Source organism: Symphalangus syndactylus, chromosome 7 (genome assembly GCF_028878055.3).
Source record: "Symphalangus syndactylus isolate Jambi chromosome 7, NHGRI_mSymSyn1-v2.1_pri, whole genome shotgun sequence".
Taxonomy (NCBI): Eukaryota; Metazoa; Chordata; class Mammalia; order Primates; family Hylobatidae; genus Symphalangus; species Symphalangus syndactylus.
This window is the reverse complement of record NC_072429.2, coordinates 13086659-13158747: the sequence shown is the minus strand read 5'-3', so window position 1 is coordinate 13158747 and position 72089 is coordinate 13086659. Positions and strand designations below refer to the sequence as shown.

The 72089-nt window shown below is 45.7% G+C and overlaps 1 protein-coding gene across 2 annotated transcripts; it reads right to left on the bottom strand.

Annotated features, from left to right (window-relative positions):
• Nucleotides 1-53517: 53517 nt before the first annotated feature.
• BOD1 (biorientation of chromosomes in cell division 1) lies at nucleotides 53518-62797 on the bottom strand. Of its 2 annotated transcripts, XM_055285218.2 has the most exons (4): nucleotides 62181-62788; nucleotides 59134-59258; nucleotides 55243-55439; nucleotides 53518-54297 (listed from the first exon to the last, which is right to left on the bottom strand). In XM_055285218.2, the coding sequence occupies exons 1-3, from the start codon at nucleotides 62709-62711 to the stop codon at nucleotides 55244-55246; spliced, it is 852 nt and encodes a 283-aa protein (XP_055141193.1). In that variant the 5' UTR covers nucleotides 62712-62788; the 3' UTR covers nucleotides 53518-54297; nucleotide 55243. The 2 variants fall into 2 exon arrangements, with proteins under 2 accessions (XP_055141193.1, XP_055141194.1); XM_055285219.2 differs by lacking the exon at nucleotides 55243-55439 and having other exon boundaries at nucleotides 62181-62797.
• Between the last annotated feature and the right edge of the window lie 9292 nt (nucleotides 62798-72089).

Here is a 72089-nt window from a genome sequence, read left to right as displayed (position 1 = left end):
ATTTTTAAATTTCAATAAATAGTTTTTGTTCCATAAGTGTTCTTGTTTCATAGCATTCTATTTTTCTTTCATGAATACAATGTCTTTTCTTACCTCCCAAATGTTATCAGTGATTATTCTTAGAAGTTTTCTTCTTGCAAAATTTCTGTTTCTCCCAAGTTGCTCTTATTTGTTTGCTTTGTTCTCTGACTTTCCTAACAGAGGTTTTCCTCAGATGTTTATTCATCTGTGATTGTCTGAATGGGTGGAGTTTCTTGACTGTGAGCTTTATTGTACGGTGTTATGTTGTGCCAGTTTTGGGGGGAGGTCTCAGTGATTATCTTCAGATCTTTCTACTTGGGCTTTCCAGACTTTGCAGAGAAGATCCTTCCAACCTACTGTCTAGAGGGCGGAGGCATGGCTGCAAGCATTCTGGAAGTCCAATAGGGGAGGGAGAGTGGAGGAAGGAGGAGTCGCAACATCCGGTATGTCCATAGTCACTGAATACTCCTGTTTCCAATACGTATGATACCCCTGGTTTCAACTAGATGTGATGTCACACAGTCCAGATTTCCTATGTTTTACCCTCCTTGGAAAGCAAATGGTCAGTCTTTTGAAGAGTGGAGAAGGAGCAGACACCTAGCAGTTTGGAGTTGAGGGGGGGGATCCAGGCATTTAACTACTTCTAAACAGATTTCAACCAACCTCCATTATTTTATACTCTTTCCCCACAGCTTTACTCTCAGTTCCAGAAGTACCTGTTGCCACAGACTCCTGAGTTCTTCTGAAGCCAGTGGGTTTATACGGTGAATGCTCAGAAAAACCCAGGAATCCGTGGCCACAGGTACTGCTGGGACTGAGAGCAAAGCTGTGGGGAAAGAGTATAAAATAATGGAGGTTGCTTGAAATCCAGGGTTCGTGGATTTTCCTGCCTGTTGGGTTGGGATTCACCTTCGTCAGGGCTGCTCAGCCAGTTACTTCTCATCCATGAACTTTCCACCTCCCAAAGTTTTGTTGTTTTCACCTCTTTCATTTTTTCTTGTAAGTTTATGTCTTTAAGCCGGGCGCGGTGGCTCACGCCTGTAATCCCAGCACTTTGGGAGGCTGAGGCGGGTGGATCACGAGGTCAGGAGATCGAGACCATGGTGAAACCCCGTCTCTACTAAAAAAAAATACAAAAAAAATTAGCCGGGCGTGGTGGCGGGTGCCTGTAGTCCCAGCTACTCGGAGAGGCTGAGGCAGGAGAATGGCGTGAACCCGGGAGGCGGAGCTTGCAGTGAGCCGAGATTGCGCCACTGCACTCCAGCCTGGGTGACAGAGCAAGACTCCGTCTCAAAAAAAAAAAAAAAAAAAAAAAAAAAAAAAAAAAAAGTTTATGTCTTTAAAGAAAATCCCATCATGATGGTTGTAGCAAGCTTTCCTGGGGAACGGCAACCAGATGTTTGCGTTCAATCTGACCTCTTCCTTCAGAGGCCCTAGTTTGCATTTCCAACCTTATCTTGGGTGTTATTTTGGAAAGGAGGTTGAACACTTCTCAAGTTTGTTCCAAAATGCCTTTCTCAGCATTACTTGGTCCAAAACAGCATTTGGACCTGACCAATCATGTGCTATTCAGCAAAAGCCATACAGCATGTTTATCTATATAATATCTTCCTATATAACCAAAGGAATCATATTTCCATCAGATGTGTTTCTCAAGCACTCTGCCACTCCTTTCTACCTCTCCTGCATTTGGTCTGAGGACGGCCTGTTCCACCGGTTATACCGGGAAGAAGTGAAGAAAGCAGAGTCGGGGTGGGGGGAGGTTTGATTATTCATTGGTTTGTGACACACACAGTCAAAAGACAACTTAGGACTTGTTTCCCTTAAGATGGACAGGGAAACCAATTTTGATGCAGTGCTGTGTGAGCTGAGACAACAGGAGGTAAAGGAACGAGGCATGCAGATATCTGGGGAAGAGTTTTCAGGAGTAAGAAAGACAGGGCCAAAGTCTCTAGGAGGGAAACCAGGAGACCCATGGGGCTGGAGAGGAATAAACAAGAGGGGGCATGGTAGGGGATCGGCTGTTGGCAGGTGGGCATGATTGGACCATTGACATCTTCTCTGGGTGAGATGGGGAGCCACATGGGGTCTTGAGTAGGATGACATGATGCCTCTTGTGTCACATGCAAAAGCAGAAGCAGAGAGCACAGCCAGACAGGGCTTCTGGAAGAATCCAGGGGAGAGGCTTCTCTAGATGGTGTTGGCTTGGACCAAATGGTATCAGTGGAGGTCGTGAGATAGGGTTGGACTTTGGATATATTTAAAGGTAAAGCTGAAAAGAATTGCAGATAAGTTAGATATGAGGTGTGAGGGAAAGAGACATATGCAGGCTGATTTCAAAGTTCTTGACTTCAGCCACTGGAAGGATACAGTTGTCAGGTGCTGAGATGGGCAAGACTGGGAGAAAAGCAGGCTTGGAAGGGAAGATCTGGAGTTCAGCTTTGGCTCTGCCAAATTTGCATTGCCTACTGGATATCCAGGTCAGTGTGCTGAGGGGGTGGGGGACAGAGATGGTAGAGCCGAAGAAAACAGTGTTCATGGAGCTCATCCAATGGGCCAAATGCTGTCTGTGTGCTTTATCTGTATAACTCATTCCATCGCCACGACAATCTGATAAGAGATGATTTTTCCTTTGCATGCCAGGAACACAAAGGCACAGAAGATGAAGTAACTTGCCCACGGCCACACGGTTGGTAAGTATTGGGGCTATCTTCAACCTGAGCCATTTGGCCCCAGAGCCTGCCTTTCTAGCCACTGGGGTCTCTGTGTCTCCTCCCATCTGGCCTATGCACTTAGAGTCTTCCAGGTTTGACGTGGGTACCAGGACCTGAAGTGTCAGCTTCTCAGTGTTAGCGCAAAGCAGGCAGAAAACTCACGCGGTTGTTAAAAGTGAGGCTTCTGGGGCAAGTCAGGGCTGGGTTTGAATGTCTGTCATTTACTGACCCTGAGGAACTTATCTTCCCCCTTCTCAGCCTTGGTCCCCTCCTCTGTGAAGTGAGAATAATAATGGTATTGACCTCCGAGAGTTGTTGTGAAGATGAAGTGAAGTAATGCATGCAACGTGCTCAATAGATATTATTTGTTATCATTATTATTATTAAAGACCAAAGGTTGCAATGTCTGTCAATCTGACTCTCACTCCACTCAGTTCCCCACAAGGTAGTGTGCTGGGTAGGTAGGAATTTTGAAAGGGGTTTGAGAATCAACTATGATAAAGTAGAGCTTGTGGAGTCTTTGGAGACTCTCTTGCTTTCAGAAGTCTGGGGTAGTTCAGGGCATTATCCAAATCCCATGATGTTAGGGGTACTTGGTGGCCAATAAAACCAGCCCCATTCTTCTGGCCCAGTGGGATCTGTCTTAATTTTCATGACTCCAGGGCCCCAGGGCTCAGGGCTACAGGAAGGAAAAGTCCTGCAGGCTGAAGATGGGACTCATAAAGAAGATTCCTGTCTCCCAAGGCCATCTCAAACTTCACTCAGAGGATGCTGGGGGTAGCTTTAATTGGCCCTCCTCACCACACGTGGTGCAAACAGCCCTGGAATGTTTCCTTAGACGAGGCCATCTCTGACTTACAGGAATAAAGAGTCACCTTTAATTCCTGGGTCCAGAAGGAGCCCAAATGAATTTAGAACAACTAAAGACTCAGTTCAGAGGGACACTGAAAAAAGCAACCAATAATTACAGCTTGGGAGCCATGAAGTAGCCCAAAGAGACCGAAGTCTGTCCGTAGGAGACCAAAGAAAGAATTTTGTTTACCAATTTTTCATTTATGCTCCACCTACTTCCCAAAAGAATTTGGGGTGGCTGACAGGAGAAAGCAAACAAGAATCCCGGCTCTAAGACTTTACCCACTGGTAAAGCTCCTGAGATGGATCTAATAAAGTGGGTTATTTTGCAATGAGAAAAAACAGACAGATCATGGAACCAAACAAGTCACATGGAGGGACCAGCTACTCATTTGCATGATGCACATTGAGAAGAGAAACCATTCTGAACACTTCTTTTTCTAGCATCATCAAAGAATGAAATTTTCATTCAACCTTGCCATCTTTAAATGACTGATTCCTCTCTGTTCTGGGCTCTGAAATACTACCATTAGAATTCTTAGTGCAAACGTGACACAAGTAATTGCATCGATTTATCAGGTGGTCTCCATTGTGACTGTTGGTGCAGGAGTGGATGCTGGTTTGGGATAGAGGAAGCGAACATCTAGATTCTCCAGACTTCTGGGGAAAGAAAGGATGGGCAGGCATGGGGTACAGGTGGGGTTGGTCTGACGGCAGAGTGGGGAACATGGAGAAAATAGAAGGTGGGCAAATGCGTGGCAGCAAGAAACCGACATTTTTTGAGCATCTATTTTATGTTTAGGCCTTTCCAATGTTACCTCTACAGCAACCCTGTGAGAATGGCATTTTTACTCCTAATCATACTAAGGAGGAAACTGAGGCTCAGAGAAGTGCAGTGATGGACCTAACTCACACAGTTAGGAGAGAAGCAAGTTCTGACTTGTTCACAATGAGACCCAGCACCAACCGATTTAAAATCATGGGGAGCAGGACACTTCTTGGCTGCTGTGGCATCCTGGAAGTCCAGACCTGAGGGTGCTTTAGGGATTCTCTTAGTACAACCTTCTCCTTTGACAGATAAGGAAGCAAAAGCTCAAGGGCCTGAGGCCTCTTGCCTACTTTGTGATAGCAGAGACTCAACTTGAAAGCCAGCTTTAAACTCCAGGGTCCTGCTGCTTTCTGGACGGCTACCATGACACCACCTCACACAAAGCTCCCTAAAATCCTCCCAGCCCGCAACCGTTTTCAAAAATGGAAAGTTTCAGCAGCCACACCTGCTGGGAAGTGGAGTCTATTTTGTGCTGGAAGCCACTATATTTACCATACCTGACCTTGGTCTACAGCAGACAACATTCTTCAGGATCTAGAGACCGTTACAACCAGCCTTCAGGGGGGTAGACGGGCTTCATTGTGTCAAGTATTTCCAGGCATGAATGGCCTGGGGCTTGGAAATATTTTCAGCATAGTATGCTTTTTGTTGTTTATGGGATTGGATATTTTAGGTAAATATCAGCTTGCATTCCAACGCAAACACAGACTTGCCTATAGCACAGGCAAGGACATTAAAATTAACATCACATTCACTAGTGTTTGTTCTATTGACAAACACTGCCAAATTTAGGTAGTTGGGATATTAGAAATCAACTTGTTTAACAGCCACTGTGGTGTATATTAAATGCAGTTAAGTCAAGGGCATGTAACTAGTTTTTGGTGGGCAGTGGGAGGACCCATCCATGTAGGTGTTCAGAACTATGCAACCAATGAGCACATAATAGTAGCCAAGAGCTGCCGTTTTCTGAGTGTCTTCCCTGTTCTGGGCACTTCTTCCCCTAAAAGCTATCACTTATTTTTATTTTTATTTTTTTATTTATATATATTTTTTAGATGAAGTTTTGCTCTTGTCACTCAGGCTGGAGTGCAATGGTGTGACCTCGGCTCACTGCAACCTCCATTTCCTGGGTTCAACCGATTCTCCTGCCTCGGCCTCCTAAGTAGCTGGGATTACAGGCACCCGCCACCACACCCAGCTATTTTTGTATTTTTAGTAGAGACAGGGTTTCACCACATTGGCCAAGCTGGTCTTGAACTCCTGACTTCAAGTGATCTGCCCGCGTCGGCCTCCCAAAGTGCTGGGATTACAGGTGTGAGCCACCCCACCCGGCCCAAGCTATCATTTAATGGGAGATAGACTGCCTAGGTTCACCTCTGGCTGTGCCATTTACCAACTGTGTAGCCTGGGGCAGTTTACTGATCCTCTCCACGCCTCTGCTTTCCTCATCTGTAAAATGGGGGTGAATCGTGGTCCCTGCACTCATGGAAGGGTTGTGAGGGTGAAGTAGATTCTCCTTCTGAGGCACTGGCGCAGGAGTTGGCTTATAGGAGGCACTCAGCGCACATCCGCGCTTGTTCCTACCTTGTGACTTTCATAACTATGCCATATATGTTTTCTTTGACTCATTTAATAAGCGTATGCTATGGGCTGGCAGAGGGTTGACACACCACCCAAAGCCACATGGCTAGATTGGGGCAGAGCTGGGACTTGATCTCAGACCTTTGTAACTGTGAAACTAAACCCAACAAAGAACCAGAGCAGGCCCACCTGTGATTTCAGGCAGGTAGATGGGGGACCCAGGCAAAGTGGCTTTGAGCACTCACCTGTTGTTTGTACTGGGGTTGTGGGAGACAAATTTAATGAGAAGAAATACTGTTGGCCCCAGGGGAACTCCACTTTGGAAAAGAACTACCCTTGTGGCTAGGAAAACACCTCCATGTGCTCGTTCAGCTTGGAATGTGAGGCCCTCTGGGCAAAGCTGATGACATGGACCACGTGGCTCCTTCATATAGCAAATATTTTGTAAAATCCCCTTACCATCTTGCCACTAAATAAAATGTATTTATACATATACTCCCTTCCCAAATTCATATAATTCCCAGGTTGTAATAGGAAAGAGACATTATAGTAAGGTATTTATCATAAAATAATACGTGTGCCAATACCTAGGCACTGGGCAGGACCGCCTAAGAGAGTATATTTGAAGTGATCAGATACATTCTCCAAGTTACAAAGAATGTGTTGGGATTGAAGGGAAGTTAGACACAAATCAGTTGAAGATTGTTGCGTCTTTTCCTTAATAGTTAACAGTTTGAGAGCCAGTGAAGTGTGTGTGCACATAAAGCACAGAATTCCCTAGGATGCGGCTGGGCACAGGCATGTTATTGGGGACTCATGTGCCTCGGGCAGCTTCCTTGTCAGTGGTATTTTTTCTGAAACAGTGATTCAAATCTTGGTAAAGTTCCAAATAAAACAAAATGTAATCTTCTCTAAATTTACACAGGAGTTACATTCTGGGAAACTCATTGTGTATTAAACAGTGCAAAAACTACTTGGTGTTTATGTGTAAGGCTGAGTTAGATTCTAGTTAGACAATTCTAAACAGATTTCTCACCTACATGGGTGTCCGGCGGATCATTCAAAAGTGTTTGGGAGATGGATTGCAAATCAAAATATGAAAGGTAAAATTATAACGTTTACAACGTTTCCAGAAAGACACAGAGGAGTAGACGAAGATGACTTAGGACTAAAACTTATTAACCATAAAGAAATTGTTGATGGATTTTATTACTTGAAAATTGACCCATCAAATGACACTCTTATGAGAGTGAAAAGACAAGTCACAGAATGAGAGAAAGTATTTGCAATCCATATATTCATCAAAGAAGTCATAGCCAGAATAGAGCTACAAATTAGTAAGAGAAAAAGCCTACAACTCAATAGAGAACTGGCCAGAAGACTTGAGTAGGCCCTTTGCAAAGGTTGATATCTGAATGGCCAATGACCATAAGGTGATACCACAGCATAGTTTCCAGAATGGCTAAAATAAAACAGGCAAACAATACTAAGTGTTGGCGAGGAAGTGGAGCAATGGGAATTCTCATACTGTGCAAGTGGGAATGTCAAATGACTAAACTTTGGAAAATTCTTTGCAGTATCTACTAAGGTTGCACCTATGCCTGTCCCATGATCTGGCTATTTATTCTTACGTATATTCCCAGAAGAAATGTGTACATCTGTGCATCAAGAAACGTGTGAAAATGTTCAAGGCAGCATTGTTTATAATGACTTCAATCTGGAAACAACGCATGTGTCCATCAAGAACTATATGCAGCAACATGAAGAATCCACAAACATGAAAATGAGTGAAAGAAGCCAGACGCAAAAAAGGGCACACAGCATGATTCCGTTTATGAGAGGTTTAAAAACAAGCAAAAGAAATTGCAGTGCCTAAAAGAGCAGCAGATGTACACAATTGTGCTGATTTTTCTCTCATTTAAAACCGTTCCACAAGTAGTTAGTCCAGGGCTGGTGTCATGGCTCCATGGTCAATGGGGCATCGTGTTCCTTCACAATTTCTGCTTTACCAGGCTTAGCCTTTGCTTCTATCCTCTAGTTTGCCTCATGGCTCAAGACGGCTGCTAGAGCTCCAGCTGTCTCTTATGGATTCCTGGCTGTAGAATGGAGGAAGGAGGAAAGGGCAAAGGGACGCCTTATCTGGCTATTCTCATTTAAAGGAGCATCCTTGATCATACTTAATAAGAACCTGGAGTAATTTCTGGGAGATCACAGAGAGGGTGCAAGAGCAACAAGGCCTCGCAAATACAGAAAAGTAGCCTTCCAGGCAATTATAATAGATCTGGGCAGGCATTTTGCAAAGACTATTGCAGAAAAATGGAGCTTATTTAGAAATCAATAGTTTATTATCTGTGATTTTGAAATGAGCACAAGGAGACACTGTTGATGCCCAGAATCCTCTACAATTAGCAGCAAGAGCTCTGGAAAACCCAGGGAGGGGGTAGAAGGAAGAAGATTAGGTTCAGTTGAATCTGGATGCTGGAAGAGAAAGAGGATCCAGCCAGATCCAAACAGACAGCATCCTCAGATGCACCTGCTCAGGGGGCTCCCCACTCCTTAGCAATGAGGGTCTGGTGTGAATGCTGGTTCACTGCCACATGACAAGCACACCTGTGTCCAAGCCATTCCATCCAGGCACCAGGTAAACATCTTCCTAGAGGGCTGACAGTCAGGCCACTGGGCCCTTTCCCAGGACACTCGGGACTCTGCCCAGGGCAGTAGCCTCATTACAGAATGCTATCTGTAAATTTAACCAACGCAAAACCATATCCATGGTTTTGTGGTGGGAAGACGACAGCCTTCCTCCTGTGGGGTTGAGACATTCTGGAGCTTCGTGAAAATTCACCATCTGGCTTCTTCCTGGCTGAGCACGGGGACAACCCTTTCATCCAGATGTCCCCATGAGGCAGCACGTAGCCACAGGTACTTGGGTTGGATCTAGCCCTGCTACTGAGCTTCCTGGGCGAGGCTGGGCAAGTCAGCCAGCACCGTGGGCCTCAGATCCCCCTTTTAAAAGGTGAAGAGGAGAGTACCTGCATCACAGAGCTGTCACAAGGATCAGAGGTATATGTGACAGGAGGAATTGCACCCAGCACTGGACATTAAGTGGCACTGTCATGGTGTGGCCGCACGCTTCTGAGGCTTCTGGAGTTGTCGTGTTTTGTTAATAATGTATTGAGCTCTCGTTCACATACCGTACAATTCACCCTCTTAAAGCGTACAATTCAGAGACCTTTAGTGTATTCAGAGCTGCGCAACCATCATCAGAATCAACTCTAGAACATTTTCATGACCCTGGGCAGAAACCCTGCGTTTCACAGCCACCAGCCCCAGCCACTCCATCCCCCAACCCCGGACCCCCAAGTTCGTCTGTTCGTTGAATATCTTATGAATATCTGAATGCCAGCAGTGTTCTTGGCGCTGGTGGGAAGCTCTGTCCCTGCAAATGGAGGGCATGGGCAGGAGTACAAAGAGGGGACCACATATCACAGGTCTCAACAGTTCAGAGTTCAAATCGAGCTAACAGCCGTTAAGTAAAATAGGTCTTAAGGGCTCCCTTAACAAATGTGCCTTTCCAACCATCGAGAAGGCCGGGTTCAAATTCCAAGTTGTTAGACGTCTTGAATCTCTGGTTGGCACGTGGCCCCGTGGGGAGGGTCATCTCGGCCAATGACAGCCCCCTTCTCTTCTCATGTCAGCCTCGTGCCATGCTGTGAGGGGCCCTTGCATGGTGTGTGACACCCAGGCTCTGTTTTTACGTGCTGTGAACACCCATCCTTGGCCAGGGGGCAGAACAAACCTGGGGCACATCCGATCCTGCGGTCCCTGGAAATAGGCTTGAGCCTTTTGGGGGTCTAGGATGAGCTCCTCCAAAACCCTGGGTCCATTTAGATTTGGGGATGACTTGGGGTTATTTGCCCATTCAGTCTCTGCCCTCCACTAACCCTGGAGGTGAAGGGCTGGGGCGGATCAGGGACACACCTGATGCGGGGAACCTGCCCCAGAACAGGGTCAGCTGCAGTTGTGCAGCTCCTGGCCCAGTCGCCTTCCTTTGTGACATGCATCCTGCGGCCTCGGCTCTCCTGCACACCTCCTTTCCTTCCTGTCCCACGGGGCCCTCACAGCTGTCCTTCCGTGACTGCATCATGACCCTGAATTCTGCTCTTGGACCCCAGGGGATGCAGGCCTTTTGTAGAATACTCCAGACAGAGGAACTTCCAGATAAAGTGTTGAAACTCAAATTAGCTATAGCTCAGAGGAACATGGAGGCGTGGGAAGACCCCAGCTCCTACGGAGGCAGAGAGACCTGGCTTTAGGGAGGTCACTGGTACCTCATACCTGGGCAACCTAGCACGGGCTCTTCAGTTCTGAGAACTCTTTTCCCTACATGTTCTTCCTCCATAGGCTTGTAGAGGGGATTAAAACAGGGTGACCCCTGCAGCCTCTTAGCCCAAAGGCCCAAAGCTGCTTCTCCCTACATCCTTCTCTTTAGTTTTAGTTTTTAGATTTTCCTGATTATCCCCCAATTTTATGACTAATAATTATAACACTTATTTACTAGACACTGTTCTAAGTACTTCATACATGTCTACTCTTTAAATACTTGACTTTTTTTCAGATAATCAAGTCAATGTGTAGATACACTTTTGAAATTAGTAAGTGCCATGGTTTGGATGTCTGTCCCCTCCAGACCCCATGTTGAAATTTGATCCCCAATATTGGAGGTGGGGTGAATAGGAGGAGTTTGGGTCATGGGGGCAGATCCCTCATGAATAGATTAATGCCCTCCCTTGGAGTGAATTCTTGCTTGGCTAATTCCCTTTAGAACTGGTTGTTAAAGAGCCTAGCGCCCGGCTCCCCACTCACTTCCTCTCTCACTACGTTATCTTGGCACACCAACTCCTCTTCACCTTCCGCCATGAATGGAAGCAGCCTGTGGCCCTCGCCAGATGCAGATGCCCAACTGTGAACTTCTCCAGACATCAGAATCATGCGCCAAAGAAAGCTTTTTTCTTGGTAAATTACCCAGGCTCAGGTATCACTCTATATAGCAATACAACATGGACTGAGGCAGTCAGTGTGCCCATACAGAATAGCATATCAACAGTCACCTGTGCACTCGATAAAAATGCACATTCTCAGGCTTCAGCCCACACCTACTGAATCAGAAACTCTGAGGTGGGCCCAGCAATCTCTGTGCCCACATGACCTTCAGGTGACTCTGATATGCACCCAAGTTTGAGAACTATGGCCTAGTCTCCTCGTGTACTCAGCTACCCTATGTGATTAATACAGGCTGAGTATACCTTATCTGAAAGGCTTGGGACCTGAAGTGTTTCAGGCTTTGGATTTTCAGATTAGGGATGCTTAACCTGTAATTACTACTAATAATAGTAAATGCTTACTTGGCTCTTGCTATGTGCCAAGGGCTCTGCTAAGTGCTTTGACTTGGAGTGTCTTCCTCAGTCTCAAAGCATTTGATGAGGCTATTAAAGTCCTCATTTTACAGGCAAGAGAACAGGCACAGAAAAGTTGGGTGACCGTTTAAGGTCACACAGCCTCAAACGTGTGCCTCCTTTTCCACAGTGGTTGTAATGATGACAGGGAGGCATGGCAACATTTTACATAATTTTTTAAAAATTTGTTCCCAGAAAGCCTTGCAATGTCAAGGATTTTTTCTTAAAAATGGCAGTTGACCAGAAAATGTAATTGATGGGAACTGGCCCATTCTCAGGGCATCTGGATAATTCAGGTTTTCCTGTGGTCTAGGTGGCAAAGCCAGATGCCTGCAGGGCCAGGCAGGAGACATAACCCAGTGAGATGGTGCCAGGGTGAGGACTGTGGTGAGCTGGAGCGTGTGTGCCCAGTCCAAGGGGAGCAATGGCTGGCTCCACGGCTCTAGAGAGAGGGAGGTGTTGTCAAGGCAGGATGTGGCTTTTACCTTATTTTATAAGAAAAAAAACCCAGAAATCTGGGTGTTATGTGAACTCTCCCAAGTTTAAAAAGCTCTCAATGTTAAACTCTCTGCATTCTGTTTTTCAGACACCATGAAGGCTGAACAAAGGATATCTGGGGGCGAAATCTGGCCTATGGGCTGCCCATTGCCACCTCTGGGCAGCCCTCCTTGATGGTGTGGAGTCTGCGGTCTGCATTGGTTAACTTCACTGTGCTTCCTCAGATCCAGTCTGGAATTAATTATTGAATTGTACACATTTTCACTGCCATCCTCAAGCTAACAGCCAACTATGCGGGGGAATAAAAGGGAGCAGAGAATTGAGTTGGGTTCCAGAGACCCCAGATTGCCTTCATTGCAGTTGCCAGGTTGCCTGCAGCCCAGGTCTGTGGATGTCCCGCGGCTCAGCGCCCGCAGCTCAGGCTCGGTGGAGCCCCGCGGCATGGACGAGGCGTCGCGCGCGCCCTCTAGTGGAAAAAAAGGGTCACTACCGAACGCCAGCTGCGGACCGTCGAGAGTTCCTTCGGCCATGGCTCCTGCCGGGAGCAGCCCTGGGGACCGGATCCAGGATGCAGAGGCGGGAAAATGAACTGCCCGGCTACCACGAAGACAACCCACCCCTTGCCAGTCACGACTCAAACTATTGACAATGTCAACAACAATAATTATAGCAATCATATTAATAATAAGTAGAATGACGAATATAATATTTAGCAGTTTGTGATTTTCAGCTCACAAGGTTTCGCCTGCTGTGTAGATTACTCGGGGCCCTGCAGGCCAATAGGCCATGTATAGATGGACAGAAAGAGGTTTGTTATGAGAAACTGGCTCATGATTGAGGATACTGTGAAGTCCCACGACCTGCTGTTTCCAAGTAGGAGATCAGGGAAGCCAGTGGAGTAGGTCAGTCCAAGCCCAAACGCCGAGAACCAGAGGAGCCGATGCCTGGGGGCAGGAGAAGGCGGACGGCCCAGCTCAAGCAGAGAGAGTGGTGTTCACCCTTCCTCTGCCTTTTGTTCTCTTCAGGCCCTCAGCAGATTGCAGCACGCCCCGCCACACTAGGAAGGGCGATCTTGACTCAGTCAGTCCACGGATCCACGCTAACCCCTTCCAGAAACATCCTCACAGACACACCTAGAAATAATGTGGGATTTTTGTTTTTTTACTTTTAATTGCACTTATTTTAATGCTGGATGTATTCCCGCGTTGCCAGCTCCTGAGCGTCCCTGAGCCCAATCAAGTTGACACATAAAATTAACCATCACGCTGGGTCCATTCAATCATTAAAAATATGCAGCACTAGGCCGGGCGCGGTGACTCTCGACTGTAATCCCAGCACTTTGGGAGGCTGAGGTGGGCGGATCACAAAGTCAGGAGCCTGGCCAACATGGTGAAACACCGTCTGTAATAAAAATACAAAAAATTAGCCGGTCATGGTGGCGTGCACCTGTAATCCCAGCTACTCAGGAGGCTGAGGCAGGAGAATCGCTTGAACCCGCGAGGCAGAGGTTGCAGTGAGCCGAGATCGCGCTATTTTAGTCCAGCCTGGGAGACAGAGCAAGACTCCGTCTTGAGAAAAAACAAACAAACAAAACAGACAAAAAAAACATGCAACACTCTAGTAACGCATGAATGTTTTCTCACCGAACAAGATTCAAACAGTATGAATGAACATATTGCAAATGTTTTTAAGTGTTTTTGAAAACTTTCATTTTGAAACAATTTCCAACTTAGTTGAAAACTTGCAAGCATGGCACAAAAACCTTCTGTTAATATATACCTTTTAGCAGGATTCCTCAGTTGTTAACAATTTACCACATTTGCTTTATAATTTTTGCTCTGTCTCTAAATACATACTTTAAAGATCTGAGCCATTTGAAATATAATGCCCCCTTATAATAGTTCCATGGGTCTTTCCTAAAAACAAGTCATTATCTTCCATAATCCATACAGTTGTTCAAATCAGGAAAATTAACATAGATGCAATAGTATTATCTCTTCTGCAGACCTGATTCAGATTTCACCAATTGTCTCAATAATACCATCCTTTTTAGCATTGTTTTGGCTGATTCCCACTACAAACTATGAAAGCGCAAATGTCTTTCCTCTGCCTTGCCCAGAGGTTCCTCTTTCAGTCACAGGGGAGGTGCCTCCGAGAGGGTCTTTCATTTTTCTCAGTGGAAGCACATTCCCCACTTCTCAATTTGCCTTGGGAGCTCTTATTTCAATCTCTTCTCAATCCTTCGAAGCAGGACTCCTCCCGAGCCATATTCTACACAGAAGGAAACAGAAACTCAGCGTGAGGACGGCTTCTGTCCTGTGACCTCAGGTCCCCCAGCTGCCTTGCTAAGAGTTGAACGGTGCCCGCAGCCCCTACCCTGATACATTTCAGCAAATTGATATGCAGGGCCCCTTTCCAGGCCCTGGGAACATGAAGAGGAAGTTGCTGATGGCTGTGCTCAAAGACTTCCCAGGCTAGTGCAAGGGACAGGAGACGGCGGCCCTGCTGGAAGCTCACTGAGGAGCGCTGCGGAGGGATGTGGTTCAAGCCGTTAAGTCCTCTGGTGACCTAGGGGTGTGGGGGCTGGACCAGAGGGCCTTAAGGGGTAGCCCTGCAGGTCGCAACCCCATTCTTGGTGGAAGTGCTAGCTGAGGTCTCTGGAGTTGAGTGGGGTGGCAGAACTGGGGACTTGGATGCCAGGAGAGGGGGCATGGGCAGGAGAGGTGTTCAGAAAAGGAGTGCAGAGAGGGCGGAAGAGCCGCTGTGTGAGTTTACCCCAGCCCCTTGAGCAGCTGCGGGCCTCCTGCCCAGTCCCCATGCTGGGACCGAGAGAGCAAAGTGTGCAGAGAAGGCTGCACACCCTGCAGCCTCGGCCAGAGCGTGATAGGGGAGCTCTGGGCAGGGACAAAGCTGCAGTCTCTGTCCCTGAATGTCGGGGGGTGGGGGGGCGGGGAGCGGCGGTAGAAAGGAGAAAATGGGGCAGAGAGAAAAGAAAGCGGTGGCGTGCGCACCCCCAGGCCCTTTGCTCCACTTTTCGTGCCATATGAGACACTTCCCAAATTTCACGGTCCCTGGGACCCTGAGGATGGGGGCTGTATCAGAGGAATTAATTCGGTCACAGGAGGACAGGAGTCCAGCTCCAACTCAGTCCCAGTGGAGCATCATAGAAAACCAACAACCAGTGTCCGAGGAGCCCACTTTGGTGTCCGATGGGTCACCAGGAAGAGTTTATTAGATTCCTGAAAATCGTAAGTGAGCATCCCTGCTGTGTGGGATTTCAGTTGGTGAGTGACAATGCCAAGTTTGCAATTTGTCCTTCAACTTTTCATTTATGCCACACCGTGTGCTGGGCTCTCTGCAGGTGCTGGTGAAACAGACATGAAAAGGCACAACCCTTGCCTCGGGCTCTGGTGGGAAGATCAACAGGTAAACTGCAGGTCTGATACAGAATGACAGGTGCCACTCGGAGTGAGTACGGGTGGCAGAAACTCAGAGGGATCTGCCTTCCCAGTCTGGGATTGGGAAAGGCATTTGAGTTTCTCATGGCTGTTGTAACGGATTACCACTACCTTAGTGGCTTAAATCAACATAAATGTATTCTCTTATGACACTGAAGGTGGGCACTGTGAAATCTGTTTCTCTGGTTACAGGTGTCATCTGAGCTGGTCTCTTCCGGAGGCTCCTGGGGAGAGTCCCTTCCCGGCCCTGTTCAGCTTTGGGAGGCTGCCTGCATTCCTTGCCTGCAGCCCCCTTCTCCATCTTCAAAATGCACGCCTGCAACCTCTGCACCCAACGTCACACGGCCTTCCCTGCTGTACTCAGACGCCCGTCAGCCTCCCTCATTATGGACACTTGTGATGACATTTAAGGCCCATCTGGATAATCCAGGACAATCTCGCCCTCTCCACCTCCTTACCTACACCTGCAAAGTGCCTTTTGTCATAGAAGGTAGCATTCCTGGGTTCCAGGGGTTGGGAGGTGGACATCTTTGTGGTGGGCATTACTCGGCCTGCACAGCTGCCTAGAGCAGATGGCTCTGCAGCAGCAGGCAAGAAGAGTGAGCGTGCTCCTGGGTAAGGGCCTTGGCGGAGTGGCAAAGGCAGGGAGGGAGAAAGCCTGGCATAGTCAGGGAAGGACGGATGAGCAGGAAAGGCTGGCAGGGGCCAGATCTCATAGGGCCTTGAAAGCTCAGCTTAGTCCTGAAGGAAATGGGTCTTGCCTGAAACCTAAACATCGAGTGAAGGCTGTTTTCTCAGCCAGGGCCCCAGCAGGACACAGATGACACACTCAGATGGGTAACTGAAGTGCGGGTTGATAAAGACGCTGTCTGCAAAGGGGTGGATGGGATTAGGGAAGCCAGCAGGGCATGGAACATGCCTGGGACTGACACAGCTGTGAGGTGCTACTGCCTCTTTGGGGAGCTGTGTCTACCCCTGGACCCGAAGAGAGGAGGCCAGGGAGTGGCTATCAGAACCTAGAGAGGGTAGCTCTGTGGAGAAGGAACATATGAGTCTGCAGTAAAGGGACACAGCCTACCTGTGGTAACCTGGCAGGGAAGGAGCGGGGGTAACAGATGTCCGAGTCCATCCTTCCTGCCCTCTGAGGGCCTGCCCATGCTCCCATTGGCCAAACCCCACTTGAAGCCAGAGAGCAAGAGTGATGGTCCCCATGGCACGGCTGGGCGGGCACAGCAGGGAGGAGGAAGATGGAGTGGGGACAGAGACACCCAGCACAGGTGTCACATGGGGAGTAGCACCACCAGATCATTGTGGAGGAAGATCACACTGGCCGTGATGTGGAGGGTGGACTCGAGAGGGACAGAGGAGGAGGTGGAGAGGTCAGGGCATTCCAAGTGATTTTAAAAGCACATTAAAAAATGCATTGCCCTAGTTAGGGGCCCATTTACCCGAAGAGTTGTCTGGGATTGTTCTACCCCCAGCTGTGTCTGGTAGAGTGGCGTTCCTCCCACAGTCGCTGTTCTATATCACACCAGATGTCTCCCTTGCAAAGACGCGGTTCCAGTAGAAGGCCTCAAGCAGGCTTGGTTGCAAACAACAGAAACCACCGGTGTTGAGTTTAAGCACAAATGGGATTTATCACTGGCTACTTGGAGGCCCCAGCATCTCTTGAACAACCTGGGAACTGGGCTCTGGAATATGGCCCGAATGTGCCACCTACTGCAGAGCAGCTCCAGGAAACAACACTGCAGCCTGCCCTGAGCAGGGCAACCACAAAGGGGCTTCCAATGCCGCCTCCCTGCCAGGGTGGAGCCCATGGGACCTTGCTTCATCCTGGAGCCCCTGGCTCTGAATCTGAGTCTGGTGAGTTTGGTCACATGCCTGCACCCTCCTTTCTGAGAACTAGAGTTTCTGGCTCCTCTAGACAGTCGGGGACTCAGGAGGCAGGAGCTCCCCAAAGAAAAGAAGTTCGAAGCACTGCACAAGAAGAAAGCAGGACGAATGTTCATTGCAGGTAAATAAAGGTAAATTACTTTAAAGCTCAGACCATCAGGTACCCCAAGGAGAGACGGCATGCGTGTGAGTGTCATGTGTGTGGGTATCTTGCATGTGAGTGGTTCCATCCTTAGGAAGAAAAACATGGGAGGAACCTGCAGTGTGCAGCCTCTGTTCAGACCCACCTGCTGAGGGGCATAGGCACCCCAAACTATGCCCTAGATATGATCTGGTCCGGAGTGACTGAGTGTTCAGCTTAGCCTCTGTGCAACCTGACTTCCCATGGGCAGGGCCGAGTGCTGGGAGCATTGATTCAATTCTTCCCCTGAGCACTCTTCACCCCTCTCTCCCTCCAGAAATGTACCGAGACTCTAACTGCTCTATACTCTGGGAGGAACATCGACATGATTCCACCTCAGTTCCAAGCTTTCTGAGACCCATCCTGGGAACCAGCAAGCACAACAGCTCTCCACCTTCTGCATCAGTCAGTTCCAAGGAGGCCAGTGGGCATGGTTCATGCTGCTGAGTGAGATGGTGTCCAGAGGCCAACAGCAGGGATGTATTTTCTGATTCTTTTGTGTTTGTAGCAAGATACTTTTAGTGGAAGAGCCCAATACCTGGGCTTGCCTAAAAATCTCCCTAGCTAGATCATTCAATTTATGAGCTTTCCATCTTGCTGCAGTTTTGCTTAATTTCTGCCTCTCCATAACAAGAATCACCTTTCTTCCAGTCTCCAATGCATTGTTCTCACTTTCCTATAAACCCTTATCAACATCCCCCTCCCACTACTGGCCTCTCCAATGCCCTTTAGGCTTTCTCTGACAGTTTCTTCAAAGTCCTTTCAGCTTCTGCCCTCTGCTCCATTCCAAAGACACTCCCACATTGGTAGATTTATGTTCCATCAGCACCCCACTTCTGGTACTAAACTTTATATCAGCTATCTACTGTTACATAACAGCCAAAACTTAGTGACATGAAACAGACACAAACATATATTATCTTTCACAGTCTCTGTGAGTCAGGAATTCAGGAACAGCTTAGCTGGGTGCTGTGGCTCCATCTCTCATGAGGTTGCAGTCTAGATATGAGCTGGGACAGTGATCATCTGGAGGCTGGATTGAGGCTGGAGGATCCACTTCCAAGGTGGCTGACTCAGACGGTTGGCAAGCTGGTGCCGGCTGCAGCAAAGGTCTTGTTTTGTCTCCATGTAGGCCTCTCCACAAGGCTACGTGAGCAGCCTCACAGCATGGTAGCTGCTTCCCCAGGGCAAGTGATCCAAGAGCAAAGGTTGAAGTCACAATGCCTTTATGACTTAGCCTTGGATGTGACACACCATCACTTCTGCAGTATTCTACTGGTAACACTGACCAGCTCTGATTCAGTTTGAGAAAGGAGGACATGAAACACGAAAGCATGAATAACAGGAGGTAAGGTTCATTGAGGGCCTGTGGACCATCTGGGAGCTGTCTACCACCAATAGTCAGAAGAAAAAATTAGGTATAAATATATGTATATGTGTGTGTATACATATGTATGTGCACACATACATATATACATATGTATATATAATTTTAAATATATATATTTATTATAAAAGTAATTAATGTTATTTGTAGAAATTTAAAAAAAATTTAGAGTAGCAAAAATAAGACAGGAAAGATTATTCCATAATAGCCCCACTCAGAGAAAAATCATTATCAACATTTTGGGGCATATCTTGTCAGCCTGAACTTTAAACATTTTTACAAAAATGGAATAATACTGGACAAAATCTTTCATGCTATCAATTTTTTCATTTACTAGTACAGTCAAAAACACAGTTTTATTGCATCTTTTTTCATGGTAACATTATATTCCTGCCAATGATTAAGATGTGATTGATTTTTCCAATGCCCTATTGCTGGACATGTAAAGGTTCTCAAATTGTTACATCATTAACAAAACTGGAATGATCATCTTTAGAGCTAACTTGCTGTCTATATCCCTGATCTTTCCTTAGGATGGATATAGAATACCAGCATCAGCAAGTGTACACCATTTAAAGCACATTTGGTATCTATTACCAAGCTGCCCTTCAGAGAGGTTGTCTCGTTACACATTCCACAGCTGTGACTGAGAAAGCCTCTTGTCGCATTTGACAATACAGGTTACTATCATTAAAACTTGAGTTTGTAAGAGCAACACGCCATGAGATAATAGTTGTAGCAGATGTAACTGACAAAAGACTAACATCCCATAATATTAGAGCACCTACAAACCAAGAAGATAAACATCCCATTGGGAAAGTGTAAAAATATGAACATGAAGTTTACAGAAGAAAAAACACAAATGGCTCATAAACACACAAAAAGATGATATTGTTTCCTGGTAATTGGGGAAATGCAAATAAAAACTACAATGAAATATCATGGTATTGTGTATCAAATTTGCAGAGCATAAAATAGATTACATTCACAACCAGCAACTACAACCCAAACTTCAGCCTCATTGGACTTCTTGCCATTCCCCAAACCATATCCACGCCCATATCCACAGGCTGTTCCTTCTGCCTGCATGCCCTCGATGGCACCAAGGGGGATGGGTGCACTAACACAACTGCTGGGAATGGGAAAGTTTCAACCTCTTGGGAATAAAATCTAACAGTATTTGTTAGAATGTAACCTGTGCATACTCCACAGCTGGGCACTACCCTGCAAGAACCCCTCTGGCTGCTGCACAAAGCTCTTCTCTGCATCCTTTTTCATACTAGTGGAACCCTGGACACAGCCCGCATATGGATCAAAAGGGGAGTGGTTATAAATATACTATGGTCCATCTCTAGGCTAGACTCTGATGCAGTGGTTAAAGCCAAGTATTGCGGAAGAGTGATTAAGCATTCGTGCTCCAAAGCCAGACAGCCTAGGTTTAAATCCCAGCTTTGCCACTTACTTGCTGTGTGATCTTGTGCAACTCACTTAGCTTTTCTATGTCACAGTTTCTCCATCTGTATAATGGACGATAACACTAGCCCCTACCCCCTAGGGTCATTGTGAAGATTAAATGAAATTAATATTGCATATATCACAGAGTGATCCTCCTCAAAATTTATTAGATGAAAAAAGAAATTTCTAGAAATTATCTACATACATGTTCTGATGGGATTTGTGTAAAGAATTTAACCAACAAACCCAAATTACACACACATACACACACACACACACACACTCACGTGCATGGAAGTAGATCTAGGAAGATCCATGACACACATGCGAGGCAGGTGGAATAGGGACATTAAAAGGAGGACTTCCACGTTTAATTCTGAATGGTTTGACTATTTTATTTGTGCAACTTTAAAAAATCAAAGCAATAAATCACTGTAAAAGAAACCTGCCAGGTTTTGAGTCTCACCATTCTACCCTGGGCTCACCCTTCTCTCTCACTGAATTTCAGGTGTCTTCGGGATCATTTCGTTCAGAAGAGGAAGAAATGTCCCTGGACCCCACCAGTTGAACGGTAATGCTCCTTTGGGGTTTGCGCCCTCATTGTCCCTCTAAGCATCTGCCGGTAGGGGTCTTGTCCTTGGGGGCTCCCCGCGCCTGCTCAGAGTGCGCCCTCTGGTGGTGATAACTTGCAGTACTGCGCGCAAACAGCTCGTGTAGGGAACGCGAAAAGCTTTGCTGATTCTCCCAGGGGCTCAGTCCAGGAGCCCTGGGCTTTGACTCTGGGTCTGGTGCTAGTGGTGGTACCAGATCTCTATTCCTTGTCGAGGAAGAATACTTTCTATTTGTTTTTAAGTTGTCTCTATCTAGGATTGTCAGATTTAGCAACTAAAACCACAGGATGCCTGGTTAAATTTGAATTTTAGAGAAATCACAGCTTTTAGTATGAGTACGTTGCATGGCATCTACTAATTTTACACAGCTCATACTTATATTAAACAAAATTATTTGTGGTTTCTCTCAGGCTTAAATTCCACTGGGCGCCTGTGTCTTATCTTGTGATTGTGGGAGGAGATCTGTTGGGAAGGGGGTGGGGGAGGTGGTGAGAAAGCAAGGGAGAAGGCCTGGGTACTGTGTGTGATGGAGGGGCACGATGGTTCAGGTGAGTCCTTGGTTGCAGGAGACTGTAAATGGCATCTGCTCTCCAGGCAGCTGGAGCTGTCAGGCTGTAGAACAATGCTGCTCAGCCCTGGGAGCTTTGAAAACCTGATGTGTGGGTCTGATTCCCACAGATTCTGATGTCATTGGTTTGGTGGCATTGGGGTGAGGGTAGTAGACTCTGGCATTTTCTAAAGCCCCCAGGCAGTTCAAATGTGCAGCCAAGGTTGAGGACCACTACTCTAGGGGATCTGCGGTGTGTGCATGTGTGCGTGTGTGTGCATGTGCGTGTGTGCATGTGCGTGTGTGCACCCACTCATGTGTATCTCAGATGCCTTCAGCTTGCATATTCCCAAGTTCACCAGTCTGGGGTCCTTCCCGAGAGCCTCCCAGTCCACATGTTATGGAAAAGCTGTGGGACCTTTCCAAGATGTTTCTAGATTCCCCCAGGGCTTATATTTTACTGGTCGTCCCTGGCTCTGATTTCCTGTTCACACTGAGCACTCCATCTCATTCCTTTCTTCCCCCGGGACTGTCTTTTTCTTTCTGCCTGTCAACTTAATGCTGGTCTTTCAATGACCACCAGCAGCACACAGCTGTCAAGTTTAGCAGATGTTTCCTGCAGGTCTGCAGTTAACAAGAGGTGTCATCCCCAAAGTAAATGATTCTACAGTGAAGTCCCCATCTGGGCAGGGAACTCCTGCTAGGAGGAATTTATCACTGGCCATTTCCTCCTCCAATTCCCTCTGCCTCATTTTTACTTCTGGGCCCTCTCATTCTCTTTCAGAAATCACTTTGTCCCCTCCCAAAAAAACAAAGAAACAAAAACAGAAACAAACCCTTCTTCCTCTAGCAGTCAGCATGCAGCTGCTGATCAAGTTCCAAATTGCAGTTCCTTTCTTAATCAGAACTCAACTCATTTTTCCTATACCTCTCCTATGTGTCCAGGTATTTCCGAGAGTGATGCATGCTCCTGGGAAGCATTGGGAATTCTGCACTTGTGGGCCAGCCAGCTCCAACTGCAGCCAATGTTTAAAAAATAGCATCTCTCCCTTCCTTCTATATGTACAAATCTTCAGGGATTTAGCAAATTCTCTGAAATAGCTCGAAGACCTTGCTGACTTCGATGCAAATATTCTGGCCGGAGAACTAAGGTCCTTGGATGAAACCCAATAATCAGAGGGGTCACAGTTTCCTTAGCGCGGGAGGAAGGCAGCTGGTGTCTCAGCAGATGTTCCTAAAGGCCTGGTTTTTTCCACATCTGTTCTGTGTGGTGGAGAAGGAGAAGAGGAAGGGAGGAAGGGAACAGAGAGGCAGCAGAGAGAGCTGAAGATTAAAACAATACTGTACAGGTCCCCGCTAAAGATGGACGCTCTGGCCACCGGGAAAGGACTGAGAGATAAATGGGAGGAGCAAATCTCATGAGCATAAGAACCTGGGGGCTGGAGGCTGGTCCACCCTCCCTCGGCTTCCAGGACCCAGAGGGAGGCAGGCACAGCCAGCCTTGGCCCTGTGGAACCAACACCTTCCAGCCAGGCTGCCAGGAAGCCAAATTCCAAATGTCTAACTGTATTTTGCACTTTTCCACAAGGTGACCTGCAGCTGCTCTGATGGCCTCTAGGATTCCGTAGGGTACTGTGCAGTCCAACTGGAAACTTGACTTTCCAATTCTTCCCACTTAGCCAGCTGCCATTTCCTTCCCTCCTAACTGCTTTCCTTCCTATCCTTTTCCTTCTGTATTTTCCCCCTTTGTTTTAAAAGTTCAACATGAAACTTTACTCTGTACACTCATCAGGTTAGCAAAAATTAGAAAGTCAGCTAATGCCAACAGTTGGCTGGAGTGGGGGGGTGGGAAGAGGAACCCTTGTTCTTTGCAAGGGAGTATGAGAGGGTGCAGCCACTCTGGAGAGCTGTCTAACGGTGCTGGTTCAAGTCGACTGTGTAAATCTTCTGCCCATGACTCAGCAATGCCACTCCTCGGTATGTGGCATGGAGACACTTTCTGTCTAAAAGGAGCATGTGGGGAGGTGCTCATTCAGCATTGTTTCTGGCAGGGGCATTGGCCACTCAGGCGCCCATCCTTGGGGAAGATAGAAGTAAATGTGGTGGGTGCACACCTTGGAGAAGCATCTATCAGTCAGAAGCAAGGAAGGGGATGTCCACACAGATTTAGGTAGCTTACGTTAGATACTATGTTCAAATTCAAGGACGCACATCAGATGCACAGAAAGGCTGCCTGTGGGGAAGGGACTGCAAGTGAAGAATGGGGATTGTAGTGGATTGAAGATGATCCCAAATTCCTTGACTATCCCTGCATGGAGAGGTGAGGTGGGGTGCCCTGGGCAGGCTAGTGACTGCTTGACCAATAGAATACAGCAGAAGTGGTGCTTGTCAGTTTCCAGGTCTGGGCCTTAAGAGGGTGGCAGTTCACCTCGCCTCTCTTAGGACACTGTCTCTGGGAGCTTGAAGCTGCCATGTCATCAACTGCCCCAATAACACCAGGTTGCAGAAACCGTGTTCAGGAGCTCCGTTTGTGGTCCCAGCTGAGCCCAGCCTTGCAGCCAGCACCCATCAGCCAATGTCACCAGACATGTAAGTGAAGCCATCCTGGGATCTCTAGGCCAGCCCAGCACACCTACAGGCTGATTACCATGGAGTGACCTCAGTTGGCACCACATTCATCAAGAGAATCAACCAGCTGAGTCCTGCAAATCCAAATCCACACAATTGTAATATGATAAATTATCTAACTTTGGGGATATACATTAGCCTATTTTCATGCTGCTGATAAAGGCATGCATGAGACTGGGAAGAAAAACAGGTTTAATGGACTTATAGTCCACATGGCTGGGGAGGCCACACAATCATGGTGGAAGGTAAGGAGGAGCAAGTCACATCTTACCTGGATGACAGCAGGCAAAGAGAGAGAGCTTGTGCAGAACTCCTCTTTTTTTTTTTTTTTTTTTGAGACAGAGTCTCGCTCTGTCACCCAGGCTGGAGTGCAGTGGCGCAATCTCGGCTCACTGCAAGCTCCGCCTCCTGGGTTCACGCCATTCTCCTGCCTCAGCCTCTCCAAGTAGCTGGGACTACAGGCGCCCACCACCACGCCCAGCTAATTTTTTGTATTTTTTTTAGTAGAGACGGGATTTCATCGTGGTCTTGATCTCCTGACCTCGTGATCCGCCCGCCTCGGCCTCCCAAAGTGCTGGGATTACAAGTGTGAGACACCACGCCCGGCCGAGAACTCCTCTTTATAAAACCATCAGATCTCATGTGACTTACTCACTATCATGAGAACAGCACAAGAAAGACCCACCCCCATGATTCAATTACCTCCCACTGGGTCCCTCCCATGACATGTGGGAATTGTGGGAATTACAATTCAAGATGATATTTGGGTGGGGACAGAGCCAAACCATATCATTCCACCCCTGGACCTTCCCAAATCTCATGTCCTCACATTTCAAAACCAATCATGCCAGCCCAACAGTCCCCCAAAGTCTTAACTCATTTCAGCATTAACTCAAAAGTCCACAGTCCAAAGTCTCATCTGAGAAAAGGCAAGTCCCTTCCACCTATGAGCCTGTAAAATAAAAAAAAAATTAGTTACTTCCTAGGTACAATGGGGGTACAGGCATTGAGTAAATACAGCCATTTCAAATGGGAGAAATTGGCCAGAACAAAGGAGCTACAGGCTCCATTGCAAGTCTGAAATCCAGTGGGGCAGTCAAATCCTACAGTTCCAGAATGATCTCCTTTGACTTCATGTCTCACATCCAGGTCATGCTGATGCAAGAGGTGGGTTCCCATGGTCTTGGGCAGCTTTGATTCTGTGGCTTTGCAGGGTATAGCCTCCCTCCTGGCTGCTTTCATGGACTGTTGAGTGCCTGCAGCCTTTCCAGGAGTATGGTGCAAGGTGTTGGTAGATCTACCATTCTGGAGTCTGGAGGACAATGGTGGCCCTCTTCTCACAGCTCCATTAGGCAGAGCCCCAGTAGGGACTGGGGGTGGGGGCTCTGACCCCGCATTTCCCTTCTGCACTGCTCTAGCAGAGGTGCTCCATAAGAGCCCCGTCCCTTCAGCAAATTTCTACCTGGACATCCATGCATTTCCATGCATCCCCTGAAATCTAGGCAGAGGTTCCCAAACCTCAATTCTTGACTTCTGTGCACCTACAGGCACATCACCACATAGAATCTGCCAAGGCTTGGGGCTTCCACCCTCTGAAGCAACAGCCTGAGCTGTACCTTGGCCCTTTTAGTCATGGCTGGAGCAGCTGGGACACAGGGCATCAAGTCCCTAGACTGCACACAGCAGAGGGACCCTGGACCTGGCCCACAAAACCATTTTTTTCTCTTAAACCTCTGGGCCTGTGATGAGAGGGGCTGCCACAAAGGTCTCTGACATGCCCTAGAGACATTTTCCTCATTGTCTTGGTGATTAACATTTGGGTCCTCATTCGTTACTTATGCAAGTAAATTTCTGCAGCCAACTTTAATTTCTCCTCAAAAAATGGGATTTTATTTTATATTGCATTGTCAGGCTGTAAATTTTCCAAACTTTTATGCTCTGTTTCCCTTTTAAAACTGAATGCCTTTAACGGCACCCAAGTCACCTCTTGAATGCTTTGCTGCTTAGAAGTTTCTTCTGCCAGATACTCTAAATCATCTGTCTCAAGTTCAAAGTTCCACAAATCTCTAGGGTAGGGGCAAAATGCCACCAGTCTCTTTGCTGAAACATAACAAGAATCACCTTTGCTCCAGTTCCCAATAAGTTCCTGATCTCCATCTGAGACCACCTCAGCCTGGATTTATTGTCCATATCATTATTAGCATTTTGGTCAAAGCCATTCAACAAGTCTCTAGGAAGTTCCAAACTTTCCCATATTTTCCTTTCTTCTTCTGAGTCCTCCAAACTGTTCCAACCTCTGCCTGTTACCCAGTTCTAAAGTTGCTTCCACATTTTCAGGTACCTTTTCAGCAGTGTCCCAGTTTACTGGTACCAATTTACTATCTTAGTCCATTTTCACACTGAGATAAAGAATATCTGAGACTGGGCAATTTACAAAAGAAAGAGGTTTAATGGGCTTACAGTTCCACATGGCTGGGGAGGCCTCATGATCATGGTGGAAGGCAAGGAGGAGCAACTCACATCTTACGTGGATGGTGGCAGGCAAAGAGAGAGAGCTTGTGCAGGGGAACTCCTCTTTATAAAACCATTAGACCTTATGAGACTTATTCACTATCATAAGAACAGCACAAGAAAGACCCCCCCCCCATGATCCAATTACCTCCCAATGGGTCCTTCTCATGACAAGTGGGAATTGTGGGAGTTACAACTGAAGATGAGATTTGGGTGGGGAAAAAAGCCAAACCATATCAGGGTACTTTGTTGTCAAGCAATAGAGAGTCCGAATGGGAAGAAAAGGCAATAAATAATGAGAGGCCTCACACTGAGCAATGATGAGGCTTGGTAGCATAGAAGTGTACAGGGCAGTCTGCTCCTTTCACCAGGGTCCCAGGAACTGGGCCATTCTGCCACTCTTCTGGGCAAGAAAGAAAGTCCTCAGTTCAATTCATGCAATCCAAGTCCCATGGTGGAGAGGCCAGAGCAGCTTTTGAGAATAACCAGAGTAGGTACTGCAGAGCTGACAAGCAGCAGGAGATGATTGATCCTTTTATCTATTAGTCCCACAGCTCAGAAGTGCCACATACCCTGTGGTATTGTCAATTTAGCCACCATTAAAATTGATGTAGAAATATTAATATGTTGTCAGGGTTAAAATAATTTCAAATGAAAAATATATTAAAATATAATTAATAAGCAAGAGATAGCAAAAGTGGCTCAGTTGAATTAAAATTGATCAATATTTGATAAATACCCATTACATGCTAGGCATAGTACCAGCATCAGGGATAGAGATAAAGTCAGACACAGTCTTGTCTCTGGGGAAAGGCAAAGATTAAAGTTAAACAATAAACTTACATTCACCATGTGCCAGAGAACACTTCATGAACTTGGAGTTTCTGTAGCCTTCTTAATGATAATATGATAACATGATGCTATTATAATATATATTTAAATATTTAGTGTTTTATTTCCTGGGTGAAATCTACTTATATATTATCCTTCTTCCAAAGCAGCATTTTGAAGAATAATGGTTGCTATCAACATTTTTGTAGATAATTAAATTACTAGAACATCAGGAATTTTTTCCCTAAAATTTCTTCACAGAAAAAAATTATTGTCAAAATTCAATACCTCTGAATTAGTTGAGAGAAAAAAGACTATATTAATAGAGCATAAGTTCTATTTTTTAAGTGTGTTAATTTAGATCCTACCTCGTTCCAAAAATAATTTGGGATGGCTTACACAAATGTGTACCACACGAAGAAAAAGAAAATTTGATACAGAAATCAAGACAAAAGAAAATTAATAGGAAAGAAAAGGAAATAAAAGGCATCCACATCAGAATAGAAGTAAGCTATCCATACTTGCAGATAAAAAAACCTAAGGAATGCACTAGAAAACTATTAGAACTAATAAATGAGCTCAGCAAGGTTGCAGGATACAAGATTAATATACAAAAATTCATTGTATTTTGATACAGCAGTAATGCATAAAAGAAAAACAAAATTTTAAAAACTTCAATTTACAATAATAACATCAAAAACAATAAAACACCGAGAAAATACTTAACAAAAGTGCAAAACATACTCTGAAAGCTATAAAACATTGTTGATTGAAATTAAACAAGACCTAAAAAAATGGAAAGACATCTCATATTCATGGATTGGAAGACTTAATATTGTTAAGATGGTACCATGGATTGAACTGTGATCTCCAAAAAGATGTTGAAGTTAGTCTTAACCCCTAGTACCTGTGAAGGTGATCTTATTGGATATAGGATCTTTGCAGCTGATCAAGTGAAGATGAGATCATTAAAGTGGGCTCTAATCCAGTATAATTGGTGAAAGGGGAAGCTTAGACACACAGAAAGACATGCACACAGGGAGAACACCATGCAAAGAAGAAGGCAGAGATTGGGTTGATCCATCTAAAAGCCAAGGAACACCAAATACTGCCAGTAAAGCATCGGAAGATAAAGGAGAACGGCATGGAACAGATTCTTCCTCACATTGCTCAATTGTACCAACACCTTGACCTGGCAATTCTAGGCTCCAGAACTTTAAATAATAATAATATTTTAAATAATATTTTTAAAAGAATAATATTTTGTTGTTTAAGTCAACCAGTTTGTGGTACTTCATTATGGCTACCCTTGCAAACTAATACAGACAGTGATATTCCCAAAACTGATCTATTGATTCGAAATAATTACTATCAAAATCCCAGTTAGCTTCTTTGCAGAAATCGACAAACTGATCCTAAAATTTGTATGGAAATGCAAGGGACCTCAAGTAGTTGAAACAATTTTGAAAAATAAGGACAAGATTGGAGGCCTCATACTTCTTGATTTCAAAACTTACTACAAAGCTATAGCAATCAAGACAGTGTAATATTGTCATAAGGACAGACATACAGATCAATGGGATAGAATTGAAACTCCAGAAATAAACCCTCAAATTTACAGTCAACTGATTTTTTACAAACTTGCTAAGATAATTAAATGTGGAAAGAAGACTATTTTCAACATATGGTGTTGAGATAGCTAGATATCCACATGCAAAAGAATAAAGTTAGACCTCTACCTCACATCTTATGTAAATACCCCTAAAGTGGGAGAGCAAAATAAGCTGATCATCATCAAGATGCCAAGGCTGGTAAGAAGGGGATGTGGCCAGGTGCAGTGGCTCATGCCTGTAATCCCAGCACTTTGGGAGGTTGAGGCGAGTGAATCACGAGTTCAGGAGTTTGAGACCAGCTTGGCCAAAACTGGTGAAACCCTGTCTCTACTAAAAATAAAAAACAATTAGCTGGGCATAGTGGCAGGCGCCTGTAATCCCAGCTATTTGGGAGGCTGAGGCACGAGAATTGCTTGAACCTGGGAGGTGGAGGTTGCAGTGAGCCGAGATTGCACCACTGCACTCCAGCCTGGGCAACAGAATGAGACTCTGTCTCAGGAAAAAAAAAAAAAAAAAAAAGATATGAAAGAAGTAAGGCAAAGATGAAATCAAACCATTGATTAAAAAAAAACAATTTGCAAAGTTTCAATTTACAGAAAAATTGCAAAGACAATACAGACGCCTTCCCACATGTCCCACGATTAAAATCTTGTATTATTATCGTACATGTGTCACAATTAATGAACGAGCATTGGTAAATGTTAGGAATTAATGTTAATTCAGACTTCCTGAGTTTTTCCCTCATGTCCTTTTTCTGTTGCAGGATCCCATCTAGATTCCACACCACATTTTGTCACCATGTCTCCTTGGGCTTCTCTTGGTTGTGACAGTTTCTTGGACTTTCCTTGTTTTGATGACCTTGACAGTGTTGGAGTATTCGTCATATATTTTGTAGAATGTCCCTCGACTAGAACGTGTCTGCTATTTTTCTTATGATTAGACTGGGGTAATAGGTTTGGGGGTGGAGAATCACAGAGGTTAAGTTCCATTCACATCACATTCTATCAAGGGTACAGACTATCAGCATGACCTATCAGTGTGGATGTTGACCTTGATCACCCGGCTGAGGTAGTGTCTGTCAGGTTTCTCCATTGTAAAGTGACTCTTTGCCCCCCTTTCTATACGTACTCTTTGGAAGGAAGTCACTATACGTGGCCAATATTTAAGGAGTGGGAGTCATGTTCTTCCTGGTTGAAGATGGCTACATTAAGTAGCTCCCTGATTATTTGGAATTCTTCTGCATGCGATATTTGAACCATTCATTTAAAATCTGTTACAAACCAAAGCAGGGGGCAATGGGGATGGCATGAGGGAGAAATGTCTCCAAGCTTGGAATTGCTCTTCTACCCTTTAGGGAAATGAAGGGATGGTGCAAATCTAGAAGGAAAAGAGGAAAGAGGAAAGAGAACTCACAAGCTAGGGCACATGCAGGTGGTGGCTGTGCCTTCCTCCTGCTTGCTCACCAGCACAGTGAAAGCTGGGCAGCCCACTGACGTCACTGCCCAGGCTGTCTCAACTGTACCTCAGATCCCATTAACATACCCCAGAATCCTGAAATAATATATTGGTGAGCCTCCTAAACAATAGTGGAAAAGTGTTCCTTCTTTTGTTCTGAGCAGACTATTTTTAAAAAGAGTCAAATGGTTACAAGACCACAGCAAAATCATCTGTTTCAAGAGTGTCTCTCCTCCTCCCTCCTCTCTCTGAATGAGTGGCCGGTGCTGAGCTGTGTGCCCAGACCTCCTGAAGGGAAGTCCTCAAGAACATGTTCCCCAGAGAATACCCCAGCATCACCTGGTCAGGAGAAATGCGGCCCTTGGGACTCGTGAACAGGTCCCAGCTCTGGGGAAAAACCACCAAGAATTTTTCCACTCTGGGAGGGAAGAAAGAACTCTTCTAGTTTGGGATCTTTAATGAAAGGCAAAAGCAATTTGGGAAAAACAAGATCTGGCTACAAAATAAAAGGGTTATTTTTACTGCGGAGAGCAAGCCATCTAATGAAATGCTGCAATTGCCAAAGTTTGTTTGGCCCCTGGGGAATTTTACGGGCACTTAAGTGTCTATCCTTTTGACTGTGGAGCCCATTTGTGGTGAATGTTTCACGAGTTCAGGGAGACCACAGCCAAGGTCGAGCAGTCCCTGCCCACTGAGTTGGTGTCCCCTGAGGATTGAAGTCTGTTTCCAGAAGGGGAGACTGAGGTTTCATTTGATAAAGTCACATCGCCATCCTTCCTCAGAGCTGTCCCGGACCCAGAGCTGCCGCCCACACACCGGCACGCAGGCCACAGGGGACCTTGCCTTCTGGGTCATTCTGTCCTTGAGCTCTCTGCAGATGCACTGAGGGGCGAGTTTCTTGCTGAGGTCACATGCCCTGTGCACACATCCTTTCAAACTGGACAGAAAATATTCTCTGATGATTGTCTGTAGAGAGATTTAGAGCTGAGATCCCTGCATTCCTGCATTCTGAATTGAGAAGTATCAGATAAGTGGGCCTGAGAGCCATGGCTCTCCTAGGAGACATATGAAATCAGCATGCAGTTGGCGCTTCTCACCCATGCTCGCTGCAGGCCTCCCTTCTTTACAGAGAGACAGGCAGAGCGGCACCAAGGCAGCTGTGGCTTTGCAGTAAGACAAGGCTGGATTGGAATCCCAGATCTATCACTGTAATCTCTCGGTCAATTTCTCTAACTGCAGGCAGAGATGACGTGAAGTGGTATATGCAAAATGCCTGAAAAATAGCAGATTGCAAAAAACAAATAGTAAATGAGGAAGGATAGATTTCCTCTTTTGACACAGACCTCCTGCTCTTGATTCTTAAAAAGCTAACCTGTTCTCCATTTCTACTACTTTTTTTAAAAGTACACAGTTCAACAGAGTATTAAGATGGTTTTAAAAAATCCCAATTTTCCCGCAAATCCAAACATGGTAATTTACCACAGGTAGACCTTATTTTTTTTTTTCACTTTTTAGAAAGTATTTGAGGCATTTTCATTTGTGAGAGAACCCTAAAGTCTTGCCTTCTAGTTTGTGGATATTTAGGTGTGCCTATGCTTTTACGTGCTGCAGATACATTAAGATACATTAAGATCAGCCAATCTGAACAGCTGAAAAGCTTTTATCACCAAGGAGCTTAACAGCTCTGCAGATACATTCATTTCCTGTACAACTGGTCTGACCTATAGCTTGGGGTATGAAATCTAGTCATATCTCTGTTTTATTCTAATTAATCACTGAGTCCTCTCTCCCCCTCACACACTGTTATTACAAAGTTTAATATCTTGCTTTTGAATTTTCCAATAGCCCCTGGGGCCTTACTTAGTCTTATTTCTGAAATACCAGATGTAGAGAAAAACTGCAGCCTTCCATTGCGCCTGCTTCTCTTCACCACAAGGTGGCACTGTTGAACACCAGTCCTGCACAGCTCCACGGACATTCATACTGCTTTGCTGAGATCTTCACTCTTTTGTATCTCTGTGGTTTCTGCAGTGGTGTCCCACATTTGGTGTCCAAAGTTGGCTCCCTTGGTTCATGTTCAGACATTATTCCCCCAAATGAGATCCTGAGTAGCTTTCAGCTTCAGCTATCATAGTTCTAGGGCTACCACCTCCATCAACTATTAGGTTTTGAGCCCAAATCAGTGACCACTGACCTAGACACTTACATGTTTTAGAGGCAAGTATTATGGACAGAATATTTGTGTCCCTTCATACGTTGAAACTCTAATCCCTGTATTTGGACATGGGGACTTTCTGGATGTAATTAAGTTTAAATGAGGTCATAAGGGTAGGGTCCTGATGCTGTATAGGATTGGTATCCTAATAAGAGATGCCAGAGAACTTGTATGTGTGCTCTCTCTCCCCCCATGTGTGGACACAGTGAGGAGGCAGCCGTCTGCAAGCCGGGAAGACAGCCCTCACCAGAACCCAGCCATGGTGCCCTGATCTTGGGCTTCTCAGTTCCCACAGAACTGAGAGAAGGTACATGTCTGTTGTTGAAGCCACCCAGTCCGTGGTATTTTGTTACAGCAGCACAGGCAGACTAAGACAGTGAGTTTCTCTGTGCAGTGCTTTGTGTCCCTCCCTCCCAATGTACTTTGATAGGGTCACCCTGGTCTTACCTGACAGATCCATCTGGGTAGAGAATTCTGGGGTATCAAGTATCTAGTTAGGGTGGAGGAAATGGGATGCAGGTGGGCACATCCATTAGCCCTTGCTGCCTGGAAAGAGGCATGTCCAGAGGGGGAACAGTATCAGGCCCTCTAATGTGAGCAGCCTGGGGCAGGGATCCTTTTTGCCCAGGTTTGAAATCACAGCTCTGCCATCCACTCACTGTGAGCCTTGGGTAGGATATTTCCCTCTTGGCACCTCACTTTCCTCATCTGGAAATGGTGATAATGATAGGCCTAGCCTCATAGGACTGTGGTGAGGATTAAATGCATCAATTCATGGAAAGCACAAAGAATAATGTACAGCATGTGGCAGAAATTAATTTTTTAAAATAAAACTCAGCCTCTCTTGAGTGACCTCAAAACCATCTACTCACACATAAGCAGTGGTGATCAGAGTGGACTTTACTCATGTTTTAGGAAGTGGGCCAGAGGCCTGGGGTTGCATTGCATGCCTCACAACATACAGCCTAAAGGTGTCCTTTCTGAAAGTTCTGTACCCATATTCTCCTTGGTCATCTCCCAGCAGGCTGTCCCTCTGGTCCTTCACCGCAGGGCCTCTAGAGTGCCCTTATTTCCCTGGCCACCATTTCCTAGCCAGTCCTCACTCTCCTTCCCTTCCCCATGGGAAAAGATACCTCCCTTTCCTTGTCTCCTTATTTCCCAGTCCCTGTGCCATTTTGTCATTTCTGTTTTTATGTGCACATGTTCTTAGGCTCTTACCTTCCAGCCCAATCATTCTAACAAAATAATTTTTTCAATTTTTAAAAAAATATATTCTCCCTCAGAAGATCCTGGTTGAGAACATCTTCATCCTTTTATGGCAGAAGCAGAAGCAGGGCCATAAGTGTGCCCATGAGGTGTTGCTGCGCTATTTCATTTCTGCATCTGATCTTGAGTTCCTTAAAGGCTGGGGTGGCACTTAACCACACCAGGGCTGGGATCCCAGAGGTAAGATGATGTGCCTGTGTGGGATCAATGAGCGGGTGCTGCTTTGGGTCTCTGCTGGCTCCTGTGGCAAGGTCTGCAGGTCCTTCCCCTGTTCTCATGGTGGGACAGCTCCCCAGGCCACCCCACACCCCAACCATGCTCTGAACGTCCTCCTGGGAATGACATTTTTCTAGCACCTACTAGTCACTTCCATTTTTGTCTTCACCCTGGGGCTTCTGAGAAGCTCTGCTCTATGTTTTTCCCTAGCAACACAGAATATTAAAAGCTTTGGCATTTAAAATTATTCCTTTCATGTTGTTTCACCTTAAAGAGAAAGATAGCAAAGCTTTGACTCACAGGCCAAGTCTAACTGGCGACACCCACCCCTGCCCCACCCCACCAAACGTTCATGATGGAGTCCTGATGTCTATCTACTATGTGAAACAAATGAAGAGTTTGTGCAAATGTATCCAAATCCAGAAGCAACCAAGAGACCATGTTTATATCAGCTTGGTCAGCTACTAGCTTAGATAAATGCCTAATTTTAAAGGTACACTCAATCATGATTTGTTCCAAAAACACATTGAGACAGCTATAGAGTTATAAATTCTTAAATAAATATGTAAGAGAGATTTTAACAAACACTTATTGACACTTATTTTGTGCCAGCAATGAATTGTGCCAGGAAATGTTTTAAGGTGTTACGAATACTGACTACTCATTGGATTTTCCTATCCTTATGAGGCAGGCACTACTCTAACCCCATATTACAGATGAGAAAACTGGGAGACAGAAGAATGAAGTAACTCACTCAAGAACACACAGCTGGTAGGGGGCTTCCAGGATTGTGAATCCAGGCAATGTGACTCCAGGATCCATGCTTTTAACACAGGTACTATGCTTCTGGAAGTTCAAGAAGCCTAATTGGTCATCACTTTATCTACCTATGTGTTCATTCACTGGCCAAACTTGTGATCACCAATGCTGTGCCAGGTCTCACGGGGTGTCAGCTGCACAGAGCGGAAGGCACTTGGGGCCTGTACTCGAGTGGTCTCATCCTATGCTCCTGACCATGGCAGAGTGAGGTGCCAGCATTCCAGCCCCAGGCCCCCACATCAGCCTCCTAAGTGTGACCTTTGGGCACATTTCTTAATCTCTAGTCTCTGTTTCTTCCACTGTAAAATGAAAATCAGGACACTCGCCCTATTGGGTGGTTTGGGGGTGAAATGAATGACTGCAAAGCAGCGTGCAGAGTCCTGATATGTACTCCATCCATCTCCTCCTTCAGAGAGTATTTTCCCACTCAAATTCTTGTTTCTGTATCCATTCGTAGAGCCATTCCATAAACATGCTCTATTTCATTGGGGGTGCTGGCCAAAGAGGGGTAAACTAGAGCCTGGGAAGCTCCGAGGGTTGGCTCCGGGGCTGGCAGAAGTGATTTTCCAGGAGACGCACCGGTGAGAGCTGAGGTTTGGAGCCAGAGTTGGATTCCAATCCCAGCCCTGTGTCTTACCAGTTCTGAGATTTGGGGCTAACCATTTACCTCCTTGAGATTCCGTTTCTTTGTCTGTGATCTGTGATCACATAGGATGGCGTATTAAAGGCAAAAGTGCATGTGAGGTGCCTGGTCATCCGGTTGCCAATGCTGCGTTGTGACCTCACCTGGAGGACAGGCACGCCGCGAGCACAGAGAGGCAAGTGCTCACTCTGGAGGGGGTCACTGCCGAATTGGAAGAAGAGCAAAGAACCCAGGGCAGGGTGCCGGCCAGGCTCAGCAGGGGTGGGGGAGGCAGAAGCAGGGGCGCAGGCTACATGCCCTCTGGCTTCAGCACCCCCACCGTGGCTCTGCTCGCAGAGGGTCTTTGGTGGTGCGCCGTTTCCCTGGTTCTCTTGTTGTTTCCATCAAACCAGCTGCCCCCCTCCAACTGACCTCCTGCAAGGCAGGTGGCCTCCAGGGCCACCAGGGAGTGGGTGTTTACTTACACTGCCTCAGTCCTGTTTATAGCAGTGGCACTGAGGGGACAAACGCTGCGGTTGGGCTTGGGTGGCTGCCCCACAAAGACAGCTTTCAGGCCACACTGGGCTGGAAAGTTAGGGACATGAGCATCATGAGATAGGAAGCAAGGTCAGGCCAGGGGCTGGCTCCAGCTGAGTGAAACAGACAGGCAGTAATAACAGCAACCATTTTTAAAAGTGCTTACTACATCCCAGACTGAACTAAGGGCTTTGCATCCATCTCAGTTATTTATTCCGCAAGGATTAGGAAACAGAGGCTGAGATGCTTGCCCATGGCTGCTCAGCTTCTTTTGGGGGAGCTGGGGTTTTTCGGCCCTGATCTCACAGTCTGGGCTATCTCCACTTAATTTTGCCTCCCTGATTAAAATTAGTACCAATACTGTTTGTTTAAGGATTCTCTATAATCCTCAAAGCAGCCCATTTTACCGATGAGGATACTGAGGTTCAGAGAGGACCCATGACTTGTGTATGGTAGGAAGTGACAGAGCTGGGACACATCACCCAGCTCCTCCATCTTGTGAAGGAAGGAGCCTGGCTGTCAGGCCAAGAGGCTCTTCCGGTGGAAACTTTTCCTCTAGTAAGAATTCAGGGTGTCTTCCTCCTGGCCTGCCACATAGGTGGAGTCTCGCTGGTTCCTCTGCTAGCATGACAACATGGAGTGCACCGCGCAGTGCACGTGAGGATGGAAGGCTGGGCCTTCACCCCTGCCGTGGGCTCAGCCTCACTCTTCGCATCAATGATAACTGCCATTGTTGGTTGGGTGGTGACTCTGAGCTGTGCATGTGAGTGACATCATCTCGCTAATTCCCACAGCAGCCTCATGAAGCAGGTACTACCATCTTCCTCGTTTTACAGACGAGGAAGTGAAGGCTGAGAGTCCAAATGACTTGCCCAAGGTCACCTGGCTGCTGAGGATAAAAGCGCAGGGCGGTTTCACTCCAGAGCTCCGACTCAGGCAGCCGCTGCCTCCCTCCCTCCTGCACATCTTCCAAATGGCTGAGGGGCCTTGGCTTTCCACCAGTGTCCAGGTGCACCCTCTCCAACAGGTAAGCCTGCCTCCAACCTCCTTTTCCCCCAGCTTTCCTGTTTCTTCTCCCTTCCATGCCCCTGGTGTGTCCACACCCACTATTTTCCACCTCTCTTTCCCCTTTTCCCACATCTTTTGGATCCTGCTCTAGTTCCCTGTAAGATAAAGTCCATGTCCTGAGCTGGGTTCATGTGGCCTCCCGCAGGGAACAAGCTCTTGCTCTGGCTGTGCCACACCTCAGCTGGCTGGGCAACTTTGGCCAGGTAACATCACAGTTCTGGGCTTCAGTTTATCCACCTGTGAAATGGGTGATGATGGCTGCTCTGCATTCTGGGGTGTCACGATGGTCAAAGGAGTCAGCAACAACTCCTGGTACTCCTGGGCTTATTCTGTGCCCTGTACGTGCCAGTGCTTGGCAGCATCATCTCAATTCATAAATGGTGGAAAGAGATGAGAAAGTGATGCTGGTTTTGTAGAGGTCCCTGTTGCCTGCTGTTTCCTCCCCATTCCATTCCAATACCCTATCTTATATCCCCTCCTCTCCCTCCCTCCTTCCTTCCCTCAATCATCCCGTCCCGTCCCGTCCCATCCCATCCCTCTTCTATTCCCAAGGGACCTGGCCATGAGCGCACCACCATGCCTCAGAGCCCAGGGGACAAGCAAAGCTGCAGGATGAAAGAGGCAGAGGTTAAGCGGGGTGACCTGATCCCTCAAGGATGTGGCTGTGTTCCTCCTCACAGATGGGCCACAAGTCCACAGTCAGTCCCCAAAGAGGACAACTAAAAACTTTCCTCAAAGCAGCCGCTGGGAACCATGTACCTCCTCACCTCCTCTTTCCTCGACAGGTTGTGAAAGGCCAGCTCCCACCTCCCCTTGACACCCCCAGGGATGGATCCCACTAACTAAGGAGATCCTACTTGCTTGTGAGAACGAGCCCTGGTGGGGTCGGCCACATCCCAGGGCCCTGGCTGGGCCACAGGGCTGGTGGTGTCATGCACAGGCTCAACATTCCTGGGCAGCCCCTCTTGACCATCTTGTGAGATGAGGGTGGGCACAAGAGCTGGCCCTGCTCCCTCAGGGGGCTGGGGAGGAAGGATCCTCCTCTCTCTCTTTCCACTTAGGAGGCAAGTGGTGTGAATAAACTCTACTGGTTCTGGAAAGGCCTTCTCCATCTCCTTTTGTCCTCCTCCACCACCTGACATGCTCCAGGCCTCAGCTTGGCTCCACTATGGGCTCAGGGACCATGCCCCTCTCCTGTTGCCCATCTTTCTTGCTCTCTTCTTCTGCCCCAGGTGGGAGAGGCCTTGCATCTCACCAGAGGGGTAAGTTCCGAGACTTGGGTCTAGACAGGGTTCACAGGCTGAGCTGCCTTCTTAAAGCTAGCTTTGGTTCAAGGCCACGTCATCCTGGAACTGGCTTGGGAAAACACACCCTGTGTGGTCCAGCCTGCCCCCTGGACTTGTGTATCAGGGTTTGGGGCCAATGTCTCAACTGATAATAAGGAGCCACTTTACCAGCATCTCCTGTGCAAACATCTTCCTCGGGGACTTGTGGGGAAGTAGGAAGCTGGGCCAAGGCAGGACAGAAGTGGTCCTGGGTCTCCAAGTCAAATGAGCCCTATTTTACAACTGCAAACCACAAGACGTTCCCAGCGTAGACTTAATGAGGAAAAGCAGAGTGCCGTATTACAATACTCCCTTTATGGGGGCTTCATCCAATAATGTACCCTGTGTTTTTATCACCCCTGGCCCAAGTGTTTATGGAGAGATTTGTGTTGAGAATGGAAACCAGTAAAATCTTAGCTTATTAATAACTTATGGAATACAAATATGTTTCTGTGAGTTTCCATAGCTTGTGAAAATGGTTGCATGGACTTTCACCAAATTTGGTAGGTATGTTCCAGATGGTCTAAGTTGGTGTATGAGGAGTAAGCCCTGGGCAGGCATCAGAGACAGGTAGGGTCCCACCGAGTGGCTGACAATGAGCCACAACAGGGGCCCTCTAAAGCAGATGGGGCGGGGGGACCAGAAGACAGTGTGATGAGCCTGGCTGCATAGCCTCCCCTCTTTCTGCTGTTCTACCCTGTCCAGGTGGTGGCCCACTGTTTCCTCTGTGGCCAAGCCTTAAGTCAGCTGAGCCTCCTGTCACCTGTCACATGGTGCTGATTCTGCAGCTCACACTGTATGACCTTAAGTAGTGATCAAATCAAGGGCTTACCCTTGGTTTCTGAGTCAGCAGGTAGGGCTGGGCAAGGTAGTGTCCATGGAGATGGAGGCCAGCAGTGGACCAGCAAGGGGTGTCAGAGCCCAAACGGGGTGAGGGGACATCTTTGTGGCTTGGGGTGGTGGTAACCAGAGACTGGCTTTGTATAGAGGAGACTGATCCAATATAAATGTATAGAGGATGACGAGAGACTGCTGGAAAAAGAGAATTAAAGGATGGGAGGCAATTAGAACGAACCTCAAGAGGACCTGGGAACAATGGCACATCCAGCACCCAGAACTGATTTTTAAATACCAGTCAAAGGAACCAAAGCTCCCTGGAGCAACAGCAGATCCGGGGCTGGGGTAGAGAAAGTACAAGATGGGAGTGGAGCCAAGATGGCCGAAAAGGAACAGCTCGGGTCTCCAGCTCCCAGCCTGAGCGACACAGAAGACGGGTGATTTCTGCATTTCTGCTTGAGGCCTGGAAAACGGCACACTAGGAGACTGTGTCCCGCACCTGGCTCGGAGGGTCCTAAGCCCACGGAGTCTCGCTGGTTGCTAGCACAGCAGTCTGAGATCACGCTGCAAGGCGGCAGTGAGGATGGGGGAGGGGCACCCACCATTGCCCAGGCTTGCTTAGGTAAACAAAGCAGCCAGGAAGCTCGAACTGGGTGGAGCCCACCACAGCTCAAGGAGGCCTGCTTGCCTCTGTAGGCTCCACCTCTGGGGGCAGGGCACAGACAAACAAAAAGTCAGCAGGAAGCTCCTCAGAATTAAATGCCCCTGTCTGACTGACAGCTTTGAAGAGAGTAGTGGTTCTCCCAGCACGCAGCTGGAGATCTGAGAATGGAAAGACTGCCTCCTAAAGTGGGTCCCTCACCCCTGAGCAGCCTAACTGGGAGGCACCCCCCCAGTAGGGACAGACTGACACTTCACTCGGCTGGGTACTCCTCTGAGACAAAACTTCCAGAGGAACTATCAGACAGCTGAATTTGTGGTCTCACGAAAATCCGCTGTTCTGCAGCCACCGCTGCTGACACCCAGCCAAACAGGGTCTGGAGTGGACCTCTAGTAAACTCCAACAGACCTGCAGCTGAGGGTCCTGTCTGGTAGAAGGAAAACTAACAAACAGAAAGGACATCCACACCAAAAACCCATCTGTACATCACCATCATCAAAGACAAAAAGTAGATAAAACCATAAAGATGGGGAAAAAACAGAGCAGAAAAACTGGAAACTCTAAAAAGCAGAGTACCTCTCCTCCTCCAAAGGAACGCAGTTCCTCACCAGCAATGGAACAAAGCTGGATGGAGGATGACTTTGACGAGTTGAGAGAAGAAGGCTCCAGACGATCAAACTACTCTGAGCTACGGGAGGAAATTCAAAACAATAGCAAAGAAGTTAAAAACTTTGAAAAAAAATTAGAAGAATGGATAACTAGAATAACTAATGGAGAGAAGGGCTTAAAGGAGCTGATGGAGCTGAAAGCCAAGTTTCGAGAACTACGTGAAGATTGCAGAAGCCTCAGTAGCAGATGCAATCAACTGGAAGAAAGGGTATCGCTGATGGAAGATGAAATGAATGAAATGAAGCGAGAAGGGAAGTTTAGAGAAAAAAGAATAAAAAGAAATGAACAAAGCCTCCAAGAAATTTGGGACTATGTGAAAAGACCAAACCTACGTCTGATTGGTGTACCTGAAAATGATGGGGAGAATGGAACCAAGTTGGAAAACACTCTGCAAGATATTATCCAGGATAACTTCCCCAATCTAGCAAGGCAGGCCAACATTCAGATTCAGGAAATACACAGAACACCACAAAGATACTCCTCAAGAAGAGCAACTCCAAGACACATAATTGTCAGATTCACCAAAGTTGAAATGAAGGAAAAAATGTTAAGGGCAGCCAGAGAGAAAGGTCGGGTTGCCCACAAAGGGAAGCCCATCAGACTAACAGCTGATCTCTCAGCAGAAACTCTACAAGCCAGAAGAGAGTGGGGGCCGATATTCAACATTCTTAAAGAAAAGAATTTTCAACCCAGAATTTCATATCCCGCCAAACTAAGCTTCATAAGTGAAGGAGAAATAAAATACTTTACAGACAAGCAAATGCTGAGTGATTTTGTCACCACCAGGCCTGCCCTACAAGAGCTCCTGAAGGAAGCACTAAACATGGAAAGGAACAACTGGTACCAGCCCCTGCAAAAACATGCCAAATTGTAAAGACCATCGAGGCTAGGAAGAAACTGCATCAACTAACGAGCAAAATAACCAACTAACATCATAATCACAGGATCAGATTCACACATAACAATATTAACTTTAAATGTAAATGGGCTAAATGCTCCAATTAAAAGACACAGACTGGCAAACTGGATAAGGAGTCAGGACCTATCAGTGTGCTGTATTCAGGAAACCCATCTCACGTGCAGAGACACACATAGACTCAAAATAAAGGGATGGAGGAAGATCTATCAAGCAAATGGAAAACAAAAAAAGGCAGGGGTTGCAATCCTAGTCTCTGATAAAATAGACTTTAAACCAACAAAGATCAAAAGAGACAAAGAAGGCCATTACATAATGGTAAAGGGATCAATTCAACAAGAAGAGCTAACTATCCTAAATATATATGCACCCAACACAGGAGCACCCAGATTCATAAAGCAAGTCCTGAGTGACCTACAAAGGGACTTAAACTCCCACACAATAATAATGGGAGATTTTAACACCCCACTGTCAACATTAGACAGATCAACGAGGCAGAAAGTTAACAAGGATATCCAGGAATTGAACTCAGCTCTACACAAAGTGGACCTAATAGACATCTACAGAACTCTCCACCCCAAATCAACAGAATATACATTTTTTTCAGCACCACACCACACCTATTCCAAAATTGACCACATAGTTGGAAGTAAAGCTCTCCTCAGCAAATGTAAAAGAACAGAAATTATAACAAACTGTCTCTCAGACCACAGTGCAATCAAACTAGAACTCAGGATTAAGGCCGGGTGCGGTGGCTCACGCTTGTAATCCCAGCACTTTGGGAGGCCGAGGCGGGCGGATCACAAGGTCAGGAGATCGAGACCACGGTGAAAACCCCGTCTCTACTAAAAATACAAAAAACTTAGCCGGGCGTAGTGGCGGGGGCCTGTAGTCCCAGCTACTCGGAGAGGCTGAGGCAGGAGAATGGCGTGAACCCGGGAGGCGGAGCTTGCAGTGAGCCGAGATCGCGCCACTGCACTCCAGCCAGGGCGACAGAGCAAGACTCCGTCTCAAAAAAAAAAAAAAAAAAAAAAAAGAAACTCACTCAAAACCGCTCAACTACGTGGAAACTGAACAACCTGCTCCTGAATGACTATTGGGTACATAATGAAATGAAGGCAGAAATAAAGATGTTCTTTGAAACCAACGAGAACAAAGACACAACATACCAGAATCTCTGGGACATGTTCAAAGCAGTGTGTAGAGGGAAATTTATAGCACTAAATGCCCACAAGAGAAAGCAGGAAAGATCCAAAATTGACACCCTAACATCACAATTAAAAGAACTAGAAAAGCAAGAGCAAACACATTCAAAAGCTAGCAGAAGGCTAGAAATAACTAAAATCAGAGCAGAACTGAAGGAAATAGAGACACAAAAAACCCTTCAAAAAATTAATGAATCCAGGAGCTGGTTTTTTGAAAAGATCAACAAAATTGATAGACCACTAGCAAGACTAATAAAGAAGAAAAGAGAGAAGAATCAAATAGACACAATAAAAAATGAAAAAGGGGATATCACCACCGATCACACAGAAATACAATCTACCATCAGAGAATACTACAAACACCTCTATGCAAATAAACTAGAAAATCTAGAAGAAATGGATAAATTCCTCGACAAATACACCCTCCCAAGACTAAATCAGGAAGAAGTTGAATCTCTGAATAGACCAATAACAGGTTCTGAAATTGTGGCAATAATCAATAGCTTACCAACCAAAAAGAGTCCAGGACCTGATGGATTCACAGCTGAATTCTACCAGAGGTACAAGGAGGAACTGGTACCATTCCTTCTGAAACTATTCCAATCGATAGAAAAAGAGGGAATCCTCCCTAACACATTTTATGAAGCCAGCATCGTCCTGATACCAAAACCTGGCAGAGACATAACCAAAAAAGAGAATTTCAGACCAATATCCTTGATGAACATTGATGCAAAAATCCTCAATAAAATACTGGCAAACCAAATCCAGCAGCACATCAAAAAGCTTATACACCATGATCAAGTGGGCTTCATCCCTGGGACGCAAGGCTGGTTCAACATACGCACATCAATAAATGTAATCCAGCATATAAACAGAACCAAAGACAAAAACCACATGATTATCTCAATAGATGCAGAAAAGGCCTTTGACAAAATTCAACAACCCTTCATGCTAAAAACTCTCAATAAATTAGGTATTGATGGGATGTATCTCAAAATAATAAGAGCTATCTACAACAAACCCACAGCCAATATCATACTGAATGGGCAAAAACTAGAAGCATTCCCTCTGAAAACTGGCACAAGACAGGGATGCCCTCTCTCACCACTCCTATTCAACATAGTGCTGGAAGTTCTGGCCAGAGCAATGAGGCAGGAGAAGGAAATAAAGGGTATTCAATTAGGAAAAGAGGAAGTCAAATTGTCCCTGTTTGCAGATGACATGATTGTATATCTAGAAAGCCCCATTGTCTCAGCCCAAAATCTCCTTAAGCTGATTAGCAACTTCAGCAAAGTCTCAGGATACAAAATCAATGTACAAAAATCACAAGCATTCTTGTACACCAATCACAGACAAACAGAGAGCCAAATCATGAGTGAACTCCCATTCACAATTGCTTCAAAGAGAATAAAATACCTAGGAATCCAACTTACAAGGGATGTGAAGGACCTCTTCAAGGAGAACTACAAACCACTGCTCAATGAATTAAAAGAGGATACAAACAAATGGAAGAACATTCCATGCTCATGGGTTGGAAGAATCAATATGGTGAAAATGGCCATACTGCCCAAGGTAATTTATAGATTCAATGCCATCCCTATCAAGCTACCAATGACTTTCTTCACAGAATTGGAAAAAACTACTTTAAAGTTCATATGGAACCAAAAAAGAGCCCGCATCGCCAAGTCATTCCTAAGCCAAAAGAACAAAGCTGGAGGCATCATGCTACCTGACTTCAAACTATACTACAAGGCTACAGTAACCAAAACAGCATGGTACTGGTACCACAACAGAGACATAGATCAATGGAACAGAACAGAGCCCTCAGAAATGATACTGCATATCTACAACTATCTGATCTTTGACAAACCTGACAAAAACAAGAAATGGGGAAAGGATTCCCTATTTAATAAATGGTGCTGGGAAAACTGGCTAGCCATATGTAGAAAGCTGAAACTGGATCCCTTCCTTACACCTTATACAAAAATTAATTCAAGATGGATTAAAGACTTAAATGTTAGACCTAAAACCATTAAAATCCTACAAGAAAACCTAGGCAATACCATTCAGGACATAGGCGTGGGCAAGGACTTCATGTCTAAAACACCAAAAGCAATGGCAACAAAAGCCAAAATTGACAAATGGGATCTCATTAAACTAAAGAGCTTCTGCACAGCAAAAGAAACTATCATCAGAGTGAACAGGCAACCTACAGAATGGGAGAAAATTTTTGCAACCTACTCATCTGACAAAGGGCTAATATCCAGAATCTACAATGAACTCAAATTTACAAGAAAAAAACAAACAACCCCATCAAAAAGTGGGCAAAGGACATGAACAGACACTTCTCAAAAGAAGACATTTATGCAGCCAAGAAACACATGAAGAAATGCTCATCATCACTGGCCATCAGAGAAATGCAAATCAAAACCACAGTGAGATATCATCTCACACCAGTTAGAATGGCCATCATTAAAAAATCAGGAAACAACAGTGCTGGAGAGGATGTGGAGAAATAGGAACACTTTTACACTGTTGGTGGGACTGTAAACTAGTTCAACCATTGTGGAAGTCAGTGTGGCGATTCCTCAGGGATCTAGAACTAGAAATACCATTTGACCCAGCCATCCCATTACTGGGTATATACCCAAAGGACTATAAATCATGCTGCTATAAAGACACATGCACATGTATGTTTATTGCGGCACTATTCACAATAGCAAAGAGTTGGAACCAACCCAAATGCCCAACAACGATAGACTGGATTAAGAAAATGTGGCACATATACACCATGGAATACTATGCAGCCATAAAAAATGATGAGTTCATGTCCTTTGTAGGGACATGGATGAAACTGGAAAACATCATTCTCAGTAAACTATTGCAAGGACAAAAAACCAAACACCGCATGTTCTCACTCATAGGTGGGAATTGAACAATGAGAACTCATGGACACAGGAAGGGGAACATCACACTCCAGGGACTGTTGTGGGGTTGGGGGAGGGGGGAGGGACAGCATTAGGAGATATACCTAATGCTAAATGACGAGTTAATGGGTGCAGGAAATCAACATGGCACATGGATACATATGTAACAAACCTGCACATTGTGCACATGTACCCTAAAACCTAAAGTATAATTTAAAAAAAAAAAAAAAAAGAGAAAGTACAAGATGAGCCTGCAGCACTTTGTCGTGCCAGAAAGTAAGCAAGAGCTCAAGACAGATGGAGAGATGTAAAATGATGCAAACCCCAGCTGGAAGGAGGGGTTGTCCAGTGGCCAGATCTGGGACAATTTGGGCATCAAGAGAAAAACGGTAACACCAGATATTAGAACCCACTGGATAAAACAGGAATCCATAGGTCCATACAGACAGAAACAAATAGGTGAATAAATACATGGAAGGCTCGGTGCAGTCGCTCATGCCTGTAATCCCAACACTTTGGGAGGCTGAGGTGGGTGGATCACCTGAGGTCAGGAGTTCAAGGACAGCCTGGCCAACATGGTGAAACCCCGTTTCTACCAAAAAAATACAAAAATTAGCCAGATGTGGTGGCACGCGCCTGTGGTTCCAGCTACTCAGAAGGCTGAGGCACAAGAATCACTTGAACCCAGGAGGCAGAGGTTGCAATGAGCCGAGAATGCACCATTGCACTCCACCCTGGGTGACAGAATGAGATTCTGTCTCAAAATAAATACACGCATACATACTTATGTACACACATACATGCAAACACGGAGACAAAAGAAAGCTTTTACTTACAGTAGGATGTCAACTAATAAATGTAGAAGGAATGATAGAACTGGGAAATTACCATTTGGCCACCATCATAGTAATACTTTATCCAACCAAGAAATATTGATAGGTGTGAATGTTTAAGGAGGAACAAGATACCTGCAAAGGCTTAAAGTCCCTCCCTGCATAACACTAATTAATCACACAGGGGCAAAAGCGTTATCTACGTGAATCACCTGATCAAAGTTAACCTCACCAGCAAAGGAAGAAATCAATGCACCTGCCAGGACGCAGTGAGAAGAGCACAGCGTCGCATCCGGGACGTTCCTGCCAAAGGTCTAGAGTCTGCACTGGATCATGAGGAATCCTCAGGCAAGCCCAACTTGAGGGATATTCTAAAAAAGATCTGGCCCATAGTCTTAAAAAATTCCCCAGGAATTGTTCTAGACTGAGGAAGACAAAAGACATGTGACAACTAAATGCCACGTGTGATTCTGAACTGGATCCTTTTGTTAAAAAGGACGTAGTTGGGACAACTGGCAAAATGGAAATAAGGTCTGAGGATTCGATGGTAGCGACGCGCTCACGTTGCTTTCCCGATGCTTTTGTTGTGGCTGTGTTGAGGCCATCCTTGTTTGTACTTGGGGGTGATGGGGCATCGGGTCGGCAACTGCTTTCAAATGGCTCAGGAAAAAGTTATTTTTATCTGTATTACAACTTTTCTGTAAGTTTGAAATTATTTCAAAGAAAAAAGCTTTCAAAAAGTTATTGTCTACTAACAGTTGGACATCTTAGATCAGAGTTGTGGTTAAAAGCTAGCTTTACAAAATATGATACATACATACAATGGAATATATTTAGCCTTAAAAGGGAAGGAAATTCTGACACTTGCCACAACACGGATGAACCTTGAGGACATTTTGCTGAGTGCAGCAAGCCAATCACAAAAGACAAATACTGTATGATTCCACATTATATGAGGTGCCTCGAGTAGTCGAACTCATAGCAACAGGAAGCACAGCGGTGGTCGCTGCCAGTGGCTGGAGGGAGAAGGGGATCGGAAGTTACTGTGTAAAAGGTACAGAGTTTCAGATTGGGAAGATAAAAAGTTCTGGAGATGGATGGTGGTAGATGGTTGCTTAGCAATGTGAGCTTAACACCACTGAACTGTATCCATAAAAATAGTTAAGAGGTAAATTTTGTGATGTGTATCTTATAGTTCTTTTAAAAATGGGGGGGTGGGGAATAGGCTTTGAAGTGAACCCTGGCTTGGACTCTCAGCTTTAATACTTGTCACTGACAAGCGCCTGTCAGTGGGGATGACAGCCTGTCTCTGTGGCGCATAGCTAGAGCTCCTGCAGGGAGCCCTGGAGTGTGGGGGCTGGGGTGGACACCCGGCACGCACTCATGTTGGGTGCACTCCTCTTATCATCGCTCATCACGGACTCCAGAGCTCAGCAAGGCTGCTGTTGTTTTCCCCAGTGCCCTCCCTTCCTATCTTTAAGAACTGCTGGCCACCCAAAGTCTGGACTTGCTATCCTCTCCCCCATAGGAACTTCCACCAGAGACAGAGGTGAAGTGTGTCCCACCTAAAGGCGTATGTAAAAATTTACAGGCACTGAAGTCTCTGGAGAAAAGGATGGAACTCGTAACAGCTTCTGGGGAGGGTATCTGAGAGACTGGAGGGACACTGATGGGAAACTTCTCACTGCTAAACCCATTTGTACCCTTTGAATGTGTTTCCACTACAAGCTTATCTATTTAAACAAATGGATAGTGTCAACCTAAACAACAGTCTATCAAAAAGAAAATAACATGATTCAGGACATTGCAACGGGAATACACATGCCATAGTAAACTATGTGTGTATTCGGGGGCAGGTAAAGAAAAAGTTTTTTAAAGAAAAAATGAGAGAATTGCATCGAGATAATTATCCTTGGCTACAACAACACGGACCAATAACAAGGGTGGTGTCAGTCCAAGGTTGGACAGGCGGTTGCTGGGCTCTTGTCCTTGCAGAAGAATTTGTGTGGTAATAAGGCTGCAGTGGCCTTTGTGCAAAGCTGTGGTTTTTGCAGTCTTGTGATAGTTTTTGTTACCAGGCATTCTGGCATGAGAACCTCTCCCTTCATGGCCTTCCCCAGCTCTATGTGTATGGTTTTTTTTTTTTTTTTTTTTTTTTGAGACAGTCTCACTCTGTCACCCCAGGCTGGAGTACAGTGGTGCGATCTCGGCTCACTGCAACCTCTGCCTCCCAGGTTCAAGCAATTTTCCTGCCTCAGCATCCCAAGTAGCTGGGATTACAGGTGCCTGCCACCATGCCTGGCTAATTTTTTTTTTAGTAGAGATGGGGTTTCGCCATGTTGCCCAGGCTGGTTTTGAACTCCCGAGCTCAGGCAACCCACCCGCCTTGGCCTCCTAAAGTGCTGGGGTTACAGGCGTGAGCCACTGCGCCTGGCCGTGTATGGGTTTTTGACATAAGTGACTCTGTTTTGACTCTGACAATTTTCACAATAATCAAATTGCCAGAGGGACCCCTCCCTTTCCCCTTCTCTCACACCCTTCAGCCCACTGCCACCTTGCAGTAGCCCCCAGCTCTCCACTCAAACTGCTCTTGCCCTTGTTGATAAATTCAATGAATTTCTCCCTTGATCTTCCTGTCTGCTCTGTGGCATTTTGACATTTCAAACACTACTTCCCTTAGCTTCACAGAAACCAGTGAGATGTATCCACTATTAGGGGAAAGGCCCACATCTGTCCTGGCCACTGCTGTAGTCCTATGGCAAAGTGCATTGCTTGGCACACTTATGCCATATATTACATATGAACAAACCATTACACACACACAAAAAAATCAAAACAAAACCTCCTGACCAACCTTAACACAAAAGTAGGCTCAATAATGGCACTTGCAAACTCACAAAAGACATCTTGATGTGCAAATAGCCAGAAATAAAGGCAGAGGCCATCGGTTTTTAAATAAAGCAATCTTGGTTGTGATATTGTACCACCTTTTTGCGAAACATTACCGTTGGGGAAATCGGCTAAATATCAATGTTTATACAGTCTATTATTTTTTAAAAACTACATGTGCATCTTCGGTTATTCACATGTAAAAAGTTTAATTTTAAATACAGCAGGAAGTACAAACCTGATCTGTCAGCTGAAGAAAACATCTACCAATTGGAGAATCATTAATGGGTAAATCAAACAAATGCTATGAGACAATCGGTCAGGACATCTTTTACTTGCAAGCTGCAAAAATGCAAGTAAACCAACATAGTAGAAGCAGTATGTACTGGGCAGCAGTAACTCGGGGCAGGTCACGCACCTAATGAGCCAGTGGCTGTAAGGGAAGAGATGGAAAGCAGAATGCAAATGGTATGGGTGGTTGACTATTTGGAAAGATCTTACAAGAAAGAAATGAGCCCACAGACAAGTTTTCCAGTTTGTCAGCAGAAATTAAGGGACAGTCCAGATAATTCGAGGACCTATAATGTTGAATAAGTAACCTGACTCGGCTCCAAACAACAAGAAACAAATGCAGAGAACAGTGGGATGACAAAGGCCTCAGTGTGATGATTAAGGAGGAGGCACCCAAGCAAACTTTCCAGCTGGACAAAATGGCTCAGGGGGAAAATAGTCTGGTTTTTTTTTTCTTTTTTTTCACAGAAGCCCCACAGGTTTAAATCTAGACTCAAAGTTTAAATCTAGAGAGGCATAAGGGTAAGGGAGTGAAGAAATACAGCAGATTTGAGAACTGAGTCACAAAAAAGAACTGAGTGTGGCTTCTGGCCCATGTTACTGATTGGAATCAACCAGGTAAAATTCCTACTACATTTGTGAAGCTCATTCTGCCAAAAACAAAACAAACTCACGAGCTCGGTTTCCAGAAGTCTCTGTTCAAAACTTAAAATATTCCTTGGGTCTCCAATCTCCTAGAGGATGAGGATTGAGAAGGCTGCACAATGTCTAACAAATTCTTGAATGTCTCTTTTGGGTGTGGCTGAAAAGGAGGATGGAAAGGGAGGATAATGGAAATGAAAACCTAGCAGAGGGTGAAGCCAGAGGCCACAGAGGACAATGGAATGGGGAGACCCCTGCTAAAGAACGGAACCCAGTCCTAAACAGGCAACATCTGCCAGCCTAGGTGAAGCGGCCTCACAGCAGCTGCCTACTGGGATTTTGGAATTGCTATGGGCCAGGAACGGCAAGGTTTCTCATTCTTCCCTGTTCTGATTATTCCTGTTGCTTATCAGGTGGGATGTTGGGCAGACAACCTGAGTTTTCTTAGGTCTAACTGCGGAGCTGCCTAGTCCCCACTGTACAGATGTCCTGAACCTTGGGTTGGATGCAGTGACTAGATGGTATTTTGGGATCGTCTTCCATGGAGCAGGATGAGTATCTTTGTGGGGAAAATACACCATATATTTGGCAGTCAGAAAGGCTAAGATAGACTTCTAGTACTCACCCATATTTGATTCTCCTCTTGTTCCGGGCACTTCCAAGGGACTATGGAAGAATTTTTTTCAATGACATACTAGTCTTGCCCTTCAGGAGCTGTTAGACACACACACAACTATGAATTAAAATGTTTCCTAAGCAAACATGATTTTTAGCGTGCACCAGAATCACCTGGAGGGCTTGCTGGGGCCCTCCACATCTCCGAGTCTGGGGTGGGGGCCACATTTCTAACAAGTCCCAGGGTGATGCTGATACTGCTGGTTGGTGATTGTATGTTCAGAACCACTATTGTAATGGATCTGTCAGCACTTATTCAGTGCACGGTGCTAGTGGCTGACACAGAATGCACAGAAACCTTTACCCTCCACCCACCTGATGAGTAAATAGAGGCTAAGGCAAAATGATGGAAACAGGATAAAACCATTCCTTAAATTTTGCTATAGGAGCCACAAACCTCACGAAAGGCCAAAGTTAAAACAATCAGGACTGGGTTGAGATGAGTTGGCAATACCAAATATCTAAGCTGGTAACTGTAAACATGCCAGAAGCAAGAATCTCCAGCAGCAATCACAATCACAGATGCCTTCCCAGACAAAAGAACTGGGCTTCAAAATGATACCCTTCTTCCTGCCTTGGCTGACCCCCACCTTACACGACGGGGCTCTTAAGACACTCATGACCGCAATCTGCTTGCAAGTGTTGGTAATACTTGTTCATGTATTAACTGTGTTTTACTGGGCTTTTGCAAATAGCAGTTTTCCCAACTAGACAGAGAGAGGGCTAACTGGCTTGAGGTCAGTGACAGCTAATTTGTTTAGGACTCAATTAAGCAAGGGTGTGTTTAAGAGGTGGAATTTTTTGGTGGTCTTGTCTTCCTCTGGATCTCAGAACATACACAATTTTTCTAGATTCTATATCACAAACCCAATTAAAACATGAGAACTCAGTTGAGGATGCAAAGAGGCTTACCTGGTGACCAGTTCCTAAGGAGGAAGAGGCTGGCTTTCTTTCCCCTAACCCTTCTAGTGCTATTGTCTTGACTCACCTTCCTGTGTATGCCAATCTGAATATGGTTACCCAAACCAATCTAGGCACGTCTTCCCTTTCAGTGTTGCTAAGAGCCAAAAAGTCCATCGTCCGTCCCAACAGTAATGATGTGCCCAGTTACTTCTATAATCTCATGTTCTGCTTCATTTTTCTCAAATGAAATAATCTCTAATCTAGGTGACTCTTGGTGGATATAACAGAATGATTTAAAAAAAAATAGAAACTCTTTGGTATTTGGCACATTTAACATTCTGTGAAAATTAGGGTGTTTCTCATCAACTGGTCCAGCCATCTCTAGTAAAAGCAGCAGCAAAGTAAAAGAACTGAGATGAACCAAAAACTGTCTGCCAAAAAACATATATAAAATGCAGTTAATTGAGCATTTGGGGGCAGAAAGGGTGAAGCTTTCTCTGGGCTTTTGCCCTCTTTGTTGCTAGTTGAGGTCAGTGCGGGATAGGCAAGATGTTGGGAGGGTGAACACAAAGTAGCTGCGTGGAGATCTCCCTCCCAGAAGGATGCCTCACAGGGAAGGAACTTCCCATTAAAGCTATGTGGTCCTGAAGAGAAGACACTCCAGTTAGTCTGAGCAGCTTTTCTGCAAGCACAGTACTGGCAATTCTGGCCACTCCATGTCTGCCTAGTAGTAGAGAGGAATGGAGGGCCCATTTTCTGGGGTTAAGAACTTTGTTGACTCCTGCAACTGTAAGGCAGCTTGAAATGGAACTGCACCTACCAGGTGGGAACAGACAACACTTCAGATATATAACTGGCACCTGCCTTAAACATGTGGCCAGTTTGCTTTAAAATTAGGGTACATGCTACCAAGCATCTTGCTGAATATGGCACTGCAGTCCTAATATAGGGGTATCATGGTAAAGGTGGAAGCGGAGCCTTTGTCTTAACAGGGAACCAACTGAATTGGTTAAAATTTTGATCAGATTAGCAGCAATATGCAGCAGTAGACTCAACCAAGAACCACAGACTTAGTTTGACATAATCTTGGATATATTATCCAAGGCTTATTATACAGAGTATGTTCAGAGGCCTGGCAGCATCAGCATCACCTGGCAGCTTGTGAGAAACACTCTTAGGTCCCACCCCAGAACTTCTTAATCAGAATATGCATTTTCCCCAATCCCCAGGTGCTACTTCTGCACACTCAAGGTTGACAAACACTGACACACACCACGGACTACCTCAACTAAAGACCAGTGTCAGTAATGGCTCAGGGAGGAGAGAAACACCCTGCTTCTAGCTACACCTACTAGTTTCATAGTTTCAAGTTATATGTACCAATCTTCACTGCCACTAGATCATGTGTGGTGCACAGAGGCAGAGGACAAAGGTTGCCCTTCACAGACCTGAAGTCTAAGCTTCAGCTGAAGCTTCAGAGTAAGAGTATCAAATTGATTTTATTATGAAAGATAAGCCATTTATTGACCATTCACTTTTCTAAAAAAACACAAATGTGAGAATAAAATAAACATACCTAAGACTCACTGGCCCCTCCAGGACAGGAAGCAGCCCTGGACAGAGAGCCTGCAAACAAGTTTCCTTATGCCTAATGTCTGAACTTCTCACACATTCTAGGATTTCATGTTTCGTTACTTATTACGAAGGAAAGGAAACTGGCTAGAAGATTCCTGTACAAGAAGGTCACAACTTTAAAGCTATCTGACGCTAATGACTTGTACAATCCGGTTTGCAAACTCTGAGAGACAGTATCAAATAAGCACTGTCAAAGACAACTCCCAGCTAACCTTTACTGTCATTGTTCTTTGAAATTGTCTTTGGGACTGGCTATGTTCTCACTGTAGCTTCCGTTTATCCCACAGCACAAACCCTAAAGTCCATGCGTAGTCTCCATGTTCAAGTATAAAAGTCTGTTTCAGGACAACCCTGGGTTGCTGTAGTGTTTCTCTCTCTGTAGTGTCTACTTGGTGTCATGCCCTCGGACAGGCTGGCCAAATGGCAGCACAATGCAGGGGGTGACACGGTCAACTCTCCCACTGCCGAACTTGCTCCCCTTTTAATCTGGTCACTGCCCATGGTCAAGGTTGAAATCTTGAGATCAGTGACAACCTTGGCCTATCTTCAGTCTGAAGTTGCACTCTTACGTAACTGAATCCATTTCTTCACCAAAAATTAGCTTTCAAAAGGTGTCCGGCATATTCTAAAAAGGAAAGATAATCATATCAAAATGTTATTTATTGATAAGAGACTATATTCCCTTTTATGTTCCTAAAGGAATTTACAATTAAAAAGAAAGACTTAAAATGAATGTTTTACACTCCATATTGGACTCAAGGGCTTCTCTCAATAGAGGCACAAAAAGACAATCCTGATGCTCTTGCGTTGTTCATCACTGACCCTCAAAACGCCCTAGTTAAATTCACTTCACTTACTGATTATAATAGGCATCTCAGAGAATCTTAAAAAGAGAACACCAAATCAGAATGAAGGGATAAAATGTACCCCAACAGTCACAAACAATGGCTAAAAGTCCACTGCTAGCTTCATCACTGCTCATACTAATGTCTCCCAAAACCTGCAAAAAGCATTCTTTTGTACATCTACAGCTGTTTAAAATTACATTTAATTCCAAATTTAATTTAAAAAGGGGGAGTGTTCCTAACAGAAGAATCCCATGGTAATCGATAGTGGTAAACAAACTCCTTCTAAATTCATGGAAACCGAGTCACACTCAAAGCAGACTCTGAATCCCATTAGGATACCACTTCAGAAGGCACTGCTTGATTTTAAATACAATTGCAAGCCCAAGTTAACTCATGTCCAGGGGAGAGACTCATTTAAACATTTCAGCAAAATAAGACTTTCATTTGAATCTTCTTTATGCACATCAATCATTCCAGTTGATTTCTAATGAAGCATCTATCCATAGCTTACATGTTTAGCTCTGGTGGAACAGAAAGTCACTGACACAGGAAAATACTACTAGTTAGTTCTCAGTAAAAAGTGACTTATAACAGTAGGTGAAGTCCATCTGCAGTAAATACTTTCTGAATGATCCTCAATTACGGCCTACACCATTCCTATCCATTTTACATATCTACAAGCCAGAGATGCATACTCCTGGACAGAAGAGAGGATACTGGACCTTAGGAAGTGTCCTGAGATGGAGCTGGAGGGTCCTGGCCTTCGGGCTCTGGAGGGGGTGCTGGCACAGCTGCTTTTTTCTGGGCCGCCAGGAACTCATGAATTGCTCGTTCTATTTGTGGCCTGAAGATGTGGTTAAGTTTTGGATCCACCACCTGAGAAATAATCCTGTCTACTCCAGCTTCCAACATGCCTGACCTTGTGGAGACAAACAGATCATTCTGTTATTTAGTTCCTTCGGGATTCATCTTTAGCCCCAATAAGTGTCATGTGGGAGCCCAATAAATGTCCACCTTCAAAGCTACAGCCCTTCTAGGGAGTTTAGAGATCAATCCACTTACCACATACAGCTCAAGCTATTTTCACTTTTGAGGGGCAATTCTCAACCAGCAGCTGTTATTCCTACTGCACAATCTCACCCACAATCACCCAACCTTGTACAAAGGAACCAAAAACAAAACTAAGTGAGCTGCTCCAAAACAACAAACAAATGACAGCATGGTGAGAAAGAGTTTGACACGTGTGGCACTGAAAAGCTTCCTCGTACTGTCAAAGCCAGTGAGCCCTGAATTTGACTCCATTTTCTTCCACATTTATTCTCTTCATAGGCTAAGCAGAAGTAGCTCCAGCAGCAACTATTTACTAATCCTCAAAATTTAAACAAGGCCAATCAGTCAGGGCTGGGAGTATTTACATCACCAGCAATTCACCATGGCCTTCAGCTGTAGCTGCTACCTGTAACATATAATAAGCAACTTGGAGGCAAACAAGAAATAGACAAATTAGTTCCAAGCTCCTAGAGGGCTAAATTACATCCCCAATCTTTTCTGAAGTAGAGCAAAAATCAGAGCATATCAATGTCTGTATTCAAACACTTGGGACAGGGTACTGGAAATGATGGTGAGAGGAAACAAATCATATTTGGACAGTCTGGAAAATAGCCCGTAAGGTTCAAAGTGAAGTGTACTTCTCAAAGGATTGAAATATTCCAATACCATCACAAGCATGTGGCCAGGTTTTACTTATTTTCCTGTAGACTTGAGACTTCAGAGGCCATTTAAGCCTTTGGGTAAAAATAGGCCAGGCAGCAAGTGGGCAAATGGTCTGTCAGGGTACAGCAAAGGAAAGACATGAGTAAATGTACATCATGACAAAGAAGACAAGAAACAGGCTGTGAACTGGGAAAGATGATGAGTGTGTAAAGTGCTTCCTGGATTCAATGGTAACTAACAGCTTATCGACAGGACGCCTAGATGTAAATACACCACCATTAAGAACACTGAAGGGCACATTTTCAGGTAGACCAGGCACTAGACAGTACCTGCCCTTAGTGATGAGCAGCGTTAAATGCAGCAAAGTTAGCATCCGGCTATGGGTCAGTTACAAAGCAAAGCCACCTCTCCTCAGTCACAAGCCAATACTTTTCCAACTTTACCAAAGCACTTCCTGAGTTGGATTCACAGGGGCCTTTACTAGATGTAAAAGCTTGATATTATCAACTAAATGCCTGTGTCCCCCAGACTTCTTGTGTTGAAATCTAATCCTTAATGTGATGGCCTTTGGAGGTAGGGCCTTTGGGAGGTGATTGGGTCATGAGGGCAGAGCCTCCGTGAATGCAATTTATGCCCTTACAAAAGGGACTCCAGGAAGTTAGCAAGCCCTCTTTCCACCACATGAGAAGAACAAGTAGTTGGCAGTCTGCTGCCTGGAAGAAGGCCTTCCCCTGAACCTGACCATGCTGGCATCTTGGTCTTGGACTTCTAGCCTCCAGAATGGTGAGAAGTAAATTTCCATTGTTTACAAGCCACCTAGTCTATGGCGCCTTGTTAAAGCATCCCCAACTGACCAATACCCCTGATCAGGGGAAACCAAGTACCAAGGGAGTGGAACTCACTTTCCTGGAGATTCTTAAAGCTTTTGAGGAAAACATAAAATCTTGTCAGGAGCCCAACGTAGAAGATGGAATGAACAAATATTGTACAGTTATAAGAGTTATTTTTCATAATTCAGTTCAATAGTACAGGCTAATTTCCTGTTAAACCCTCTAGGCTGTGGCACTGGGTTATAGCATCTGGGCCAGAACAGCCAGGCCAGTGAGCCAATGCTCTGAAGGCCTGCAGTGTCCATCTAGGGAGAGCACCTGGGGGCAAGCAGAACGTCTGCATTTCAAAGCTTCAGTAGATTTTGCCTCAAATTCAAAATGCTAGCAAGAATTGTGGAGAAATGTCCCAGTATTAAAGCCAAGTTCATGTTTTCAGGTTAAACACATTCTAAGTCAAATCAAAAAGCAGGAAAAAAAACCAACTTCACAGAGGTGGTAAAAACTATGAAGAGAGGAAATGATTAGCATAAAAGTCAGGAATATGGCAAACTTCTGAAAGGAGGAAGGTATGTCCGGAGCTAGGCTGTTTTAGGGGGTGTGGGTCCATTTCTCGACCGGGGTGATCAAGGGATGTTCTAATTATCTGTTTTACTGAACTTCTGTGCACTTTTCGGTATTACAATTCCTACTGAAGAAATGCAAGAAGTGCTACATGCATACCTCTAGAATGACATCCATGCTCATTATGGAAATCAAAGGAATGTTAACAGCCTTCATAGAATCATGGCAACTTTCCAAATGTTTCAAAATGTTCAGTGTTTTGATTTACTCAAGATAGGGTAAACACAAGTGACTTTGGCTGTGAAACAGGCTTTTCGTGAGGATGAGTGATACACGTAAAGACCAGTGCCAGACATGTAATAAAGAGAGGCTCAGCAAGGGGCAGCTACTGTCCCCTTCTTTCTGAAAGAGCCCGGTGCCACCAGTCTGCTCTCTGGAGAAAGGGAAAGGCACTCGGTACTGACTCCAGAATGACAAGGCACTGGGCATCTTCTGCTATCAGGCTTCTTCCCAGCATTCAGCCATATTGGAAGTACCAGCTTGTTAGTAACACACTTCTAAAAACTTTAAAAATCTTAAAATCACTGCATATTCACAGGAAGTTGTGAAGAAGTGCCCAGGGAGTTCCACACGCACCCTTCACCCAGCCAGCTCTAATGTCAGCACCTTGCATAACTGCAGTGCAGTATCAAAACCAGGAAAATGACACTGGTCCAATCCAGACCTTATTTAGACTTCAGTTACACTTGCACTTATTTGTGTGTGTAGCCCCGTGTGACTTTACCATACGAGTTGTTGCACATGAGCACAGCACCATTCAGCGATACTTAACTGCACCATCTCAAGTTCCCCCTCATGCTACCACTTTGAAGTTACACCTCCTCCTCCCATCCCTAACCCCAGGCAATCACTAACGTGTTCTCCCATTTCTGTACCCTCCTCCACCTCCACTTTTGTGCCCAGTGACAGTGAAAAGTCACTCAGATAAGCTATCAATAGCACCTTTATTAACTAAGGTTCAGTTTGTTACTGTGAAGTACAATACTTTATTATAGACTATGCCTTCCTGAAAGCTGTCACCATTACACTTTAGAGGTGGCAGTCCTGGTGGACTCAAAGAATTTATTTAACTCACATTCACCTGTGAGAATTAAGATCCAACTCCTCTTGCCCAAGATCCAAACCCTGATATCTTGGTATAAAACTCATACATATATGTTTGGACGACACTGAAACTTCAAAGAGCAGGGAACATGTCTCACAATTTGGAATGTCTTTTGATGCACCCAGTAGAGATGCACACAGGAGGCCTTCACAGGCTGCAGAAACTGGAATTTCAATTGAGTACTTTGCTTACTTTAACCTTAATAAAGGAGCACACTGCTGCAACTCCTAAGTGATACTTGATACAAAGTCCCATCAACCTTGACTAAACAGAGACCTCAACTTCCTTGTGCATCACACTTGTGATGACTGCCTTTTCAAAAGCTTTAAATTCTGCTTACTTACTGAACCACACTCTGCCTCAGACCATTTCGCAATTGGTTTTTGTTCATCGTAGGATTCCATTCCTGCTTGTCCAGATGTGTTGACACAAAATTATCCACTTTCTGCCTCAGGTTTTGGTAAGCTGGCTAAAATGTTAAAAAGAGGAGGCAAGGTCAGAAGTTATATGCACCAAAGTTTTGAACTCAGTCTCTCAGAACATTGTTTTTCACAGAAATGTTATTAAGTCTAAATACACTTCCATTGTGCATGAAGATCACCATGCAGTGTGGCAGTCAGGAATTAATGGTTAACATAAATGCCCACTTGATGGTGGGTGGGCACAATGCCAGGCACGTTACTTATATTATTCCATTTACTTTTAAGAAGTTCTACACGCAGCAGGCCTGACATCAACCCACAGCCTGGACCGACACCTGGGCAGCCTGCAGCCAAGCCACCAGCTGAAGCCTTCCTAGCTCAGCTGAACTTTGGTAGACCTGCCGCCCCATGAACATGTGAACAAGTGCTGGTTATAAGCTGCTGAGATTCAGTTTGCTATGCAGCATTACTGTGGCAAAGTTTGCTAACAGTCAGGGAAATGAAGTTGACAAAGGAACCAGCAGGCCTCAATTCCATGACTGGCCTCTTCCAAAAGGCTGAGAGAGCAAACTCAAAGACTCCACTAAACCTGGAAAAGAGAAAGGCAAGGAAATGGGGGCAGAGGAGTAAAATTCACAGATACCATGTGCTATCTGCCTAGTAACGCCTGCTTTCTAGTAACTGTCTTCCTCTCTTCACAAGGGTAGGGCAGAGGGTGCCACGAGTGCGTGCCTGAGCCACGCTAAGACAATGCAGACATTCCCTGGGATTTCCCAGATTGGAGCTGACAGCCTCTCTCTAGAGGAAGAAGCTGTAAAATGTAATCAAGAGATACTAGTAACCAAATGGATGACTCCACTCTGGAGCAACAGTAAAACAGATACCAACAGAGATAAGAGACATAGAACGAATGGGGAATATCTGGTTCCAAACGCATGTCTACCCTCTGGGAGAGTTTGTTCATTCAATCCTTCCTTGGATTCCATGAGACAATAGATTCTCACCTTTGCATAAAGCAGTTAGGATTATTTTTGTCCCTTGTAAGCATAAATCCTGATACCATACCTTCTACTCAAAATAACTCACCTGGTTTGAGATGATACGAACTGTTTACTGAAAAAGGACAAAGGACAGTGAACGTCACCACCAAAACATGTAAGAAACCCAGGCGATATAGAATCATCTCAGTTCAAGAAGTCAAAGGAACTCATGAGCCCACTCATAACGTTTTACTGTACTACCAACCCCTCCACCTGTTCACTTATCAATTCTATTTGTTTTTGGATGCACTGCAAAGCAAATTACAGACATCTGTTCAATTTCCCCTAAATACTTCAGCAATCTGGGGTGGGGCCCAAAACGTGCATTTCTAACAAGTTCTCAGGTGATGCTGATGTTAATCCAAGCACCACGCTTCGAGAACCACTGGGCTAAAGCAACAAAGGCCTCAGATAAGATATGCCTGAAAAAACACTATCTTCAAGAATTAAAACAACCTGGAATTCTCAGAAGGAACAGCTAAGGAGCTGTACATGGGAAGGTTCCAACCACTCTCCCTCAACAGCCGCTCAAGACGGTAGTCCCCTCCCCCTCAGGGTATACGTTCCAAGACCCCCAGTGGGTGCCTGAAACCTCAGGTAGTACTGAACCCTATATACACTACGCATGAATTTCTTTGAGGGCCATTATGAAGTAAAATAAGGGTTACCTGAACGCAAGTACTTCCATACCGCGACAATTGGGTAAATGAAACAGCAGAAAGCAAAACCTTGGATGGGGCAGGCTACTGTAGTCGCTTTTGTTTTAAAATCACACACAAACCCTAACGGAATATAAGAAATATGAACGGAGAACTTGTCCTAGGAAAGCTCTGTCAATACATATCTGGGATGTATATGTATTAAATTACTTTGTTTCAAGCACAGCACTTCTAGTTGGGCTTTTCATCTTGGAGAAGGAACAGCGTATACCACTTTCTCTCTCTACATCCGTATTTACCACCTGGTTTACATGTCAGTTTTCTATCCTAGACTATAAGCTTTGAGGATGGGGTAGTGACTTATTCCTGTAATCACACAGCTTGGCACCTAGAGGCCAATAAACGTTCAACGAATAAACACTACGTTTTTCCCTATCTTAAGGTCTAATTCTAAGCTCACAGTCTTGCTGTGAGGTAAGCAAAATGTTTCCATGACAGGCTCTGGCAGGACAAATCACTACCCTGTAGGAGTCCAGTGACAGAGTCTCCCAACCTACAACCATAGTCGTGGTTAGACGAGTTTTGAAAAGGAAGAAAACGAACATTCCAGCAACTACTGTATGTCTGATACTTAACACCCGTTATCTCATTGAATCCAAACCACCCTGACGAGTAGGTAAAGTGAAATAGTGTTTTACTGGTGGGACTGACCTATGGCATTAGGATCTAAACTAGGCACCAAATCTCCTTTAATCGATGATGAAGTGCAAAATAAGGGTGCTGTTTCTACAATTAATTCAACGCCGTACTAGTCTGCAAAACAATGAGCTAGAGAAAAAGAATAAACAGCTGTCAAATGGTGATGACTGTGTGTTCAAATCATTGTGTTTAACGCCAGCTTCTCAGTGGTGAGTACGGAACAGGTGGAAATTCTAAAGCACGCTTATCTACTTGGTTCCGAAGTTTGTTATTAAGGACCTCAGAAGAGTTCCATCTTGGGAATGACACGGTCTAGGCTCTAAAACCCACATTGAAACCCCAAGTTCGGAGAAGCGACTGGGTAAAATCACAACTAGTAGTAAATGATCAGGCGGGAACCCACGTGTGCATCGCTCAGAAAGCTCTCCCTGCTGCCCCAAGCGGTGTAAGACCTCACTGCTGAGACTTCTAAGCTATCTTTTGTTTTGCTCTCGGCTTTGGAAAATCAAAGCTGCCACCCGGCGGCCTCACGTGCAGCCCCGCTCCCCTACGCCCAGGCGGCCGCAGCTACCTTGGTGTCCACGTCGGCCAGGCAGTCCCGGCGGAAGCTGTCAAAAAGGCCCCGGCTCTTGAGCTGCTCCACGATAAGAGCGATGAGCTGCGGGTCGCCGGGAGGCAGCGAGGCCGGGTTGATGGGGCCACCGCCCCCGCTGGTCCCAGTAGCGCCAGTCGCTGCCCCGGCAGAGGCCTGGCCCGTTCCGCCGCCGCCCACCGCGCCAGTTCCCCCGCCGCCGCCGCCGTCCGCCATGGCTGCGCCCCGGGCCCACAAGGGAGACTGACTATAGCTTCTTTTCCAGGACAGAAGGCCTAAAATGTGTAGAGGTGGCGAAGGGGGCGGTGAAGGAGGAGGGCCCCAAGGAGGCAGCGGCGGAGGTGACGGTGGTGGTGGTGGCGGCGGCGGTGGCGATGGCGGCGGAGGTGGTGGTGGGGGCGGCGGCGGCGAAGGCCCCCTGTGGTACAGCAGATGTTGTGGTGGACGCGGCAGAAACGGCCTGTTGGATTCCAGGCGCTCCCCAGATGGCGTCACCGTTGACCTTTGCATTGTGGGGCGGGAAGTTTTCTGTGGCCATCTCCGGCGTTCTTTATAGGCAGCGGCCTAGCCGAGGGAAACTACAACTCCCGGCAGGTCTCGGGCTTGCTCGTCGCGATTTCGCGGGCCAATATGGGAATTGTAGGCGCAGGCCTCGTGATCGCTGCAACCCGCCCGGCCTTCCCCGCCCACTCTCTGCTGACTTCCCATTCAATCAACACGTCCCAGCAGTGCCTGATTATAACAGTTATCTGTGGAGCTGATTAAAAGTATAGATTACCAGAATTATTTCTTAAAGATTTTGATCCAGTATTTACGGGTCGAGACGTAGCAATCTGTGCATTTAGTATACACTCCCACGTCCTTCTTGAACAACATGTTCCGGGAAATTCCGGAAACAGTGGAACAGTCAAACTTCTATTGTTCAGAAATTTGTGGGTTTCCCTCCTTTTGGTTTTAATAGCAATGCATACTCATTTTAGAAAATTGGAAAATAACGGAAAAGTGTGAAGAAGAAAATAAAAGTTTTCCTTAAGTCTCTCTTGTATGTGTGTGTGGATTTCCTCCCAAATATTAAATATTGTCAATAATAAGCCAATATTGAATAATTGAAAAGTGCCAAGCGTGATGCTATGCACTTTACACGCACTTCTTCACAATAATTTAAAAAGCAGGTACATACTACTATTATTGCTATTTACAGACGTAGAAATGGAGGCAGAAGAAAGTTTGTTAACCTAATCACATACCTAGAGGTAGAAGAGTAGGATTTGAACCCAGGTTTTGAGGATCTAAATCTTGCATTTTAGCCTGAGGTATCCTGAGAGCTAGTTGGTATCCCACAATAGGTAAGGCTTTATATCTTGATTTTTTTGAGTAGCCACAATTCACCAGTGGAATCCCATAGCTGCCACCATTATCCTCTCTTCCCTTCATCTTTTGCCTATTGTTAGCTCAACTCCCTCTCCCAACCTCAGCAATTATGTCTGCTATTGTTAGTTCCTCATCTTGCACAAGCAGTAGAGGGGATGTAAATAGCAAATTCTGCAATATCCTTGGCTCCTGGGAAGATGCAGAATTGGCAAAGATCCAGGATGTTCTCCACGCCTATATTTAGTACTCAAGACAGTTTAATTTTTTTGTTTTTGAGACAGAGTCTCACTCTATCACCCAGACTGGAGTGCAGTGGTGCAATCTTGGCTCACTGCAGCCTCCGCCTCCTGGGTTCAAGCAATTCTCCTGCCTCAGCCTCCCAAGTAGCTGGGATTACAGGTGCACGCCACCATGCCTGGCTAATTTTAGTATTTTTAGTAGAGACGGGGGTTTCACCATGTTGGCCAGGCTGGTCTCGAATTCCTGACCTCAAGTGATCTACCTGCCTCAGCCTCCCAAAGTGCTGGGATTACAGGTGTGAGCCACCACACCTGGCCAAGAGAGTTTAACCCTCAAAAGAAACATTCAGGTGTTGGATTATACGCATCCTCTAACACCAGCTCAATCATTCACAATGGGTCAGTTAATGACAAACATTCTCTCTTAATAGCTCACCATCCTTGAGATTACCTAATGTCTGTTCCTACTGGTTGACTCCACACTGATCACTCACCTTTAGACCCAGGAGAAGCCCAGTTCAGGCTGCCTCAGCCCCAGGTTCTTTCTTCTCCAAGCCTCTGATCACTCTGACTAGTTCCTTCTCCATTTTTGGCACCCCACACCTTACTCTCCTTCCTCAGGGAAAGTTCTTCTGACCCCTAGATCCAATGAGGTATTTCCTCCATGCTACAGACACTCAAAGCCTCATTTTTTTGTAGCAATTATTATAATTGGAAGTGAATGATTTACAGACAAATTGGCCACCTGAGTCCCCTGATAGGGTGTAAGATTTAGAATGGGGACCATGACTTGTTCATCACTGTGTCTCCAGCTCTTAGCACAATAGTTCTTAGCTCAAAGAGAATGTATAAATTCCTGTCTGTTTCCTAAAGCTGTGGGATAGCATCACAGAGTGCGTGGGTAGGATTATGTGTGGCCATAATCTTCAGAAAAGAAGGAGCATTCTAGCAGGAGATGATGGATGAATCTGTGGTGACTTAAATGGGTAAGTGATCCTGGAGATTGTCTGCACTTGGTTCACACTGTGACAATTTCACTGTCTGTCATGGGGACCTGTGTCTTGGTTGCTGGGTCTCTGAACATTGACAAGAGGCTGCATTCTGTATCCATGACCTTCCCTCTGGAATCGAAGTAAATGGTGAGGGATAAAAGGGGAAGGGGATGAGGAATGAAGATGACCAAGCTGAAGGGAGGCTTATTATTTATGCAAACCATGGAATAGGAAGCCTCCACAACATCCAAAATGTATTCTTCCCCAGTCAAGAGACATGTAATACACACCAGCAGTCATCAGAGAGCGCCATTGCTGTATTAATAATCCAAAACATTCGGAAATGTCTGTGCGGAACACTGTTTTAACTTTGGCTTAGCTAGTAATCTGGTTTTCAGGTATCCTTCACGTAGCAAATTGTTGTTGCTTCTCAGTATTAAAACTTGTCTGTAATAAGTTGCCCGACCCCAAAGAATTACACATTTTAGGTGCTGGAATATTTTTTGTCGAAGGCTACATGAAAAAGTAGAACTTCCACAAGCCCAAATCTAGACCTCACAGAAACTGGAAAAGAAATGAGATCTATCGTTTGCCAAGGGAGATATAAGAAAGTAGTCAAATGTATGGACTTTTTGCATCAGGTGACTCTGGATTGGAATCCCAGTTGGCAAAGCTGGATCATCCCTCTGAACCTTAGTTTCCCCAGGACAGTGGAGAGACTGGAGTGCCATTTCGGCAATCCATTTTAGCACAATTCCTGGTCTTCAGCAAATGTTTACTAACATATTATCATCATGAATTTACATTTGGGTCAGGAGGTTTTTTAATTAACTTCTATTTCTCTTCTTAGTCTCTAAATTCCACAAAGGCGGGGATTGTCCATTTCAACCATCATTGCATCCCTAGCACCAGGAACAGTGCCTGGGACATGAGGCTCTCCACAAATGTATGATGGATGAATGAAAAAAAAAAAAAAAGGATGAGTGAATGGGAAATTTACTCTTCTAGGTATAGGAAAAGGCCATTTAAAGACTTTTGATAATGCCCTGAACCAAATGTCAGAATATAGTCAATATTCAGAGGGGTCAAGTACAATCTAGGGATCTGTCCATAATGTCTGACTAAACTGGACTAAGAGTCTGGGGCTTGGAGCAGGCCCAAGGTTAGAAGATGATCTGGGAGTTGCCTTGGTAACCTTCCAACCTTCTAATCGAAGATCCTGGTCCTGAAGCGAGAGCATTCCAGAGCCCTAAGACTGAGTCCAGGGCTGCATTTAGACACCACACCTGCTTGGGGTAGACTAGTTATTGGTCCTTATTTGTGATCATGAGGTGGCTCTTTTTCTTCTTACCTATGGATATTCATCCAAGGGGTCTTGCCAATTCTTAGTCTGGACAGCTGTTAATTTCTTAATTAACAGCATCCAGAGTTTCTTGAGATTGCCTTGTCTATAGCATTTTGGCTACATCTGCACCATCTGATCCCTGCTTTTTTGTTTGTTTGTTTCCTTTTGATGTTTTCCAGCATTTCTAATGATAGATTGGATCTGATACACATTAAGAAGAAAAACAGGGGCCGGGTGCAATGGCTCAGGCCTGTAATCCCAGCACTTTGGGAGACCAAGGCAGGCGGATCACAAGGTCAGGAGATCGAGACCATCCTGGCCAACACGGTGAAACCCCGTCTCTACTAAAAATACAAAAAATTAGCCAGGCGTGGTGGCGGGCGCCTGTAGTCCCAGCTACTCAGGAGCCTGAGGGAGGAGAACGGTGTGAACCCGGGAGGCGGAGCTGGCAGTGAGCCGAGATCACACCACTGCACTCCAGCCTGGGTGACAGAGCGAGACTCCGTCTCAAACAAAAAACAAAAAACAAAAACAGGGCTTTAATAAACAGGAATCCCCAGCACCAAGCAACACTACTAGCATCTCTCCAACCAAATACGCATCTTGGACAAGATTTCATGCCACAGTGTTTTTAACACTTTGTCATGTCAAATTATTATTAATAAAGGATGTATAGAGAAAGAGGAAACCTGATACAATACAAAGAAAAAGGTGAGACATTTGGATTTTGGGTTACGTTTGGATCCAGCCGCTCTGCTTATTGGCTGTGTGACCTAGGGCAATCCATTAGCCAGTCTGAGCCTCCCTTTGCTCATCTGTAAAGTGGGGATAGTAATACCTGCCTTGAAGAACTGTCACAAAAATTAGGGACAATATCTGTGTAGAACCTGACACAGAGTAGGCCCTCGATAGCTAATAACTAATAATGTGGCCTTGATACAACATCCTAATGTATTTAATTGTAGCCTATTATTGGGCAGAAGTCTTGGCTAATATGTATCTAGAGTTAACACTAATAAATGTATTAGTTTGATAGTTTCAATCTTATGATGACGTAGGGATTGACTCAGCCAGTCTCTAAATTGGTGGACTCAGTGAAGCCAAGTTCATGGCCAAATCCTGCATGCTACTGCTGCTGGGTCTGGATCCATCCTCTACCTCTGTCTTCACACTTCGTGTTCTCTAGCAATACTTCCTCTGCCCCCAGTTACTTCTAGTTGCCTACCCAATATCCATTTCCCCTAATTTATAAACAGGATCCAATTCTGTTTGGGGCTGCAGCACGTCTGGCTAAAGTATATACATCTGTGATTTCCTTGTTGCTAAGAGTGACCGTAGGGCCCAGTTCTGGCTGAGGAGACAGAAACTGAGGGTTTCTGGGAAAGCTTTGCCTTGCTGATAGAAGCACCACTCCTTCCTGCTGTGGCATCCTTCCTTCTTCCTGCAGGGAGGTTCAGCACTCAAGAACCAACACCGTAAGGGTTATTTGGGGCCATGTTACTAGTTCTGGCCAAAGAGTTGTGAGCAGAAGTGACTTGGGTCACTTCTAGGCCAGGCCATTTTCATACCAACATGAGACCTCTCAGAGCTCTCTTTCCACCTGCCGTGGTAACCAGGAAAATTTGAGATGATGGCTAATCTATCATCCTGGGCCTCAAAGCGAGGTGACATGGAGCAGAGGCCCCAGATAACCCGACATGTAACATGAGTGAGAAAGAGACCTTTTGTTTTAAGCTACTGAGATTTGGAGTTGTTTTTGACTGTGGCATAACCTAGCATATCCTGCGTGATACAACCCTGAGTACGTTCCTCCACTAAAGCCGTCACTTTTGGAATGACCAAATATGAAAGCTAATGAGTGAATAAATGCATGAGTGAATCAAATTTCTTCCCCAGGGTCCTGTGCCTTCAGATTAATTTTTTTTTTTTTTTTTTTTTTTTTGGTGACGGAGTCTCGCCCTGTCGCCCAGGCTGGAGTGCAGTGGTGTGATCTTGGCTCACTGCAAGCTCTGCCCCTCCAGGTTTAAGCAATTCTCTGCCTCAGCCTCCGGAGTAGCTGGGATTACAGGCGCGTGCCACCACACCCGGCTAATATTTTGTATTTTTAGTAGAGATGGGGTTTCACCATCTTGGCCAGGCTGGTCTTGAACTCCTGACCTCGTGATCCACCCGCCTTGGCCTCCCAAAGTGCTGGGATTACAGGCGTGAGCCACCGCGCCCGACCCAGATAATTTCTATGAGTGACTATAAGTCAACCTACTTTACTCTATATCTTTTTGAGACAGCTTAGGTCAGTCCTTCTTTAACTTTGGTGTTTGTTGAAATTCCCTGAGGACCTCGTTAAAACATACAGGTGCTCAGTCATCCTGCCAAACCCACAGAATGGATCTGTAGAGACAGGCCATGGCTGTTTACATTTTTAAGCAAGTTTTCAAGGGGGTTCTTAGAGTGGGCCAGGGTGGGGAACTGTTGTTTCTCTAGGTAGAAACATCAGATCCATCAACGGAGCAGAAAGAGAGATTATTTTCAGCACGTGGGTTTCTTGAAATCATTTTCTCCTCAACTCCTACTCCCATCCTGCCTGCTTGTTTCTGGCTGGCCACTTCTGCCTAAAACGAATACCTTTGGTAAAGATTTACTTGAACGCAAAGGTCAAGCTCTACGACCTTTGTTTGCGATGTATCCTCTCTGGCCTTTGCACCTCTTGCCTATAAAAGAAAGGAGTTGAAACAGGGTGATCAGAAGAGTAGTAGGTCTGTAAGAGACAACATTGAACAATCTAACAATTCCACTGCTGCCACACACACAATACAGTGTGATGAGTGATTGTGCTACTTCTGAGATAATGAAGAATATATATATATATATATATATATATACTTTTTTTTTTTTTTTTTTTTTTTTGAGATGGAGTCTCACTCTGTCGCCCAGGCTGGAGTGCAGTGGCACGATCTCGGCTCACTGCAAGCTCCACCTCCCGGGTTCAAATGATTCTCCTGCTTCAGCCTCCTGAGTAGCTGGGACTACAGGCACACACCACCACACCTGGCTAATTTTTGTATTTTTAGTAGAGACAAGGTTTCGCTATATTGGCCAGGATGGTCTTGATCTCCTGACCTCCTGGTCCACTTGCCTCACCCTCCCAAAGTACTGGGATTACAGACGTGAGCCACCACACCCAGCCAACATGTATTATGTGTATAAATTCACGTGTGCTGCACGCCCTGGGGCATAGTGATGGGACAAAGTTTAAAGCTGCGGACAAACATCTCCTTTGCTCCTGCCAATATTTATCTGCAATTGCAAGTTTAGCGTTATTCGGAGAGAATATCTAAATCTGAGGACTCTGGACCGTGAGGCCCAGGGGAATAGCTCTCCTGCCATCCAGTCTCATCCACCTACTTCCCATATCCTGTGCCAAGAGGGCACAGGGAAGCCTAGCTCTGGGTGTCTGGGTGTGGCTCAGGTGTGGCTGGGTGTGGCCAGGCTGTGTCAGAGGCAAGCAGAAGTATCTGAGCTGATGCTCATGGGAATCCCTTTCATTTCCGAGGGCTGAGCAGGCCCCAGCATGTGCTGGATCTTTCTGAAAATGCAGCTGAAATCCTAGAGATTCAGGGGACGGGGAGAGGCAGAACAGCAGATGGTGCCAGCCAGGGGAAGGGAAGTAATATTGATTACGCACCTTCTACATACCTGGTCCTTACCCTCCTTACTCCCATCACCTCTAGTTGAGACAAAAGCTCTGCAAGGCAGACAGATGTTATTCCCATTTTACAGATGAGAAGACTAAGGGGCAGAGAGGGGACATCAGTTGCCTGGTGTTGAAGCCAGGGTTCAAACAAGCCTGCCTGGTACCTAAAGCCTGGGTTCCTCCTGCTCTAACATATCAGGAGAATTGTGGCCTTTGGAGACAGGTCGGGGGTAGAATCCTGGCCCCACCACCAGGAGAGGTTATCTCTCTTCTTGGAGCCTCTTTCCTTGTGTGTGACATGAGGACAATAACAGGACCTACATCACAGGGATGCTGTGAGAATTATATGAGACAATGCCTGGTAAGGGCCAGGCTCTAGACCGTGCTCCCATGATGATTCTAGAGAGAAAAGGGACCCAGCTGTGGTGATTTGCTGTACAGGGGAGGGGCCATGCAGGGGTGAGGAGGGACATGCGTATAGATTTTATGACTCCTGAGTTCAGAACGCTTTCTCAGGGCACAGGTGGCTGTTGTTTAATGCAGCCAGCCCTCCCAGGGCCCAGGGCGAAGTCCCACAGAGATGTGTAATAGCTGCGTGGGCAGCATGGGAGGCACCTCATGTCGTGTCTGTCTCAGCATCAGGGCAGTGACGTCTCTACAGGATGTCCAGCGGTGTGATGTGGGTGCGGATCCTATCCCTGTAGTCTCTCAGCCTGGATCTCTGGCCTTCCCAGAGATCTTGAGAGTCACTCATATTCTATCCTGCATACCTTTACTGCTTAGAGTTGCCAGAATTCATTTCTATTGCAACTAAGAACCTTTCCCGGGTAAGTAGGTGGAGGAAGGAGTGGCTCAGGGTCCCAGGCAGAGGGAAGAGTTTGAGCAAAAGCTCAGAGGCTTGAAGGGCATGAAAATATTCTGAAAAGGCGGGGCCGGTCCCATGAGCTGCATGGAGGTTGCAGAGCCTGTGTTTGAGATAGGGGGGGATCCAGCAGGAGATGAGCTTGATGAAGTAGCCTGGGACTTCAAATGCTGCAATTTCAGAGATTGAATTTGACCTTGGGGTAAAGACAATGCTTTACAATAGGGCAGGAGCAGCATAGTATACAAAACTTACAAAGATTCTTCTGGGACAGCACGGAAGTGTGAGTGGATGGGGTGACACTGGAGGCAGGGAGATCGGAGAGGGGGCTGCAGGGATCATCTCCTGGGGCGTGTGTTGGCTAGGGCATCACTGCTCCTGGAGATCTGGCTCCGTCTGCTCACTGCCTCCCAACCTACCTCTCCCCATGGCCATCCTAGGTCCTGCAGAAGGCCAAGCCTGACCCCCTCCATGAGTTCTTCAAATTCTTCACCTCTGCGTTGAAGTCCTGCCTCTGCTGCATTCTTTTTAATTTAGGGGCTTTTATGTGAATCTCAGCACCTGGATTATTTGGTACTGATTGATTTTCTGAAGGTATCAGAGGAGGGACTGATGTTTCAGCCACATTAAAAACAAATAAGCAAGTTGCAAATTGCACTTTCAACCTTGTTCTTAGAGGACATTCCATGTCCCAAGGGACCCACAGTCAGCCTCCCACCCACTCACTATCCAGCTCACAGTGCCTCGCTTCCCCCGGATCTTCTTGGGGACACACCCTGGCCTGTCATCTCTCTGCAACCAAAACAAAGTGTGGGCCCAAGAAGCCTGTGGATATTCTAGGCATCCTGGCTCCTGCTGCCTGTCAGACGGTTACAAGAAGAGGATTTATATCCAGAGGGAGCCTGGGGCTACAGTGAAGCACCCGTCTTCCCTAGGGGACAGTGTCACGGCTCAGGAGTCTGTGGGCAGGAAAAAGGCTGCCGGCCTGAACTCCAAGAGGCTGGGCCTGGCTCCCAGCTCCCCTTACTCTGGGCCCTCCAGTGCTTCATTCGTGGGCTGTGCTTCCAACATCTGTTGCTGCCATTTGCAGTTTGAGCAGAGTGTCTTCCGGGGCCACACCCCAAAGTAAGGGTTTCCTCCAGCCCCTAGGTGCTGCTAGATGCAGGTACAGTTCTCAGGGGCTCAACCAGGAATGAAACTCTGCTCTCCTGCCTCCATTTCAGTGCTCTGTCTCCTATTCCCTTTCCAGGTGGGCTTTGATTGGCAGGCCCCATTCAGTGGACCCTGGGCACTGTCAACACTACTTGCCAGATTTCCCCAGCTCTCTGCCCTCCAGATCTGAGGCAAGACAGCACTCGCTGGCCCCAAGGCAGGGCCGTGTGACTAGG

What these genes read in the sequence shown, in the direction of transcription:
- BOD1 (XM_055285218.2), bottom strand. Translation starts at nt 62,711, where the DNA reads ATGCAAAGGTCAACGGTGACGCCATCTGGGGAGCGCCTGGAATCCAAC. An exon ending in TGGCCGACGTGGACACCAAG is followed by an intron (nt 59,259 to 62,180) that starts GTAGCTGCGGCC and finishes TTAACATTTTAG; the next exon opens with CCAGCTTACCAAAACCTGAG. An exon ending in CTGAGGCAGAGTGTGGTTCA is followed by an intron (nt 55,440 to 59,133) that starts GTAAGTAAGCAG and finishes TGTCTCCACAAG; the next exon opens with GTCAGGCATGTTGGAAGCTG.